Source organism: Phyllobates terribilis, unplaced genomic scaffold (assembly GCF_046119375.1).
Source record: "Phyllobates terribilis strain yellow unplaced genomic scaffold, ASM4611937v1 Scaffold_291__1_contigs__length_2406647, whole genome shotgun sequence".
NCBI classification, from domain to species: Eukaryota; Metazoa; Chordata; class Amphibia; order Anura; family Dendrobatidae; genus Phyllobates; species Phyllobates terribilis.
This window is the reverse complement of record NW_027363051.1, coordinates 119,022-191,110: the sequence shown is the minus strand read 5'-3', so window position 1 is coordinate 191,110 and position 72,089 is coordinate 119,022. Positions and strand designations below refer to the sequence as shown.

Below are 72,089 nucleotides of genomic sequence, written 5' to 3'. Positions count from 1 at the left end.
GTCCTAGCAGCTTACAATCTAATATACAATATACAGACTGCTCCTGAGGGCATGCAGAATAATGCACACCCTGTCCTAGGAGCTTACAATCTAATATACAGTATACAGGCTGCTCCTGAGGGCATGCAGAATAATGTACACCCTGTCCTAGGAGCTTACAATCTAATATACAATATACAGGCTGCTACTGAGGGCATGCAGAATAATGTACACCCTATCCTAGGAGCTTACAATCTAATATACAATATACAGACTGCTCCTGAGGGCATGCAGAATAATGTACACCCTGTCCTAGGAGCTTACAATCGAATATACAGTATACAGACTGCTCCTGAGGGCATGCAGAATAATGTACACCCTGTCCTAGGAGCTTACAATCTAATATACAATATACAGACTGCTCCTGAGGGCATGCAGAATAATGTGCACCCTGTCCTAGGAGCTTACAATCTAATATACAGTATACAGACTGCTCCTGAGGGCATGCAGAATAATGTGCACCCTGTCCTAGGAGCTTACAATCTAATATACAATATACAGGCTGCTCCTGAGGGCATGCAGAATAATACACACCCTGTCCTAGGAGCTTACAATCTAATATACAATATACAGACTGCTCCTGAGGGCATGCAGAATAATGCACATCCTGTCCTAGGAGCTTACAATCTAATATACAATATACAGACTGCTCCTGAGGGCATGCAGAATAATGCACATCCTGTCCTAGGAGCTTACAATCTAATATACAATATACAGACTGCCCCTGAGGGCATGCAGAATAATGCACACCCTGTCCTAGGAGCTTACAATCTAATATATAATATACAGACTGCTCCTGAGGGCATGCAGAATAATGCACACCCTGTCCTAGGAGCTTACAATCTAATATACAATATACAGACTGCTCCTGAGGGCATGCAGAATAATGTACACCCTGTCCTAGGAGCTTACAATCTAATATACAATATACAGACTGCTCCTGAGGGCATGCAGAATAATGTACACCCTGTCCTAGGAGCTTACAATCTAATATACAGTATACAGACTGCTCCTGAGGGCATGCAGAATAATGTGCACCCTGTCCTAGGAGCTTACAATCTAATATACAATATACAGACTGCTCCTGAGGGCATGCAGAATAATGCACACCCTGTCCTAGGAGCTTACAATCTAATATACAATATACAGACTGCTCCTGAGGGCATGCAGAATAATGCACACCCTGTCCTAGGAGCTTACAATCTAATATACAATATACAGACTGCTCCTGAGGGCATGCAGAATAATGCACATCCTGTCCTAGGAGCTTACAATCTAATATACAATATACAGACTGCTCCTGAGGGCATGCAGAATAATGTACACCCTGTCCTAGGAGCTTACAATCTAATATACAGTATACAGACTGCTCCTGAGGGCATGCAGAATAATGTGCACCCTGTCCTAGGAGCTTACAATCTAATATACAATATACAGGCTGCTCCTGAGGGCATGCAGAATAATGCACACCCTGTCCTAGGAGCTTACAATCTAATATACAATATACAGGCTGCTCCTGAGGACATGCAGAATAATGCACATCCTGTCCTAGGAGCTTACAATCTAATATACAATATACAGACTGCTCCTGAGGGCATGCAGAATAATGCACATCCTGTCCTAGGAGCTTACAATCTAATATACAATATACAGACTGCTCCTGAGGGCATGCAGAATAATGCACACCCTGTCCTAGGAGCTTACAACCTAATATACAATATACAGGCTGATCCTGAGGACATGCAGAATAATGTACACCCTGTTTTAGGAGCTTACAATCTAATATACAATATACAGACTGCTCCTGAGGGCATGCAGAATAATGCACACCCTGTCCTAGGAGCTTACAATCTAATATACAATATACAGGCTGATCCTGAGGACATGCAGAATAATGTACACCCTGTCCTAGGAGCTTACAATCTAATATACAATATACAGACTGCTCCTGAGGGCATGCAGAATAATGCACACCCTGTCCTAGGAGCTTACAATCTAATATACAATATACAGACTGCTCCTGAGGGCATGCAGAATAATGTGCACCCTGTCCTAGGAGCTTACAATCTAATATACAATATACAGACTGCTCCTGAGAGCATGCAGAATAATGTACACCCTGTCCTAGGAGCTTACAATCTAATATACAATATACAGACTGCTCCTGAGGGCATGCAGAATAATGCACATCCTGTCCTAGGAGCTTACAATCTAATATACAATATACAGACTGCTCCTGAGGGCATGCAGAATAATGCACATCCTATCCTAGGAGCTTACAATCTAATATACAATATACAGACTGCTCCTGAGGGCATGCAGAATAATGTACACCCTGTCCTAGGAGCTTACAATCTAATATACAGTATACAGACTGCTCCTGAGGGCATGCAGAATAATGTACACCCTGTCCTAGGAGCTTACAATCTAATATACAGTATACAGACTGCTCCTGAGGGCATGCAGAATAATGCACACCCTGTCCTAGCAGCTTACAATCTAATATACAATATACAGACTGCTCCTGAGGGCATGCAGAATAATGCACACCCTGTCCTAGGAGCTTACAATCTAATATACAATATCTGAGTGTAGCTTACCGAGGGGTGGTTGCGGTGGAGCGCGGTCACAGGAGGCCGGTGTCGGCGGTCCCTGGACTCTCATAAGATGTCGGCGCCGGTGAGCAGAGTAGCTTTTCCCATTTATTGCCTTGCAGTGGGCTTTGGGAAAATGAACGCTTGAGGCGGCGCATGCATCTCCCGAGATCTCAATCTGCGCATGCGTCACCTCCAGCAGCCATTTTCCCAAAGCCTACTGCAGGGCAATCTATAGGAAAGGGGACTCTGCTCACCGGCGCCGACATCTTATTAGAGCCCAGGGCCTGCAGCATCGCCCCACTCCTGTCGCCGCCGACTGCCTAAAGCAGTGGCCCTGCCTCCTGTTACCCCGCTCCACCACCGCCGCCCCCTGGTAACCTACTGTTAAACGGACTATAAGAGGCACCACCATTTCATTTAAAAAAATGATTTTCCACCCCAAAATTTGGGGTGCGTCTTATAGTCTGCAAAATATGGCAATGGCAATGCAAGTCTATGCGCTTGTGGAAAAATTGGACGGCGCTTTGACATCGGAGTGTGGTCCGATTTTCACCGACTTGCAGAAGGGAGAAGGTGAGAAACCTTTTCTTTCTCCTCTCCATGTCCGAGAAAACCTGATACCACTCTGATGAAAGTCTGATCAGAGTCTGTCCCTCTATTATACCAGGTGCCGCTGCTTCAGTTCTGCTCTTGATTTCCTGTGGTTCCAGTTCTGGTCTTCCTGCTGCCATCAAGCCACGGCGTTCTCCGTTGTTTCTGCTCGGCCGTCCTGCTGCGCCGCCGTCATCTGTCCGTGCTTCATTACTGCTGCTCATCTGAACTAGATGAGACATAACACCTATCATTACAAAAAAGAGGATTACATGACAGGTCCTATTTAAGGAATCATCCTGATGCACAAGAAAGAACACGTCGCTCAGAGATGTTTGCTGAGATTTTTTTAGGGGTAAATGATGAAGTTCTAAACTTCACCACAAACTCCGCACAGCTACACAATGTGTGAACAGGGCCTTAGTGCTAAGTGAAGAGCTACCTACATAGACTTGTCTTCCTCAAAATGCCGCCTCTGGGACACAAGATGGTTCAGGATTAGAACTTTACACATTCTGTACCAACTGTGATGTCATGTGATATCTATGATGTCATGTGCCCTGTGATGTCATAATAACTGCCACTGCTGTGTTATATATCGAGTTTCCAACATCAAGGAAGAGTTGAATTAATAAAAAGAAATCACCGGCTGCAAATAACCACCAGCCTCATTATTAATTGAGTCATGACGCAGATAATAACCTAAACATTTCCACTCTTTTATTCTAATCCGCATCATCTACTGCTCTATGACCTAAAGGGAAACACCGGCGCCATCCTGCAACTCCTGACCACCATAAACCGTCAGCTCCCGGTCACTCCTGATCCAGCAGGACCATGAGAGCGGATAATGGAGAACTGGACCCGTCTGCTATTAAATGGATGTTCTGAAAACGCTAGGTTCTGACAACATTAATGGCAAAGCTGCCCAAAAATGGAGCCAAATGGGGGGGTGTCAGCCGGTGCTCCCCTTTCTATATGCTTTTATTACAGCACATGGGTGTCATAGAGGGCAAAGCCAGCCGATTGCTGAGGGTCTTCAAGACCAGTGACACATGATCAGTTGATGGCCAGCAAGTCCTCATTCAGGGAAGGGTCTGTCCGGATTGGTAGCCCCTGTTAGGCCGGGCTCACACTGCTTTACTAAAGCCCCCAAATGATTTTCCATGGAATCTGCTCAATAACATTTTTTTGTAAATCATAGACTCATTCTAACAATCCCAGCACGGGACACAGGATCCAGCGCCATCTGCTGAGATTTTCAGGTTAATGATGCAGTTCTGAATCCGACTACTAGCCCCCCATCTATACAATGTATGAGTGAGGTCATAGGTGAAGAGTTCCCGACCTGGACTTGTCACCTTCCAGCAGTCAGCCTGGAATGACACAAGATGGCTCAGGAGTTACACTCTGGACATTCTATACCAATTGTGATGTCATAGGATGTCTATGATGTTTATGTGCTTTGTGATGTCATCAGACCTGCCTGTTTAACCCCTTCCAACCCAATGACATACTTTGATTTTGTGAACAGGTTATTTGGATGCAACGACGCAGACAATGAAGGGACAATAGTAATCATCCAAAACTATAACTATAGGGACACATACACACACAGCTGAAACCAGAAGTTTCCATACACTATATAAAAAGACGCAGGTTTTTCTCAATATCTGACATGAAATCAGAATAAACCTTTCCCGTTTTAGGTCAATTAGGATTTTACCATCATTTTTAATATTTGCCAAATGCCAGAATAATGAGAGAGAGAGAAGGTTTTCAGGCATTTTTATGACTTACTGATTCCAGTGATTCAGTTCCAGGTGCGATATCACAGTGTTCAGGATCCAGCAGGATGGATCAGTGTTCTGGTCAGTATGAGGAGTGAGCCGCTGTCTGCAGCTGGAGAGATTCAGTGACCCGTGCACTGCTCTCCCGGGATGTCTAATGCTGGGAGGAGCAGTCAGCAGCACTCAGCGCACTAGCACATGACATGCTGCAAGCACGGCAGCTCACACGTGTCACTGATTACTATTCACCGCTCCTCCCAGCATTAGACATCCCGGCAGAGTACGGGAGTCACTGGATCTGTTCTGCTGCAGTGCAGACAGCAGCTCACTTCAGGGACTGACTGATCGCTGATCAATAATGCTGAATCTCTGCCTCTGCGATACCGCACCTGGAGCAACCAGGGAGAGCGGTGCTGCTGCTGGTAAGTCTAATAGTGATTGGCAGCATCGCAGCCAATCAGTGTTAGTTTTGTTTGTGGCCTCTTCCCCGTGCTAACAGCAGAGCTGAGGTAATGAGCCATGATGTGCTGAGTAACAGCGCTCCTCCCTAACTGTGTCACAGGCTGACAGTGAGAAGCACAGGGAGATGGATGGCCGCCTGCTACACCACTCACCAAAGGTCAGATATATGTAGCTGAGCAGGATTATCACATAACTAAGTGACCCCCATCAACACCAACAGTGAGGGGCTTTACTCATTGGTGATAGAGGGTGAGAGGGCTCAGTCACTAACGGAGGATTTCCCTCAATGTTTTGTTTCACCCCTGACTGACTGAGCCTCCCCTGTATTACCCCTGAGTGCCCCTGTATCAACCCTGACTGATGCCCACCCTGTACCACCCCTGACTGATATAATGTCCCCCATCGTGGGCTCCATGCTATAACCATGTCCCCCTTCTGGTGTAATGTCACTCATCCTGGTATATTGTGCCCATCTTAATATAATGTTCCCAGCCTGGTATCTTATCTCCCATCCTGATATAATGTCCGCCATCCTGGTATAAGGTCCGCCATCCTGGTATAAGGTCCGCCATCCTGGTATAAGGTCCGCCATCCTGGTATAAGGTCCGCCATCCTGGTATAATGTTCCCCCAGCCGGTAGCTGACTTCTGCGGGCCGCCAGCACCTGCTGCTTGCCTCTGATTGGCTGGCAGCATGTCTTGAAGTGCAGGGAGCCGACGGGTCTCTGCGTCACAATACATTTCAGCAGAATGTGTGTCAGAGAATGCACATCCAGGTGAAATCGGTGTCGTCGGGCCACGCACAAGCATGGGTCTGGTCCCGGTTGTACCCTCTATGACCGCGATCATTACGCCCCTGCTTGTTTTGTATGTTTTAATATAACAGTAACAGTATTGCAGTATATAGTGGAAATAATGATCCCATATGAATCCAGCCTAATGCTGGATATCACAGGAGTATCAAGATGGGTGCGCACAGCTGAATGGTCACCATACAGGCACATGCCCGCTGTATGTTGTGTGCGCACAGCTGAATGGTCACCATACAGGCACATGCCCGCTGTATGTTGCGTGTGCACAGCTGAATGGTCACCATACAGGCACATGCCCGCTGTATGTTGCGTGTGCACAGCTGAATGGTCACCATACCGGCACATGCCCGCTGTATGTTGTGTGTGCACAGCTGAATGGTCACCATACAGGCACATGCCCGCTGTATGTTGCGTGCGCACAGCTGAATGGTCACCATACAGGCACATGCCCGCTGTATGTTGCGTGTGCACAGCTGAATGGTCACCATACAGGCACATGCCCGCTGTATGTTGCGTGCGCACAGTTGAATGGTCACCATACAGGCACATGCCCACTGTATGTTGCGTGTGCACAGCTGAATGGTCACCATACTGGCACATGCCCGCTGTATGTTGCGTGCGCACAGTTGAATGGTCACCATACTGGCACATGCCCGCTGTATGTTGCGTGTGCACAGCTGAATGGTCACCATACAGGCACATGCCCGCTGTATGTTGCGTGTGCACAGATGAATGGTCACCATACAGGCACATGCCCGCTGTATGTTGTGTGTGCACAGCTGAATGGTCACCATACAGGCACATGCCCGCTGTATGTTGCGTGTGCACAGCTGAATGGTCACCATACAGGCACATGCCCGCTGTATGTTGCGTGTGCTCAGCTGAATGGTCACCATACAGGCACATGCCCGCTGTATGTTGTGTGTGCACAGCTGAATGGTCACCATACAGGCACATGCCCGCTGTATGTTGCGTGTGAAGTGGTCTCCACTCCTGAGCCAACTCCGCACACGTGGACCCTGCTGTGGACGTACTGGTACTGTATGTTCATCTGTGCCAAGGGATTAATATATTTCTAATTGATTTTATGTATGTGCCTGGGGACAGGAGCACCCTGGCACCGGCTGTCTTAAAAAAGGCACGGAACAAATGCATTCATATTAAAACCATTTTTACATGCAAAAAAAGTTGCAATTTGTACAAAATTATATTACTATGCAACATTTGACCCACTGGATGTCAGCTCTTTTTTAGCATTGAGACGTGTGCTACCATGCTTAAAATGTTCTGCTTAAATAATTTGCACCAAATGTATCATTAGTGACGAAATGTGATAAATATGGAATAATGGAGTTGAAGCGAGTACAAAAGATTTTGCTCAAATTCTGCCATTTTTGATAAATGTGAACCATTGTGTTTTTATGTTACACCACAATACTAGCATATTTTATCTCACAATTGGTGGGCTTGTATTATTTCTATGTAGTTACATATTGGGCCCCAGGAATAATTTCCTCTGGTGGGTCCGAGGCTCAGCAGTACGAGGCTGCACCTGAGTATGGAGCTAGCATTGGAGCGCCCCCCTCTGCTCTGCGATCTCGCCCCTCTGTCTGATACACTGTGACTGGCAGCCGCCTACAGGCCTGTGTCTAGTGTCTCTGAGGGGGCAGCAGCCGCCTACAGACCTGTGTCTAGTGTCTCTGAGGGGGCAGCAGCTGCCTACAGGCCTGTGTCTAGTGTCTCTGAGGGGGCAGCAGCCGCCTACAGGCCTGTGTCTAGTGTCTCTGAGGGGGCAGCAGCTGCCTACAGGCCTGTGTCTAGTGTCTCTGATGGGACAGCAGCCGCCTACAGGCCTGTGTCTAGTGTCTCTGAGGGGACAGCAGCTGCCTACAGGCCTGTGTCTAGTGTCTCTGAGGGGGCAGCAGCTGCCTACAGGCCTGTGTCTAGTGTCTCTGAGGGGGCAGCAGCTGCCTACAGGCCTGTGTCTAGTGTCTCTGAGGGGGCAGCAGCAGCCGCCTACAGGCCTGTGTCTAGTGTCTCTGAGGGGGCAGCAGCCGCCTACAGGCCTGTGTCTAGTGTCTCTGAGGGGGCAGCAGCCGCCTACAGGCCTGTGTCTAGTGTCTCTGAGGGGGCAGCAGCCGTCTACAGGCCTGTGTCTAGTGTCTCTGAGGGGGCAGCAGCCGCCTACAGGCCTGTGTCTAGTGTCTCTGAGGGGGCAGCAGCTGCCTACAGGCCTGTGTCTAGTGTCTCTGAGGGGGCAGCAGCCGCCTACAGGCCTGTGTCTAGTGTCTCTGAGGGGGCAGCAGCCGCCTACAGGCCTGTGTCTAGTGTCTCTGAGGGGGCAGCAGCCGCCTACAGGCCTGTGTCTAGTGTCTCTGAGGGGGCAGCAGCCGCCTACAGGCCTGTGTCTAGTGTCTCTGAGGGGGCAGCAGCCGCCTACAGGCCTGTGTCTAGTGTCTCTGAGGGGGCAACAGCTGCCTACAGGCCTGTGTCTAGCGTCTCTGAGTGGGCAACAGCTGCCTACAGGCCTGTGTCTAGTGTCTCTGAGGGGGCAGCAGCTGCCTACAGGCCTGTGTCTAGTGTCTCTGAGGGGGCAGCAGCAGCCTACAGGCCTGTGTCTAGTGTCTCTGAGGGGGCAGCAGCCGCCTACAGGCCTGTGTCTAGTGTCTCTGAGGTGGCAGCAGCCGCCTACAGGCCTGTGTCTAGTGTCTCTGAGGGGGCAGCAGCCGCCTACAGTCCTGTGTCTAGTGTCTCTAAGGGGGCAGCAGCTGCCTACAGGCCTGTGTCTAGTGTCTCTGAGGGAGCAGCAGCTGCCTACAGGCCTGTGTCTAGTGTCTCTGAGGGGGCAGCAGCCGCCTACAGGCCTGTGTCTAGTGTCTCTGAGGGGGCAGCAGCAGCCTACAGGCCTGTGTCTAGTGTCTCTGAGGGGGCAGCAGCCGCCTACAGGCCTGTGTCTAGTGTCTCTGAGGGGGCAGCAGCCGCCTACAGGCCTGTGTCTAGTGTCTCTGAGGGGGCAGCAGCTGCCTACAGGCCTGTGTCTAGTGTCTCTGAGGGGGCAGCAGCTGCCTACAGGCCTGTGTCTAGTGTCTCTGAGGGGGCAGCAGCCGCCTACAGGCCTGTGTCTAGTGTCTCTGAGGGGGCAGCAGCCGCCTACAGGCCTGTGTCTAGTGTCTCTGAGGGGGCAGCAGCCGCCTACAGGCCTGTGTCTAGTGTCTCTGAGGGGGCAGCAGCCGCCTACAGGCCTGTGTCTAGTTTCTCTGAGGGGGCAGCAGCCGCCTACAGGCCTGTGTCTAGTGTCTCTGAGGGGGCAGCAGCCGCCTACAGGCCTGTGTCTAGTGTCTATGGGGGGCAGCAGCCGCCTACAGGCCTGTGTCTAGTGTCTCTGAGGGGGAAGCAGCTGCCTACAGGCCTGTGTCTAGTGTCTCTGAGGGGGCAGCAGCCGCCTACAGGCCTGTGTCTAGTGTCTCTGAGAGGGCAGCAGCCGCCTACAGGCCTGTGTCTATTGTCTCTGAGGGGGCAGCAGCCACCTACAGGCCTGTGTCTAGTGTCTCTGAGGGGGCAGCAGCCGCCTACAGGCCTGTGTCTAGTGTCTATGCGGGGCAGCAGCCGCCTACAGGCCTGTGTCTAGTGTCTCTGAAGGGGCAGCAGCTGCCTACAGGCCTGTGTCTAGTGTCTCTGAGGGGGCAGCAGCCGCCTACAGGCCTGTGTCTAGTGTCTCTGAGGGGGCAGCAGCCGCCTACAGGCCTGTGTCTAGTGTCTCTGAGGGGGCAGCAGCCGCCTACAGGCCTGTGTCTAGTGTCTCTGAGGGGGCAGCAGCCGCCTACAGGCCTGTGTCTAGTGTCTCTGAGGGGGCAGCAGCCGCCTACAGGCCTGTGTCTAGTGTCCCTGAGGGGGCAGCAGCCGCCTACAGGCCTGTGTCTAGTGTCTCTGAGGGGGCAGCAGCAGCCTACAGGCCTGTGTCTAGTGTCTCTGAGGGGGCAGCAGCCGCCTACAGGCCTGTGTCTAGTGTCTCTGATGGGACAGCAGCCGCCTACAGGCCTGTGTCTAGTGTCTCTGAGGGGACAGCAGCTGCCTACAGGCCTGTGTCTAGTGTCTCTGAGGGGGCAGCAGCTGCCTACAGGCCTGTGTCTAGTGTCTCTGAGGCGGCAGCAGCCGCCTACAGGTCTGTGTCTAGTGTCTCTGAGGGGGCAGCAGCCGCCTACAGGCCTGTGTCTAGTGTCTCTGAGGGGGCAGCAGCCGCCTACAGGCCTGTGTCTAGTGTCTCTGAGGGGGCAGCAGCTGCCTACAGTCCTGTGTCTAGTGTCTCTGAGGGGGCAGCAGCCGCCTACAGGCCTGTGTCTAGTGTCTCTGAGGGGGCAGCAGCCGCCTACAGGCCTGTGTCTAGTGTCTCTGAGGGGGCAGCAGCCGCCTACAGGCCTGTGTCTAGTGTCTCTGAGGGGGCAGCAGCCGCCTACAGGCCTGTGTCTAGTGTCTCTGAGGGGGCAGCAGCCGCCTACAGGCCTGTGTCTAGTGTCTCTGAGGGGGCAGCAGCCGCCTACAGGCCTGTGTCTAGTGTCTCTGAGTGGGCAACAGCTGCCTACAGGCCTGTGTCTAGTGTCTCTGAGTGGGCAACAGCTGCCTACAGGCCTGTGTCTAGTGTCTCTGAGGGGGCAGCAGCTGCCTACAGGCCTGTGTCTAGTGTCTCTGAGGGGGCAGCAGCCGCCTACAGGCCTGTGTCTAGTGTCTCTGAGGGGGCAGCAGCCGCCTACAGGCCTGTGTCTAGTGTCTCTGAGGGGGCAGCAGCCGCCTACAGGCCTGTGTCTAGTGTCTCTGAGGGGGCAGCAGCCGCCTACAGGCCTGTGTCTAGTGTCTCTGAGGGGGCAGCAGCCGCCTACAGGCCTGTGTCTAGTGTCTCTGAGGGGGCAGCAGCCGCCTACAGGCCTGTGTCTAGTGTCTCTGAGGGGGCAGCAGCCGCCTACAGGCCTGTGTCTAGTGTCTCTAAGGGGGCAGCAGCCGCCTACAGGCCTGTGTCTAGTGTCTCTGAGTGGGCAACAGCTGCCTACAGGCCTGTGTCTAGTGTCTCTGAGTGGGCAACAGCTGCCTACAGGCCTGTGTCTAGTGTCTCTGAGGGAGCAGCAACCGCATTCTGCCACCCCTTTCAGACAGCTCCAACAAGCGCCTGGGGCAAGATGCTCATCTCACCTCATGACAGAAGCAGCCCTGGTTGACATATAGAGAATGAGTAGAAGGAATGATGGCGCAGAGAACCAGTACAGTACAGACCAAAAGTTTGGACACACCTTCTCATTTAAAGATTTTCCTGTATTTTCATGACTTTGAAAATTGTACATTCACACTGAAGGCATCAAAACTATGAATTAACACATGTGGAATTATATACTTAACAAAAAAGTGTGAAACAACTGAAAATATGTCTTATATTCTAGGTTCTTCAACGTAGCCACCTTTTGCTTTGATGACTGCTTTGCACACTCTTGGCATTCTCTTGATCAGCTTCAAGAGGTCGTCACCGGAAATGCAATTCAGCAGCGGTACCCGACAATTTAGAATAGAAGGAATAGAGAATCATACATAGATTAGATAGATAGAAACATGTCAGTCACATATATAAGAAGTACAGTGACAGTGTTGATTACTCTACTTGTCATTTAGTGTTAAAATAAAGGATTTATTTTAAAAAAAATTGGCGAGGGGTTCGCCGTAATTTTAGGCTCTAGCGGAGGTTAAGCAGACTGCTGGGGCAGATGTTTGAAGCCTAGGAAGGGGGTAATACCCACAGAGCTTCCCAGGCTACTAATATCAGCCCCCAGCTGAATACCTAGCCTTTACTAGCTATTAAAATGGGGGACCCCCCCAAAAAAATGACGTGGGGTCCCCCCTAATTTAATAGCTAGCAAAGGCTAGGCAGACAGCTGGGTGCTGATATTAATAGCCCAGGAAGGGAGCCATGAATATTGGCCCCCTCCCAGGCTAGAAACACCAGCCGTCAGCCACCTCAGAAATGCATGAGGTGAGCCGAGTTCATTGGACATGAACTCGGCTCATCTGGATGCCGTCACTGCGCTTCTCAGTGTCTGCGGGATGACAGGCTGGATGGCAGCGTTCTGCTGCGGTCCAGCCTGTCATCTCGATGTAGCAGAGCTGAAGCTGTCGTGGGAACCATGGAAAGGTAAGGATGAGGTTGCTTTATTATTTTTCTTTTATTGCAGGAGATCGTTGGCTTCAGCTGGAATGGGCGTGATGGTAAGTATGGTTTAATTTAGAACAATAAAGAATTGTGTCTTTATTTCAATTAAAGGACTTTTTTCTCGGTGTTGTGTTTTTTTTAAATACTTTACTAGAAAATCATGGTGGTCATGTCTAATATTGGCGTGACCCCATGAATTTCAGGCTTAGGGCCAGCTGATAATATCAAGCTTGCCCTAACCCCTTTATTACCCAGTGAGCCACCGCACCAGGGCCCTGGATGAGTTGGGTACAGCGCCAGAAGATGGCGCTTCTATGAACGCGCCATTTTCTGGGGTGGCTGCGGACTGCAATTTGCAGAGGGGGTGGCCCAGAAATCTTGGGCCTCCCAGCGCTGCGGATTCCAGCCCCCAGCTGCCTAGTTGTACCTGGCTGGACACAAAAATAGGGCGAAGCCCCACGTCAATTTTTTTTTAATTATTTCATGAAATAATTTAGAAAAAAAGGGCTTCCCTATATTGTTGTGTCCTGCCAGGTACAAATAGGCAGCTGGCAGTTGGGGGCAGCCCGTTCCTGCCTGCTGTACCTGGCTGGCATACAAAAATATGGCAAAGCCCACGTCAAAATTTTTGGGAGAAAATAATTAAAAAATAAATAATAATTTAGGGACTGCATCTTTATTAATCCCTCAAGTGTCATTTACTGTTAAAATAAAGGATTTATTAAAAATAAAATTGGCGTGGGATCCCCCATAATTTTAGTCTCTAGCGGAGGTTAAGCAGACGGCTGGGGCAGATGTTTGAAGCCTGGGAAGGGGGTAATACCCACGGAGCTTCCCAGGCTACTAATATCAGCCCCCAGCTGAATACCTAGCCTTTACTAGCTATTAAAATGGGAGACCCCCCAAAAAAATGATGTGGGGTCCCCCCTATTTTAATAGCTAGCAAAGGCTAGGCAGACAGCTGGGGGCTGATATTAATAGCCCAGGAAGGGTGCCATGAATATTGGCCCCCTCCCAGGCTAGAAACACCAGCCGTCAGCCGCCCCAGAAATGGCGCATCCATAGGATGCGCCAATTCTGGCACTTAGCCTCGCTCTTCCACGCTGCCCTCGTGCGGTGGCAGGGGGTAATAGTGGTGGGGTTCATGTCAGCGCCAGCTGCCATGAAGCCCAGGTTAGTAATGATGGGCATCTATAAGACACCCCCATTACTAACCTACAAAGTGTTAAAAATAAAAAACTCACACTACACCCAGAAAAAAATAATTTATTTGAAATAAAACACACAATTTTATTTAATTCTTAGTTTACTAAAAAAAAAATAGTTACCTGTCCACGTTCCTGCGCTGATCTCCCATGCACAGCTGTCACATCTGGAGATGGTGACAGCTGTGCATGGCTGCTGTAAGCTCACACTGCCGGGAACACGTCCGCTCCCGGCAGCGGGAGCCACTGACTGAGGTCACCGGAGTGCATTCAGGCAGCGCAGCTCCGGAGACCTCCTTTACGGCACTGCTGTACCGTGGGAATTTCTCACGATACAGCAGGGCCGTAAAGGAGCTAACCGGAGCAGCGCTGCCTGAACTCCGGCGAACCCGCTTATGCAATGAAGGGGCTGCTCTACGGCCCCATCATTGTAGCGGCGGCAGCGGTTCAGAGCGGTTATATTCTATGTGGCTGCTCTAAACTGGAGATCATCGTGGGACACTCGTGGACACTCGTGGACTACTACGGAGGGGTAAGGATAAGGTTGTGGTTTATTATTTTATATTTTATTACAGGAGATCGATGGCTTCGGGGAATTAGGTGTCTAGGTGAGCATAGGTGTAGTTTTTTATTTTTTACTTTATTTTAGGTGGCGATCGGCAGGGACAGGTAATGTATGAACTAATTTATTGTAGGCAACCACTGGCCACCAATGACATGTATTTAAAATTTATTGGGGACACAGTAGGGTAATTTAAATAGCAGGATCAGGCTGATGGGAACGATCGAGCTGATCCTGCTGGCAGGAGTGGACGGGGGACAGACATAGGCCGATGGGAGTAGTAGTGTCACATCGGCCTATGTCTGCCTGCACGCGCACACCCGCAGACATCGCACAGACACCGCGCACACCCGCACACACTCGCAGACATCGCACAGACACCGCGCACACCCTCACAGACATCGCACAGACACCGCGCACACCCGCACACACTCGCAGACACCGCGTTCACCCGCAGACATCGCACAGACACCGCGCACACCCGCACACACTCGCACAGACACCGCGCACACCCGCACACACTCGCAGACATCGCACAGACAGCGTGCACACCCGCACACATCGCACAGACACCCACACACACCAATCATGACGGGCTGATGGTCTGGGAGGTGAGGCTGCCCTGTGCGGCCGTGGGAAAGTTCATGTGAGTTCATGCAATGCAGTCAAGCATGAACTCACATGAACCCTCTGAGGGCACCGCGGCTACTTCAATGAACAGCTGATCGGCATCACCTGATACCTCAGCTGTTCAGTTGAAATAACCGGCGGGAAAGCGCAGCACAGAACGGGAAAGCCGGCGGTGAAGTCTTTTCACTGCCGGCTTCCCCGCCCGGGTCCTTCGCTCCCCGCTCCTTGGTGCTGCACTCCCCGCCCGGTCCTAACTTACGATCGGGATGGGAGGTGGCGAGGGGAGTGGAGGATCGGGGTGGGAGGCTGCGGGGAAGCAGTATGGGGCTGTGTGATTGTTTAAAAGCCGGCGGATTTTTACCGCCCGCCAGCATTTTACCGCCCGCCAGCTTTTTACCGCCCACCAGCTTTTTACCGCCCACCAGCTTTTAACCCCTTAAGCCCCGCGGGTGGTTTGCACGTTAATGACCAGGCCAATTTTTACAATTCTGACCACTGTCACTTTATGAGGTAATTACTCTGGAACGCTTCAACGGATCCCCCTGATTCTGAGATTGTTTTTTCGTGACATATTGTACTTCATGATTGTGGAAAAATTTCTTCGATATCACTTGCGTTTATTTGTGAAAAAAACGGAAATTTGGCGAAAATTTTGAAAATTTTGCAATTTTCAAAATTTGAATTTTTAAGCCCTGAAATCAGAGCGATATGTCACACAAAAGAGTTAATAAATAACATTTCCCACATGTCTACTTTACATCAGCACAATTTTGGAACCAAATTTTTTTTTTGTTAGGGAGCTATAAGGGTTAAAAGTTGACCAGCGATTTCTCATTTTTCCAACAAAATTTACAAAACCATTTTTTAGGGACCGCATCACATTTGAAGTCACTTTGAGAGGTCTTTATGACAGAAAATACCCAAAAGTGACACCATTCTAAAAACTGCACCCCTCAAGGAGCTCAAAACCACATTCAAGAACTTTATTAACCCTTCAGGTGCTTCACAGGAATTTTTTGAATGTGGAAGAAAAAAATGAACATTTAACTTTTTTCACAAAAATGTTACTTTAGACCCAATTTTTTTTATTTTCACAGGGGTAACAAGAAAAAATGGACCCCAAAATTTGTTGTGCAATTTCCCCTGGGCACGCAGATACCCAATATTTGGGGAAAAAACACTGTTTGGGCGCACGGCAGGGCTCGGAAGGGAAGGAGCGCCATTTGACTTTTTGATTGTAAAATTTGCTTGAATAATTAGCGGACGCCATGTTGTGTTTGGAGAGTCCCTGTGTGCCCAAACTTTGGAGCTCCCCCACAAGTGACCCCATTTTGGAAACTAGACCCCCCAAGGCACCTTTCTAGATGCATAGTGAGCACTTGGAACCCCCAGGTGCTTCACAAATTGAGTCGTAAAAATGAAAAATTGAAAAAAAAAACACTTTTTCATTTTTATGAATCAATTTGTGAAGCACCTGGGGTTCCAAGTGCTCACTATGCATCTAGATAGGTGCCTTGGGGGGTCTAGTTTCCAAAATGGGGTCACTTGTGGGGGAGCTCCAATGTTTGGGCACACAGGGACTCTCCAAATGCAACATGATATCCGCTAACAAATTGAATGGAAAATCGGCTCAAATTGTTAGCGGACACCACATTGCGTTTGGAGAGCCCCTCTGTGCCCAAACTTTGGAGCTCCCCCACAAGTGACCCCATTTTGGAAACTAGACCCCCCAAGGCACCTTTCTAGATGCATAGTGAGCACTTGGAACCCCAAGGTGCTTCACAAATTGATTTGTAAAAATGAAAAAGTGAAAAAAAAAACACTTTTTCATTTTTATGAATCAATTTGTGAAGCACCTGGGGTTCCAAGTGCTCACTATGAATCTAGATAGGTGCCTTGGGGGGGTCTAGTTTCCAAAATGGGGTCACTTGTGGGGGAGCTCCAATGTTTGGGCACACAGGGACTCTCCAAATGCAACATGATATCCGCTAACAAATTGAATGGAAAATCAGCTCAAATTGTTAGCGGACACCACGTTGCGTTTGGAGAGCCCCTCTGTGCCCAAACTTTGGAGCTCCCCCACAAGTGACCCCATTTTGGAAACTAGACCCCCCAAGGCACCTTTCTAGATGCATAGTGAGCACTTGGAACCCCCAGGTGCTTCACAAATTGATTAGTAAAAATGAAAAAGTGAAAAAAAAAACACTTTTTCATTTTTATGAATCAATTTGTGAAGCACCTGGGGTTCCAAGTGCTCACTATGCAACTAGATAGGTGCCTTCGGGGGTCTAGTTTCCAAAATGGGGTCACTTGTGGGGGAGCTCCAAAGTTTGAGCACACAGGGGCTTGCCAAACGCAACATGGTGTCGCCGATCACCTCCCCTTGCCCCGCAATGCCGCGGTTAATGTGCTGGGAGCGGTGCAGGACCGCTCCCTGCACATAGTATCGGGTGTCAGCTGTGACAATCAGCTGACACCCGGCGGCGATCGCGCCCGCACAGTCTGTGTGCGCGCGCGATCGCCATGACGTACTAATACGGGTCTGGCTTTTAAGTCCCAGGGCACAGACGCGTATTAGTACGTCAGATGTTGTTAAGGGGTTAAACAATCAGGAGAATTCTCTCACGCTGGGATGGCATTCTGATGACAGGCTGGATCTCAGCTGAGCGCTGCCATCCAGCTTGTCATCCTTCAGAGACACTGCAGAGCGCAGGCATTATGGGAACTTCCGATTCCGGTATTCGATATTGTAAAAGTATCGGAATTAAGTATCGGAATTCCGATACCGCGAATATCGGCCGATACCCGATATTTCATTATCGGAATGCTCAACACTACTAATTATATATCTCACGGATATCTATCATCTATCTCAATATTTGCACATCTAACACCTAAATATCTGTCATTTCTATTCTGCGCTCTCTTCCGGCACGTGTCACACAGACGTGTGTGCGGATGTCACACTTTATGTCATCTGTGTGCAGGACGTACTGACGTCCGAGCTGCCGGCAAAAAACGGACATGTCCGGTCCGTGTGACCATGTGCGCAGCCTATAGATTATAATGGGTGTACGTGTGTGTCTCCGGTACGTGTGAAGGGGGCCTAAAGGGTATGAGCACTTCTAGTAAGAGTTACCAGTAGGGGGCGTGACCACTTAAAGTGCCTAGGGCAGCATGAATGCCAGATACGGCCCTGAGCACAGCCCTAATAAAGTCATTAGAGCTGCAGATAAAGGGGGCTCGATCACAGCTCTGGATAGTGGGTTGTATGAGCCGGAGGTTATGTACATGGATGACGATACTAATATATGCCGCACTCTAGATGGAGATCCTACTAATTCATACAATACCCCCTTACATTGTCTTTTGGAGGAGGGTTTGGTATCGGCTGTACTTAATGCCAAACAAATAGAACGATTAAAGGAAAATCACCCACAATGTCCAATATTTCATACATTACCGAAAACTCACAAAGAAGGAAACATCCATCAGTCTAGAGATACATTCAATACTGGCTGCAGAGAAGATTCCTATAATATAGTGAATATTACCAGAAAACATTTACCTATGTTATACACTGACAAGGATCCAGCAACAAGAAAGACAACTGACACGTGGAGGACAAACACCAAAGATTTCATTGAATGTGGGAGAAATAAATGTGGTTTGTGCAAGTCTGTGCACAAAGCAAAAATGTCTGCATCTACTAACCATAATAAACCCTATAATATCCGACATCTCATTAGTTGTAGCTCCACACGTCATTGACACCATACAATGTGAAGCTTGTCTGCTGCAATATGTGGGGGGCACGGTCAGACCCTTACGTCACCGCATTGGGGGACACGTTAGGGACGTTCTTGGCCCCACAACACGTAATACATCACAACATCTCATACAACACAATAGGGATTAATCCCTTTACAGTTGTGGGTATTGAATATGTCACCAGACCAGCTAAGGGGGAGATTGGTATAAAAAGTACACCCCCGAGAAGCCTTGTGGATTCTGGAATTGGACTCCAGATTCCCCAGTGATATGAAGCTTCGTTCAGACCTTGCATCCATTTACTGAATTGTGTTTTTCCTCTTTTATAGTAATTATACATAATATACACATTATAGATGCAGACACTTCATTCTTCTATTGCACGGATGCTTTTTGTTGTGGACATATGATCATCCATAGGGGTAATGTAGACATACTTGCACATGTCCATTTGGGGCTGGGGGTCTCCGCTGTGCATTAGACCCTATGATGTGTATAAGAAGCCGGTTACTGTTGATTTATTATGTCATGAAGAAGAACTGAACACAAATACCAGGTAGAAACGCAGAGATGTTTTGCTCCTATCTGTTTTTTAATGTTTCTATGATTTTAATTTGGATTTTTCAATAAAAGTTTTTGGTTTTATTCACACTGGAAAACAAGTGCTGGATTATCAGTAACTTTCTTTGTCCCGTCCATTCCTTCCCAACTGTGATTTTTCATCCAAGCATTGAGAGATGAGCTGAAAGCAGACAATGTTTTCTATAGAGGAATGGCAGACATGGGTGTTGTCCACATAGAAAGCCTCTCCTAAATCCCATACACAAAAAAGCCGCCCTACAATCTGCCAGGACACATGCGGAAACATATGAAGACTCCTGGGACTTTATACTCTGGAGTGATGAGACCAAGATAAAGGTTTTTTTTGGAACTGATGGCTTCAAAACTGTATAACATTGAAGAGGTGAGGAATACAATGAGAATGCATGGTGTCTACAGTGAGACCTGGTGGTGGCCGTGTCCTTATGTGCGGCTGCATGAGGGGCTACATTTCATTGATGGTATCTTGAATTCACAGATGTTCTGCTCTATAGTGACAGAAAAGATGCTGCCATCACTCTGTTCCCTTGGTAGGCCACTGTTACATTTCTGAAGAACAGGGTGACAGTGATTCAGTGGCCAAGTGTCTCCTGATCTGAACCCAACCAAACACCTATGGGGAATTCTGAAGAGACAAGTTGTCATCGCTCCATCCAGCATCCAGGCTCTAAGAGCTCGTTATCGAAAAAGAGATAAAAGATAGATATAGTATTGTCACTAACTTGTTCATTCCAGGCCTAGAAAACTTGGTGCCGTCCTTTAAAATTATGGAGGCCATACAAAATAATAGATGTAGTAGCTTTTAATGTGGGGTGTACTCATTTTTGCATCAACTATATTGAGTAAAACTGAAGGTTTTCTAATGAGAGTTATATTATTACCCTTACTTTCATGTTTTGATTACAAAAAAATGTTCTATGAAACTTAGTGTTGGCAAAATTGTAGGAATTGATCTTGTGTTCAGTGAGCTATTAAATAAAATCTTACTCATCAAAGGGGGTGTACTCATTTATGCTGAACAATATTTATTAAACTTTATAAAACACAGTGAACATAATTACACTTTCTTTCCCATATGACTTCTCTCATGTTTTACAAGGTGTGATTTTTGTATAAAAGATTTCCCACATTCTGAACATGAATACGGCTTCTCTCCTGTGTGACTTCTCTCATGCTGCACAAGATAAGTTTTTTTTGTAAAGCATTTCTCACAGAATGAACATGAATACGGCTTCTCTCCTGTATGAATTCTCTTATGAGCAGAAAGATTTGATTTATGTATAAAAGATTTCCCACATTCTGAACATGAATACGGCTTCTCTCCTGTGTGAATTCTGTGATGTATAACAAGCTCTGATTGATATATAAAAGATTTCCCACATTCTGAACATGAAAATGTGTTTTCTCCTGTATGAATTCTCTTATGTGCAGCAAGTTGATATTTATGTATAAAAGATTTCCTACATTCTGAACATGAATACGGCTGCTCTCCTGTGTGAGTTTTCTGATGTCTAACAAGATATGATTTCTCTGTAAAACATTTTCCACATTGTAAACATGAAAACGGTTTCTCCCCGGTGTGAATTCTTTGATGTAAAACCAGATCTGATTTACTTTTAAAACATTTCCCACATTCTGAACAAGAAAATGGCTTTACTCCTGTGTGAATTCTGTGATGTTTAACAAGATGTGATTTATAACTAAAACACTTCCCACATTCTGAGCATGAATATGGCGACTTTCCAGTATGAATGCTCTGATGTCTATTAAAATGCCCTTTAGCTGTGAAGGTCTTCCCACATAGTGAACACAAAAATGTTTTTTTCTCCTGTGTGATTTCTCTGATGTGTAATAAGATTCCCTTTATTTGTAAAGCATTTCCCACATTCTGAACACGAATATGGCTTCTCTCCTGTGTGAATTCGCTGATGTGGAATAAGACTCCTTTTATCTGTAAAGGACTTCCCACATTCTGAACATGAATACGGCTTCTCTCCTGTGTGAATTCTCTGATGTATAATAAGACTCCCTTTAAATGTAAAGCATTTCCCACATTCCGAACATGAATATGGCTTTTCTCCTGTGTGAATTCTCTGATGTATAACAAGCTGTGATTTATCTGGAAAGCACCTTCTACATTGTAAACATGAAAAAGGTTTTTCTCCTGTGTGAATTCTTTGATGTTTAACAAGGACTGATTTACTTCTACAACATTTCCCACATTCCGAACATGAAAATGGCTTCTCTCCTGTATGAATTCTCTGATGTGTAATAAGATCTCCTTTATGTTTAAAGGCCTTCCCACATTCCGAACATGAAAATGGCTTCTCTCCTGTGTGAATTCTCTCATGTATAATAAATTGTGATTTATATGTAAAGCATTTCTCACATTCTGAACAGGAGTATGGCTTCTCTCCTTTATGTTTTCTGTGTGTTAAAAAATCTGAGCTTTTTGTAAATTGCTTGTCACACTGAAATCTTGAATCCACTTTGCCCCCTGGACTTTTGGTAACAATGTGAGATTGCTCAGGAGATGATTCCTCATGATCAGGTGGATTATAGGAAAGTGAAGTGCTGTGAAGTCCAGGAGGTGCAGGAAGGGTGATGAGGTTTTCTCCATTAGAGTGCTTCCTGATATCTTCTTTTTTATAATTTAGTGATGAACCGTTATTCTCACAAGGATTTCCTATTAGGATGAAAGATAAATTAGATGTGAGTTTTTTCTTCAACACAAAAGAGATTTCTGAATGTATTTTCTGGATCTCACAGTGAAGACCCTCGTCAGTGAAAGTACCGGGAATAAGGAGGACAACTACATGCCATAACATTAACACAATGACGGGTAAAGTGAATGACACTTATAAACTGGTGACATTGGCACAAGTCAGGGGTGGCAGAGATTAGACAGCAAATAGTTCTTTAAGTGGTAATTACTGATGACCGGTTCCCTTAATGTACCTCCAGTGCCATTTCACTCTCTCAAGCTTCGTATCTTGCCCTCAGTATAGAAAAGTGTCCACGTAATTAAAGAAGTTGTCCACTACTATTAAAAATGCCCCCAATGTAATTAACCCGTTGAGAGAAGATTTCTTTTAATTACCTAGCTTTGTCTTTATTGGCTGTGAGCGGCGCTATCGCTGGACACTCACAGGCATCACGCGACCCCCGGCTGCAGCCGGCTCTTGCTTCACCTGATGTCTGATGTCACGTCAAGTGAGGCGTGACTCGGTGGGCTGTGGGTGGGGTTTCCCCACGCGTCACACCCAGCATCCACCGCTCAGTTTCCCAATGAATACAAGGTAATTGTGATTCACAAAATGTTATACAATTGAACGGTGAAGGAAAAAAAAAAATTACATTTTTACCACTATAATGTTATTTTAGCCCCAGATTTTACATTTTCACAAGGGAAACTGGGTAAAGATGACCACATAATTTTATACAATTTCTGCTGAACGGGGCAATACCCCATATGTGTCTGTACTGTACTGCTTAGCCACATGGCGAGACTCGGGAGGGACGGAGCGCTATTTGACTCTTGGAGAACAAACTTTAGTAGAACAGTTTGCAGACTCCATATACAGAGCCCCTAAGTGGCAGAAGAGCAGAATCCCCCCTCAAGTGACACCAGTTTGGAAATTACACCCCTATGGAAATGTATCTACAGGAATAGTGATGAATTTGACTCCATGGGTGCTTTCCAGAAACGAGCAGTAATGGATGTTGCGAAGTGAAAATGCAAATATTTCCTTATAGTGGTCAGTACATTGTAGCGTCCGGTACATTGCAGTGCCCTTACGTTGTAGCGCCCAGTACATGATTCCCAGCTAGTGCTTTCTGGAGAAATAAATTGGCTCTCCTCGCTACAGTAATGCCAAACATGTGGATGCTAACTGCACACGGTGGGGCTCAGGAGGAGGGGGCATTTGGATTTGGGAGCGCAGATGTCACTGGATTTCTTTAAGTGGGAGCCAAGTCACTTTTCCAGAGCCTTTGTGCTACCAGTGATATGGACACCCCCTATATTACTGTTTACAGATGATGAACCTGAGTGGGGACTTGTTTTTTGTGGGTTGAGTAGAAGCTCTTAATGGTGGCATTTTGGGGTACAGAACATTTTGGAGCATATTTATCCTGTGCTGTACACTGAACACTTACAGTGGGTACGGGAAGTATTCAGACCCCTTTACATTTTTCACTCTTTGTTTCATTGCAGCCATTTGGTAAATTCGAAACAGTTCATTTATTTTTCTCACTAAAGTACACTCTGCACCCCATCTTGACTGAAAAAAAGCAGAAATGCAGACAATTTTGCAGATTTATTAAAAAAGAAAAACTGAAATATCACATGGTCATAAGTATTCAGACCCTTTGCTCAGACACTCATATTTAAGTCACATGCTGTCCATTTCCTTGTGATCCTCCTTGAGATGGTTCTACTCATTTATTTGAGTCCAGCTGTGTCTAAAGAAACTCATAGGACTTGATTTGGAAAGACACACACCTGTCTATATAAGACCTCACCGCTCACAGTGCATGTCAGACCAAATGAGAATCATGAGCTCAAAGGAACTGCCCAAGGAGCTCAGAGACAGAATTGTGGCAAGGCACAGATCTGGCCAAGGTTACAAAAGAATTTCTGCATTATTGAATTGAAGGTTCCTAAGAGCACAGTGGCCTCCATAATCCTTAAATGGAAAAAGTTTGGGACCACCAGAAGTCTTCCTAGACCTGGCCGTCCAGCCAAACTGAACAATCGTGGGAGAAGAGCCTTGGTGAGAGAGGTAAAAAAGAACCCCAAGATCACTGTGGCTGAGCTCCAGAGATGCAGTAGGGAGATGGGAGAAAGTTCCACAAAGTCAACTATCACTGCAGCCCTCCACCAGTCGGGCCTTTATGGCAGAGTGGCCAGATGGAAGCCTCTCCTCAGTGCAAGACATATGAAAGCCCGCATAGAGTTTGCTCACAACACATGAAGAACTCCCAGACTATGAGAAATAAGATTATATGGTCTGATGACACGAAGATAGAACTTTTTGGTGATCATTCTAAGCGGTATGTGTGGAGAAAACCAGGCACTGCTTATCACCTGCCCAATACAATCCCTACAGTGAAACATGGTGGTGGCAGCATCATGCTATGGGGGTATTTTTCAGCTGCAGGCACAGGATGACTGGTTGTAAATGAAGGAAACATGAATGCAGCCAAGCACAGAGATATCCTGGATGAAAACCTCTTACAAAGTGCTCTGGACCTCAGACTTGGCAAAAGGTTCACCTTCCAACAAGACAATGACCCTAAGCACACAGCTAAAATGACAAAGGAGTGGCTTCAGAACAACTCTGTGACTATTCTTGACTGGCCCAGCCAGAGCCCTGACCTAAACCCAATTGAGCATCTCTGGAGAGACCTGAAAATGTCTGTACACCAACGTTCACCATCCAACCTGACGGAACTGGAGAGGATCTGCAAGGAAGAATGGAAGAGGATCCCCAAATCCAGGGGTGAAAAACTTGTTGCATCATTCCCAAGAAGACTCATGGCTGTACTAGCTCAAAAGGTGCTTCTATTCAATACTGAGCAAAGGGTCTGAATACTTATGACCATGTGATATTTCAGTTTTTCTTTTTTAATAAATTTGCAAAAATTTCTACATTTCTTGTTTTTTTCAGTCAAGATGGGGTGCAGAGTGTACTATAATGAGAAAAAAATGACTTTTTACAATTTACAAAATGGCTGCAATGAAACAAAGAGTGAAAAATCTAAAGGGGTCTGAATACTTTCCGTACCCACTGTACATCGGGGTTTCCATCTAAATCTACAAAATACATGATTCAGATGACACCCCCGAGGGATCCATTCAGAATAATGAGGCAGCAGAGTTACACCGGACTTCGTCTAGCCTCTGGTCGACTGCGCTTTTATGCACGCTGAAAAAGATGGACATCACTGGATCATAGGCCAGACGGCGTCCACAGCGCCTCATTATACGGAATCTTCCCCCGGGGTTCTGTCCGAATCGCAAGCTCAGTCATTTATATGGCAGCAAGAGACTTGTGTAAGAATAATATGAAAGTAAAAGATGGAAGTAATATTAAAAAACACAATTAGGAAAATTAAAAATGTGCTTATTAAATCATTAAGAAGAGGTGTGAATGCGGCCCAGTTATTCATCGGTGCGCAACCGGACTCTGTACAAGAGCAGCCGCGCCATCACCGGACGCTTCTGCTGTGATGTGGACGGCGGATAAAGCTTCACTGCACCGGAGACTTCATACAATATCACACACCGGTCATCATCACACGCCGCTAATCATAGTCACATGCCAATCATCGTCATCATCATCACACGCCGCTAATCATAGTCACATGCCAATCATCATCGTCATACGCCAGTCATCATCATCACACGCCACTAATCATAGTCACATGCCAATCATCATCGTCATACGCCAGTCATCATCATCACACACCGCTAATCATAGTCACATGCCAATCATCATCATCATACGCCAGTCATCATCATCACACACCGCTAATCATAGTCACATGCCAATCATCATCGTCATACGCCAGTCATCATCATCACACGCCACTAATCATAGTCACATGCCAATCATCATCGTCATACGCCAGTCATCATCATCACACACCGCTAATCATAGTCACATGCCAATCATCATCATCATACGCCAGTCATCATCATCACACACCGCTAATCATAGTCACATGCCAATCATCATCGTCATACGCCAGTCATCATCATCACACACCGCTAATAATAGTCACATGCCAATCATCATCATCATACGCCAGTCATCATCATCACACGCCGCTAATCATAATCACATGCCAATCATCATCATCATATGCCAGTCATCATCATCACACGCCGCTAATCATAGTCACATGCCAATCATCATCGTCATACGCCAGTCATCATCATCACACGCCGCTAATCATAGTCACATGCCAATCATCATCATCATACGCCAATCATCATCATCATCACACGCCGCTAATCATAGTCACATGCCAATCATCATCATCATACTCCAGTCATCATCATCACACGCCGCTAATCATAGTCACATGCCAGTCATCATCGTCATACGCCAGTCATCATCATCACACGCCACTAATCATAGTCACATGCCAATCGCCATCGTCATACGCCAGTCATCATCATCACACGCCACTAATCATAGTCACATGCCAATCATCATCGTCATACGCCAGTCATCATCATCACACGCCTCTAATCATAGTCAGATGCCTATCATCATCATACGCCAGTCATCATCATCACACGCCGCTAATCATAGTCACATGCCAATCATCATCATCATACGCCAGTCATCATCATCACACGACGCTAATCATAGTCACATGCCAATCATCATCGTCATACGCCAGTCATCATCATCACAAGCCGGTCATCATCATCACACGCCGCTAATCATAGTCACATGCCAATCATCATCATCATACGCCAGTCATCATCATCACACGCCGCTAATCATAGTCACATGCCAATCATCATCGTCATACGCCAGTCATCATCATCACACGCCGCTAATCATAGTCACATGCCAATCATCATCATCACACGCCGCTAATCATAGTCACATGCCTATCATCATCATCATACGCCAGTCATCATCATCACACGCCGCTAATCATAGTCACATGCCAATCATCATCGTCATACGCCAGTCATCATCATCACAAGCCGGTCATCATCATCACACGCCGCTAATCATAGTCACATGCCAATCGTCATCGTCATACGCCAGTCATAATCGTCAGGCGCCGCTAATCATAGTCACATGCCAATCATCATCGTCATACGCCAGTCATCATCATCACACACCGGTCATCATCATCACACGCAGCTAATCATAGTCACATGCCAATCGCCATCGTCATACGCCAGTCATCATCATCACACACCGGTCATCATCATCACACGCCGCTAATCATAGTCACATGCCAATCATCATCGTCATACGCCAGTCATCATCATCACACGCCGCTAATCATAGTCACATGCCAATCATCATCGTCATACGCTAGTCATCATCATCACACGCCGCTAATCATAGTCACATGCCTATCATCATCATCATACGCCAGTCATCATCATCACACGCCGCTAATCATAGTCACATGCCAATCATCATCGTCATACGCCAGTCATCATCATCACACGCCGCTAATCATAGTCACATGCCAATCATCATCATCATACGCCAGTCATCATCATCACACGCCGCTAATCATAGTCACAAGCCAATCATCATCGTCATACGCCAGTCATCATCATCACACGCCGCTAATCATAGTCACATGCCAATCATCATCGTCATACGCCAGTCATCATCATCACAAGCCGGTCATCATCATCACACGCCGCTAATCATAGTCACATGCCAATCGTCATCGTCATACGCCAGTCATAATCGTCAGGCGCCGCTAATCATAGTCACATGCCAATCATCATCGTCATACGCCAGTCATCATCATCACACACCGCTAATCATAGTCACATGCCAATCATCATCATCATACGCCAGTCATCATCATCACACGCAGCTAATCATAGTCACATGCCAATCGCCATCGTCATACGCCAGTCATCATCATCACACGCCGCTAATCATAGTCACATGCCAATCATCATCGTCATACGCCAGTCATCATCATCATCACACGCCGGTCATTATTACACACCTGTGGAAACATCTACAGGAATCTCCTCCTTCCCGTCGCTCACACACGGCTGATCCCTCCTCGTCATCACTTCTTCTTCTGTCTCGTCCTTCACTTTATTCTTAGTCGGATCTTCCTCCTGATATATCAGATGTAACAATCAGCACAATACAAGAAACCACCAAAATCTGTGACATCTATGACCTCGATCAGAAATGTCCCCCATATACAGATCCGGTACAGGGCTCAGCACCGTCTACCTGATGACTCTCCGGGATGTTGTGATTCTCTTCTGGACAGTCCTGGGGATACAGAGGACGGGGACATCTCTCTGGTGGATTTCTTTCCATGAGTCCATCTGTAGGAAACACACAGTGACAGAATACAGTGACATGTAAAAGTTTGGGCACCAATGGTCAAAATTACTGTTATTGTGAACAGTTGAGTTGAAGATGAAATAATCTCTAAACGGCCTAAAGTTAAAGATTACATTTCCTTTGTATTTCAGGCAAAATAATAAATAATAAACTATATATACAGTGGTGGCCAAAAGTATTGGCACCCCTGCAATTCTGTCAGATAATACTCAGTTTCTTCCTGAAAATGATTGCAATCACAAATTCTTTGGTATTATTCTCTTCATTTAATTAGTCTTCAATGAAAAAACACAAAAAGAATTGTCCTAAAGCCAAATTGGATATAATTTCACACCAAACCTAAAAAAGGGGGTGGACAAAAGTATTGGCACCCTTTTAAAAATCCTGTGATGCTTCTGTAATTGGTGTAATTAACAGCACCTGTAACTTACCTGTGGCACCTAACAGGTGTTGGCAATAACTAAATCACACTTGCAGCCAGTTAACATGGATTAAAGTTGACTCAACCTCTGTCCTGTGTCCTTGTGTGTACCACATTGAGCATGGAGAAAAGAAAAAAGACCAAAGAACTGTTTGAGGACTTGAGAAACCAAATTGTGAGGAAGCATGAGCAATCTCAAGGCTACAAGTCCATCTCCAAAGACCTGAATGTTCCTGTGTCTTCTGTGCGCAGTTTCATCAAGAAGTGTAAAGCCCATGGCACTGTGGCTAACCTCCCTAGATGTGGACGGAAAAGAAAAATTGACGAGAGATTTCAACGCAAGATTGTGTGGATGGTGGATAAAGAACCTCGACTAACATCCAAACAAGTTCAAGCTGCCCTGCAGTCCGAGGGTACAACAGTGTCAACCCGTACTATCCGTTGGCGTCTGAATGAAAAGGAACTGTATGGTAGGATACCCAGGAAGACCCCACTTCTTACCCCGAGACATAAAAAAGCCAGGCTGGAGTTTGCCAAAACTTACCTGAGAAAGCCTAAAACGTTTTGGAAGAATGTTCTCTGGTCAGATGAGACAAAAGTAGAGCTTTTTGGGAAAAATCATCAACATAGAGTGTACAGGAAAAAAAAGAGGCATTCAAAGAAAAGAAAACGGTCCCTACAGTCAAACATGGCGGAGGTTCCCTGATGTTTTGGGGTTGCTTTGCTGCCTCTGGCACTGGACTGCTTGACCGTGTGCATGGCATTATGAAGTCTGAAGACTACCAACAAATTTTGCAGCATAATGTAGGGTCCAGTGTGAGAAAGCTGGGTCTCCCTCAGAGGTCATGGGTCTTCCAGCAGGACAATGACCCAAAACACACTTCCAAAAGCACTATACAATAGTTTGAGAGAAAGCACTGGAGACTTCTAAGGTGGCCAGCAATGAGTCCAGACCTGAATCCCATAGAACACCTGTGCAGAGATCTCAAAATGGCAGTTTGGAGAAGGCACCCTTCAAATATCAGGGATCTGGAGCAGTTTGCCAATGAAGAATGGTCTACAATTCCAGCAGAGCATTGTAAGAAACTCATTGATGGTTACCGGAAGCAGTTGTTTGCAGTTATTTTGGCTAAAGGTTGTGCAACCAAGTATTAGGCTGAGGGTGCCAATACTTTTGTCGGGCCCATTTTTGGAGTTTTGTGTGAAATGATCAATGATTTCATTTTTGCTTCATTCTCTTTTGTGTTTTTTTCACTGAAGACAAATTAAATGAAGATAATAAGACCAAAGAATTTGTGATTGCAATCATTTTCAGGAAGAAACTGAGTATTATCTGACAGAATTGCAGGGGTGCCAATACTTTTGGCCACCACTGTATTTTCATCTTTTACATTTAAAAAAAATTTCAATGAGGAAAAATGGATAAATGCAAAAGTTTTGGCACCTGGCAAGGTTAGTACCCAGTATCGCCGACTTTTGAAAGTATCACAGCTTGTAAATGCTTTTTGTAGCCAGACAATAGTCTTTCAATTCTTGTTTGAGGGATTTTCATCCTTTCTTCCTTGGAGGAATTCTTCCAGTTCTGTGAGATTCTTGGGTCGTCTTGCATCCTCAGCTATTTTGAGGTCTAGCCACAGATTTTCAATGATGTTCAGATCAGGGGACTATGAGGGCCATTGTAAAACCTTCAGCTTGTGCCTTTTGACGTGTGTTTAGTACCATTATCATTTGCCATCCTCTTTTTACCTTCAGCTTTTTTGCAGATGGTGTTATGTTTGTATCAAGAATTTGCTGAAATTTCATGGAATCCATTCTTCCCTCTACCCGTTCCCTGTGCCATTGGCTGCAACACAACCCAAAAGCATGACTGATCCACCACCATGCTTAATGGCTGGCGAGATGTTCTTTTACTAAAATTCTGTGCCCTTTTTTCTCCACACAACTTTGATCATTGCTCTATTTTAACCTCATCGGTCTACAAGACTTGTTTACAAAATGCATCAGACCTTCTTAGATGTACTTTTGCATACTTCTGACGCTGAATTTTATGGTGAGGTCGCAGGAGAGGTTTTCTTCTGATGACTGTTCCATGAAGGCCATATTTGTGCAGGTGTCTCTGAAGAGTACAACAATGTTCCACAACTACAGAGTCTGCTAAATCTTTCTGAAGGTCTTTTGCAGTCAGGCGGGGGTTCTGATTTGCCTCTCTAGCAATCCTACTGAAAATTTGCTTGGTCTTCCAGACCTTATCTTGACCTCCATTCTTTCTGTTAACTGCCATTTCTTTATTACATTTTGAACCAAGGAAAAGGCAACTTGAAAACGCTTTGCTCATAGCCTTCTCCTGCTTTGTGGGCCTCCACCATTGTTAGAGTGCTAGACAGCTGCTTAGAAAAAGCCATGGCTGCGGTTATTTTGGCACAATGTTAGAGTAAGCTGTGTTTTTATAAAGCTGGAAATTTGCATCACCTGGCCTTTCCTAACGATGATAGTGAACGAGCCATAACCCTAACAGGCTAAGTAAGGTCTGAATCATTGGTCAAAGTTATCTGAGCACACAAATGTCCAAGGGTAACACAAAGGAAATGTGTCATCTTTAACTTTAGGTCTTTTAGAGATCATTTCATCTTCAACTTGCTTAACTGGTCACAATAACAGTAATTTTGACCAGGGGTGCCCAAACTTTTACATGCCACTGTAGATTGTATCATGTGATCATGAGATGATGGGAGTAGTAGTAGATGGCCACAGAACCGACATGACAGTCTGCCCTCCTCACCCTGCTGATCGGCCCATATTGCGGTCGCCTCTTGTGCTCCATGTATAACCTCAATCTTAATATCAATCAGATCTTCACCCTAAAAATAAAAATGGAAGATGAGCTCAGGTCCCATCACTTCATGGTCAGATGTTGTGGGGACTTCAGTGTCATCTACCTGATGATCCTCCGGGATGTGGTGATTCTCCTCTGGATAGTCCTGCGGATTCAGAGGACGGGGACATCTCTCTGGTGGATTTCTCCTCCTGGATCCATCTGTGGAGACACACAGACTGAATACATGACCTGCCGTGTATCTGTCTATATATGAGATCCGTCTCTCAGAACCGGTAATTCTATGTGTATGTATCTGGGAATAAATTACATTGTTGTGGTCCTCACCACCGATACAGAGGTCCCAGCACATTGTGGGCCTCAAGTATGAAGTGATAATCAGCGAGGCCTAAGCCTAATGCTCTGCACTCGGAGGATGAGGACCCTGAGGAGAGGGACAGAGAAGACCCTCATCAGTCAGATGAAGGAACCGTACTAAGAAACACAACTTCTCCAAGATTCAGCTCCACCAGGGATGGAACCACAGAGGAGCTGGGGAAAGCTCCACATTTCTATCCATTGGTTTCCTCTCCTGATTTACTGTATGGAGATTGGGGGAAGGACGGTGACCATTTACCAGTGATTGTTTTTTTGAGAGCTCATGACGTCACCATGTGGACACGGCCTCCCTCCTGGACAGGATCCTCTGGGATCACTAAGAGGAGAGAACCTGATCTATTAAAAGACGAGTTACCGTGTTTTTCTTCTCCTTTAAATAGAGATAAATCTCCACATCCGCCTCGGTATAAACACTAAAATAGGCAGCAAGTTCTGCGTTTGTCTCTAAAGGATGAAAAAAAAGGCACATGTACGACTAACGTACGAAGTCACAGAACCCGGAAGGACGGTGTTGTGGGGAGCACCCGGTACGCAGCGGTTAGTACCCATCAATGTGTAGAAAGGACAACTAGAGAGCCGGCACCGGGGTCATGGGCGCTTACTGATGCACACGGGGAGCCAAGGAGAGATTGTCTGGTCAGACTCCACAGAAAAGCTCCATAATACATATTCTTCTAAACAAACAACCCTGTAAGGGAGACTTACACTTATTACCACCACACCCGGATCTCAGATTGAAGTCCCCATTATTTTTGCTTTGTCTCCCAAAATGAGAACGAATGTTTTTTTTTTAATAAAAATAAATCTAACTATCTACACACATATATATATATTATATTATTTGGCATTTTCATGTCAGGATTTATCTTGCACGGTAAATGCCAAAAGAAAAAAACACATCAGAAACACCTCCCCAAAACTGCAATGAAAAAACAACAATCAAAAAAAGTCACCAATAAAAAGGTCAACGGCCATTCAAGAAGAGAAGCCCTCACACAGCTCCGATAACGGAAGATAAAGCGATGGGTGTCAGGAACAATTCTGAAAATGGCAGCAACGTCGTTCTTACCACCCAATAAATGCTGAGAAACAAAACCCAAAAAGCCAGAAGCCCGACCACGACTGATGACGACATTGAGCTGGCACCGATTCTGAGGGACGGACAAGCGACAGCGGATTAGGGGGAAAATCAGCAGTAAATTAACCCCGACTCTGCTGAGTAACGATCCACGACAGACTCAGGAACCGAAAGATCTCACAGGAGAGAACGGACAGAAGCGCTGGGACATCTGCAGACAAAATGTGACCGATGCTCTAACGAAGGTGAAAGATTCTGAAAGAAGCCGCCGAGGACGAAGACTCAAGACTGATGAAGACGACAGCGGAGAAACCGCGACTCACAGATCAGAAGAGAAGAATCAGGGAATGAAAGCTGTGAGAAAATGTAGAGAAAACCAGAGCAAGTCTGGAGAAAAATCATCTATTATAGGACGAGGCCGAGAGACGTCATCACATCCACCGGAGCCAACAAGAGTCTCCTCTCACCTGGTGATGTCAGAGGCCGGAGCTCCTCCATCATCACCTCCTGGTACCGATCCTGGTGTCCTTCTAGATACTCCCACTCCTCCATGGAGAGATAGACAGCGACGTCCTGACACCTTATAGGAACCTGACAACGACACCGTCATCACCCAGAATCCTCCACTGCTGTCCTGTATAATGTCCCAGCAGTCACCTCTCCGCTCATCACCCCGAATCCTACAGTGCTGTCCTGTATAATATCCCAGCAGTCACCTCGCCGCTCATCACCCAGAATCCTCCAGTGCTGTCCTGTATAATGTCCCAGCAGTCACCTCTCCAGTCATCACCCAGAATCCTCCAGTGCTGTCCTGTATAATGTCCCAGCAGTCACCTCTCCGGTCATCACCCAAAATCCTCCAGTGCCGTCCTGTATAATGTCCCAGCAGTCACCTCTCCGCTCATCACCCAGAATGCTCCAGTGCTGTCCTGTATAATGTCCCAGCAGTCACCTCTCCGGTCATCACCCAGAATCCTCCAGTGCTGTCCTGTATAATGTCCCAGCAGTCACCTCTCCACTCATCACCCAAAATCCTCCAGTGCCGTCCTGTATAATGTCCCAGCAGTCACCTCTCCGGTCATCACCCAGAATCCTCCAGTGCCATCCTGTATAATGTCCCAGCAGTCACCTCTCCAGTCATCACCCAGAATCCTCCAGTGCTGTCCTGTATAATGTCCCAGCAGTCACCTGTCCGGTCATCACCCAGAATCCTCCAGTGCTGTCCTGTATAATGTCCCAGCAGTCACCTCTCCGGTCATCACCCAGAATCCTCCAGTGCTGTCCTGTATAATATCCCAGCAGTCACCTCTCCACTCATCACCCAGAATCCTCCAGTGCTGTCCTGTATAATGTCCCAGCAGTCACCTTTCCACTCATCACCCAGAATCATCCAGTGCGGTCCTGTATAATGTCCCAGCAGTCACCTTTCCACTCATCACCCAGAATCATCCAGTGCTGTCCTGTATAATGTCCCCCGCAGTCACCTCTCCGGTCATCACCCAGAATCCTCCAGTGCGATCCTGTATAATGTCCCAGCAGTCACCTCTCCGGTCATCACTCAGAATCCTCCAGTGCCGTCCTGTATAATGTCCGAACCGTCACCTCTCCGCTGATCACCCAGAATCCTCCAGTGCCGTCCTGTATAATGTCCCAGCAGTCACCTCTCCGGTCATGACCCAGAATCCTCCAGTGCTGTCCCGTATAATGTCCCCGCAGTCACCTCTCCGGTCATCACCCAGAATCCTCCAGTGCCGTCCTGTATAATGTCCCAGCAGTCACCTCTCCGGTGATCACCCAGAATCCTCCAGTGCTGTCCTGTATAATGTCCCAGCAGTCACCTCTCCGCTGATCACCCAGAATCCTCCAGTGCCGTCCTGCATAATGTCCCAGCAGTCATCTCTCCGGTCATCACCCAGAATCCTCCAGTGCCGTCCTGTATAATGTCCCAGCAGTCACCTCTCCGCTGATCACCCAGAATTCCCCACTGCCGTCCTGTATAATGTCCCAGCAGTCACCTCTCCGCTGATCACCCAGAATCCTCCAGTGCCATCCTGCATAATGTCCCAGCAGTCATCTCTCCGGTCATTAGCCAGAATCCTCCAATGCTGTCCTGTATAATGTCCCAGCAGTCACCTCTCCGGTCATCACCCAGAATCCCCCAGTTCTGTTCTGTATAATGTCCCAACAGTCACCTCTCCGATCATGACCCAGAATCCTCCAGTGCTGTCCTGTATAATGTCCCAGCAGTCACCTCTCCGGTTATCACCAGAATCCTCCAGTGCTGTCCTGTATAATGTCCCAGCAGTCACCTCTCCGGTCATCACCAGAATCCTCCTGTGCTCTCCTGTATAATGTCCCAGCAGTCACCTCTCCGGTCATCACCCAGAATCCTCCAGTGCTGTCCTGTATAATGTCCCAGCAGTCACCTCTCCGGTCATCACCAGAATCCTCCAGTGCTGTCCTGTATAATGTCCCAGCAGTCACCTCTCCGGACATCACCCAGAATCCTCCAGTGCTGTTCTGTATAATGTCCCAGCAGTCACCTCTCCGGTCATCACCCAGAATCCTCCAGTGCTGTCTTGTATAATGTCCCAGCAGTCACCTCTCCGGTCATCACCCGGAATCCTCCAGTGCTGTCCTGTATAATGTCCCAGCAGTCACCTCTCCGGTCATCACCCAGAATCCTCCAGTGCTGTCCTGTATAATGTTCCAGCAGTCACCTCTCCGTTCATCACCCAGAATCCTCCAGTGCTGTCCTGTATAATGTCCCAGCAGTCACCCAGAATCCTCCAGTGCTGTTCTGTATAATGTCCCAGCAGTCACCTCTCCGGTCATCACCCAGAATCCTCCAGTGCTGTCCTGTATAATATCCCAGCAGTCACCTCTCCGGTCATCACCCAGAATCCTCCAGTGCTGTTCTGTATAATGTCCCAGCAATCACCTATCCGGTCATCACCCAGAATCCTCCAGTGCTGTCCTGTATAATGTCCCAGCAGTCACCTCTCCGGTCATCACCCAGAATCCTCCAGTGCCATCCTGTATAATGTCCCAGCAGTCACCTCTCCGCTCATCACCCAGAATCCTCCAGTGCTGTCCTGTATAATGTCCCAGCAGTCACCTCTCCGCTCATCACCCAGAATCCTCCAGTGCTGTCCTGTATAATGTCCCAGCAGTCACCTCTCCGCTCATCACCCAGAATCCTCCAGTGCTGTCCTGTATAATGTCCCAGCAGTCACCTCTCCGGTCATCACCCAGAATCCTCCAGTGCTGTCCTGTATAATGTCCCAGCAGTCACCTCTCCGGTCATCACCCAGAATCCTCCAGTGCTGTCCTGTATAATGTCCCAGCAGTCACCTCTCCGCTCATCACCCAGAATCCTCCAGTGCCGTCCTGTATAATGTCCCAGCAGTCACCTCTCCGCTCAGCAGCTCATTCATCTTGTTGCTGAGCTCTAGGATCTTCTTCTTCCTCCTCTCATGTATCGGGGGGTGCGGGGGAGGCTCTGTGATGGGGCCCGGGCTCCGCCCTCCTGACTCCTGGAGATGGATGATGGGAGTCACTCCCCCGGTGTCTTCCTCACTATTGTGTAATCCTGTGTATGGAGAGAGACACTTAGGGGGAAGAATTCCTTCCCGACTCCAGATCTGACAATCAGTAGAAATCCCGGGATCAATAACCGTCTCCAGTAATCTGGGGCCATAACCTGGATATTATTACACTCAGGACAGACATCCAGGCCCCTCTACAGCTCTTATAGGGAATCCCCATGACAACTCCTCCTGGCAGAGAGCTGCACACAATCACTGCTCTTACAGTAAAGAATCCTTCTCTTCCTCTTCTGGATTTCCTCTTCCTGATGTCGGACTTGTTACATAACACAATAAAGCTGATAGAAATGTAGAGGAGTTACCTCTCCGCTCAGCAGGGAGATGATCTCCAGGGTGAAGTGTAATAATCTTCTGGTGGTCTCGTCCTCGTCCATCCTCGGGGTCATTCAGGAGAAGGAGGGATGAGCACTGGATCAGCTGGAGGGATCTCGTCCTGCCGGCGTCTTCATGATAAAGGAGAAGATGGAGATCACAGGGGACGATATAACGACAATCACTGAATTCTGCCCCAAATATCCGACATTTATCAGGAAGAATCTGGAGGAAAAGCCACAAACTCCACCGATCTGACCGCTCATTATCAGCCTCGTAGGAGGACGGTCACCGTGGTAACTACACCTCCAGTGGGGGCGGTCACCGTGGTAACTAAACCTCCAGCGGGGGACGGTCACCGTGGTAACTCCACCTCCAGCGGGGGGCGGTCACCGTGGTAACTCCACCTCCAGCGGGGGGCGGTCACCGTGGTAACTCCACCTCCAGCGGGGGGCGGTCACCGTGGTAACTCCACCTCCAGCGGGGGGCGGTCACCGTGGTAACTCCACCTCCAGCGGGGGACGGTCACCGTGGTAACTCCACCTCCAGCGGGGGGGCGGTCACCGTGGTAACTCCATCTCCAGCGGGGGCGGTCACCGTGGTAACTCCACCTCCAGCGGGGGCGGTCACCGTGGTAACTCCACCTCCAGCGGGGGCGGTCACCGTGGTAACTCCACCTCCAGCGGGGGGCGGTCACCGTGGTAACTCCACCTCCAGCGGGGGACGGTCACCGTGGTAACTGCACCTCCAGCGGGGGCGGTCACCGTGGTAACTCCACCTCCAGCAGAGGACGGTCACCGTGGTAACTGCACCTCCAGCGGGGGCGGTCACCGTGGTAACTCCACCTCCAGCGGGGGACGGTCACCGTGGTAACTCCACCTCCAGCGGGGGCGGTGAGGTGAGGAGGAGCCGCTGCACATCCCCCATACAACACTGAGGAGCCGCAGTCACATGGAGCAGGAGCCTCCACAGGAACAGCTCTGATCTCACCCCACACTCTCCTCTCACAGATTCACCACAAACCCTCCCTGTAATCTCACCGGAATGGCGGGAAGCGGAAACCTGCTGCTGGCTGATACCAGAGAGCAAGAGCTGCGCACAACCAGGACGGAGCTGCTGCACTTAGAGCGGGAGGACCTGTGGTGACGTCACCGCCATGTGATCAGGGGCGGAGCTCAGTAGAGAAGTGGTGAAGGTCTTGTGGTGACGTCACCGCCATGTGATCAGGGGGCGGAGCTCAGTAGAGAAGTGGTGAAGGTCTTGTGGTGACGTCACCGCCATGTGATCAGGGGGCGGAGCTCAGGAGAGAAGTGGTGAAGGACCTGTGGTGACGTCAACGCCATGTGATCAGGGGGCGGAGCTCAGGAGAGAAGTGTTGAAGGACCTGTGGTGACGTCAACGCCATGTGATCAGGGGGCGGAGCTCAGGAGAGACGTGAAGGACCTGTGGTGACGTCTGCTGCAATATGTGGGGGGCACGTTCAGACCCTTACGTCACCGCTAGTGATGGGTAAAGTGTGATTTTTGGGGAGCCGGCTCCTCATTTCCTGTTCCCTTTGGCTTTACGTTTGACGCCATATTCTGGGATGTTTTAGCCTTTTAGTAGAATCTCCACATCTGACAATTTCTGACATAAAACAGAATAGTTTCCAGAATAACCGGATTTTATATTATTTGCTGTAAAAACTTTAACAAACACAAAATGAAGATGCAAAATAGCAACAAGCTAGTAATGATCAGCGCCACATTGTAAAGCTGCGTTCACACTGGGCAGGTTGGCTGTGGGCCGTCTGCAGTGTGAACTGTGGCATCTGCATCCAGGCGGATTCACCCGTCCATTGACTGCAATGAATTCCGCAGCTCGGATACTCGGCACATATTCACATGCTGCTGCTGAAGACCATTTCACACCTCATGTCAGATTCTGAAGTTTTCCAGGAAGTGAGAATGTGTTTTGGGTAGAGACCATGGCCGCTGTCGGCTTCTGTAAATGCCGTGGAACGTCCAGGCTGATGATCTGCATGGAAACTGCGCTGCAAATCCACACAGTGTGAACGCCGCCTAGAATTGTCTGCAGGGCCCATTGGATAAACTCAGTGCCAGAGCTTGGATGGACTGACGCCGTTTATTTCCTCTGTTATTATCTGTTTTTTGGGGTCCCATCAAGGAGCAATGTCTTTTGCCATCACTAATATAATGTCATTAAAGGGGTTGGATCACATGGGCATTAGTGCCATTAATTGAAGAGAACTTTTTACAATAGGTTTATTCTCCATAGACTTATTTTAAAAATTCTGCTTCAATCCTGCTGGTATTCCATAAACACCTATGGAACTGTTTACATGGGTTTCCATGGAAGTCGTCCTGTGCCGGAGCCCTATTCAGGATGCGACCATGTTGTCGGGCAGCGCTCGCTGACTGAGCGCATGGAGCATGCAGCCCCCGAGCCTGCGCTCCAGTGATGCTCAATCCAGCGATGGTGTCTGCAGAGGAGATCCTGATCTGCCCATATGCATCGCTGGATCATTTGTTCTCTTCCATTCAAGTGAATGAGAGAGAACAAGGGACGCACATTTACATCCGCTGTTTCTCCCTCGCTCAGCTGGCGGTAAATAACTATAATCAGGCTAAATCCAGATGTCAGTGTTCCTTTAATAAAGTGCCTGACTGCCTGACTGCTGCTTGTCACAGATTGGAGGGGGGCGGGGCTGTGAGTCAGTGCTATGTGCAGCAGCAGGAGGAGCAGGCATCCTCAGGATCAGAGTGACTACTGCCGGGAGGGAGGGGCGGGGCCAGAGGGGAGGGAGGGGCGGGGCTGTGAGTCAGTGCTATGTGCAGCAGCAGGAGGAGCAGGCATCCTCAGGATCAGAGTGACTACTGCCGGGAGGGCGGGGCCGGGAGGGGCGGGGCCAGAGGGGAGGAGGGGCGGGGCTGTGAGTCAGCGCTATGTGCAGCAGCAGGAGGAGCAGCATCCTCAGGATCAGAGTGACTACTGCCGGGAGGGGCCAGAGGGGACTGACTGTGGAACGTGAACTGGCAAAGAGCCGTTTACATTTCAATTTGCTCCCTGCCAGGAGACGACTCATATCATTCACTATAAAGAGCCGGCTCGTTCAGGAGCTACACATCACTAGTCACCGCATTGGGGGACACGTTAGGGACGTTCTTGGCCCCACAACACGTAATACATCTGCTGCATCACAACATCTCATACAACACAATAGGGATTAATCACTTTACAGTTGTGGGTATTGAATATGTCACCAGACCAGCTAAGGGGGGAGATTGGTATAAAAAGTACACCCCCGAGAAGCCTTGTGGATTCTGGAATTGGACCCCAGATTCCCCAGTGATATGAAGCTTCGTTCAGACCTTGTATCCATTTACTGAATTGTGTTTTTCCTCTTTTATAGTAATTATACATAATATACACATTATAGATGCAGACACTTCATTCTTCTATTGCACGGATGCTTTTTGTTGTGGACATATGATCGTCCATAGGGGTAATGTAGACATACTTGCACATGTCCATTTGGGGCTGGGGGTCTCCACTGTGCATTAGACACTATGATGTGTATAAGAAGCCGGTTACTGGTAATTTATTGTTCCATGACTATGAATCAAACACATATAACAGTTCTAAACACGTAGCTTTTGCGACTTTCCCCAGGAGATCCTGTTCTTGGCTATGTGCGCACGTTCAGGATTTGAATGCAGAAAATTCCTTCAGGTTTCTGCATCTCTTGGCAGGAAAAACACTGCAGAAAAAAACACGCGTTTTACAGCTATTTTGATGCGTTTTGTACAGCAATAAATCCTTTTTGGAGCCAAATAAAGATATTTGAAAAAAGAAATGTGGGACATCGCTTTAACCCTTGGATTACTGTCAGACCTGTATATTGGTTAATTTAAATGATTAAAGAATGTGTCAGTTGTAGTTCAAATAAAGTGTTTTACTCTGTGTGTGGGTTTATTTAGCTCTTTACTTAAGTTTAGTAATGAGATGGCCTGATTGACACTTTTTCATCACTAAACAAAAGGGCTAGGTGTCAGCTAATCCCATACGGGTTAATCCCATTAGTATTCCCATTCATGTCATTTCTGGGGCAGCTGAGAGCTGCTCTTTTTAGCCTAGGAAGGTGCCATTAGGCAACCATGTTCCCTGGCTATTAATAACAGCTCACAGTTGTTTGTTTAGCCGCTACGTCCCCCAAAACCCTGTGTTCTAAAGCCGCACTTTTGTTCTCAATACATGCGGATCCACCGCATATAATGACATTTCAATCAGTCAAAATCTGCAGCGGAGACCCAGAAATTGATTTTCTGCAGGTGAATTTGGGTATGCCCATGATCAGGAGCCGCTGTGGGTTTGGAGCTGTGTATTTATGCAGTGTCAAACCCGCAGTGTTCAGATGTTACAGCATAGTGGATGGGATTTCTAGAAATCCTATTTCCACTATGTGTGCATCTGAGGCTGCGGAAACTGACATGCGGTGTGTTTTTCAGGACCGCAGTATGTCAAATTCTCCTGTGGAGTCGCTTGTCTCCGCAACATAAATTTGACCACTAGAATGTATTGTATTGTATTCAGTGAACACATGCGGACTTACCTGCGTTCAATAGAAGCAGTGTTTTGGACGCAGCAAACATATGTTGCGTCCAAAGTGTTGCCACGTCCGGACCATGGGCACATAGCCTTATATTAAAAAAAAAAATGGCGTGGGATCCATTATTTTCATAATCAGCCAAAGGAAAGCCAACCGCTGTGAGGTGATATTAGTAGCCGGGGAAGGGGCCATTAGCCAAAAATGTTTCCTGGCTATTAACAGCACACAGCTATTTGCTTATCCTTTACTGGCTAGATTACAGGGGGACCCCAGAAAAAAATTGACGTAGGGTCCCCTATAAAATCTAACCAGCAAAGGCTATACAGACATCTGCGGGTTGATACTAAAAGCCAGGGAAGGGGCCATGGATCCTGGCCCCCTCCGCGGCTAATAATATCAGCTCTCAGCTGCCCCAGAACTGGCGCGGGGTTCATGTCAGCCTTGTATTGACAGCTGACATGAAGCCCAGGTTATAGACGCCCCCATTACTAACACCGTAGTAATGTTTTTGTCATTTTACAATAAAGACACAGCTAGAATAATGTGTTTTATTGAAATAAAATTACACGGTTTTAATCTTTTATTTGAAAATAAAAAAACAGTGGATACTCACCTAACGCCCAGTCCCTGAAGCCCTTGTCTCCTGTAAGAAACCAAAAATAAAAAACAACCATATCCCTTACCTGCCTTCATGATCTAATCCCAGTGTCCCACGGCAATCCGGTTAACTTCTACAGCATCCACATCAATCACTGATGTGACTGTTGTAGAAGACAGCTCTGTATACACTGACAGGAGTGTAATCACTCCTGTCAGTGTACATCGCTGCGCTGCTGGGACTGAGTTCACCTGAGTTCATCAGCTGAAGATCAGCTGATAAGCCCTGGTGCCCTCATACACTGCATCAGTGTTGCGTGGCAAAACTCCCAAGCAGCACTGATGCCGCATGTGAGGTCACCGGAGCTCGTCAGATGATCTCAGCTGATGAACTCTGGTGAACTCATTCCCAGAAGCACAGCGATGTACACTGCCGAGAGCGATTGTCGGGTGGTCGGGTTGCCGTGAGACATCGGGAGGATGGCGGACAGGTGAGAATACAGTGTTTTTATTTAATATTGATTTTTTACTTTTTTTTTTTTTACCCTGCGCACAGACGCCAGCTGAGAAGACTACTTCTCCCCTCAGCTGCGCCTGCTCCCGCTGTTATCAGCGGGATCGGCCATCGGATGATGGGAGGAGTAGTCTTCCGTGGTCCATTCTTTGTGCGGTTTTGCGGCGTTTTTGACTCATTGACTTGAATTGAGTCAGTCAAATATGCAGCAAACATCCGCAGTAAATCCACAAATATATTTATACACTGTGTTCCAAATTATTATGCAAATAATATTTTCTCAAATTACCTATATGAATTGCAGTCATTGTAATTTTCCAGTCAAATAACTATTAGAGTACAATTGAAAGGTTTTTGTACAAACTGCCTATGATAACAGGATATTTTTAAAAAAATAAAAAGCTCAAACTGCACTCAAAATGCATGTTCCAAATAATTATGCACAGCAGAGTTTTCAACCTTTTCATTTTAATAAAGAACAAAAAAATGGTCATTTTTGAAATTATAAGCATTAGCAGGTTATTACAAACTGAAATCAAACAGTTTTGAACTCAAAACTTTATTCTAGGTGATGTTACATTTGCACATAGGACCCTTTGTTCGAAAGGAGCTTCTGAACTCTCTTGTCCATTGAATTTGTCAGGTTTTGGATGGTTTCTGCTTTAATTGTTTTGCATGAGGACAGAATACCCTCCCAGAGCTGTTGCTTAGATGTGAACTGCCTCCCGCCATCATAGACACTCCTTTTGATGATGCTCCAGAGGTTCTCCATGGGGTTGAGGTCAGGGGAGCATGGGTACCACACCATAAGTTTGTCCCCTTTTATGCCCATAGCAGCCAGAGATGCAGATGTGTTATGTGCAGCATGAGACGGGGCATTATCATGCATGAAAATGATCTCGATGGTCCAGATGGATGGAGTGGAGGATGGCTGGTTGATGGACACCCCATGCAAACACGGCTATGGCGCTAACAAGGAGGAGGTGGAGTAATGTTTTGAGCTGGAATCATGGGGAGAGAGATTGTCGGCCCTTTTAGGATTCCTGAAGGGGTAAAGATGAACTCCATAATGTATGTTGAGTTTCTCAAACAGCACTTCCTTCCATGGTTCAAGAAGAAGAACCGTGCATTCCGCAGCAAGATCATTTTCATGCATGATAATGCCCCGTCTCATGCTGCACATAACACATCTGCATCTCTGGCTGCTATGGGCATAAAAGGGGACAAACTTATGGTGTGGCCCCCATGCTCCCCTGACCTCACCCCATTGAGAACCTCTGGAGCATCATCAAAAGGAGTGTCTATGATGGCGGGAGGCAGTTCACATCTAAGCAACAGCTCTGGGAGGGTATTCTGTCCTCATGCAAAACAATTAAAGCAGAAACCATCCAAAACCTGACAAATTCAATGGACGAGAGAGTTCAGAAGCTCCTTTCGAACAAGGGGTCCTATGTGCAAATGTAACATCACCTAGAATAAAGTTTTGAGGTGAAAACTGTTTGATTTCAGTGTGTAATAACCTGCTAATGCTTATAATTTAAAAAATGACCATTTTTTTGTTCTTTATTAAAATGAAAAGGTTGAAAACTCTGCTGTGCATAATAATGTGGAACATGCATTTTGAGTGCAGTTTGAGTTTTTTATTTTTTTAAAAATATCCTGTTATCATAGGCAGTTTGTACAAAAACCTTTCAATTGTACTCTAATAGTTATATGACTGGAAAATTACAATGACTGCAATTCATATAGGTAATTTGGGAAAATCTGAGAAAATATTATTTGCATAATAATTTGGAACACAGTGTAGATGAAGTTTTTGTTGCAGATTTGACTGACTCAATTCAAGTCTATGGGTGAAAAACGCTGCAGAAACGCACAAAGAATTGACATGCTGCAGATTTAAACGCAATGACAATCCGGTCAAGATAATTCCTGATCATGTGCACAGCACTTCAGGATTGTCATTGCATTAGCTGGCACACGGATTACCTAGCGTTTTTGGTGCATTTCCGAGCGGAAAAAACGCAGCGAAAACACATCAAAGACGCACAGTGTGCACATTGCTTTTTAATGTTTCTATGATTTTAATTTGTATGTTTCCATATAAGTTTTTGTTTTTATTCACACTGGAAAACAAGTGCTGGATTATCAGTAACTTTCTTTGTCCCGTCCATTCCTTCCCAACTGTGATTTTTCATCCAAGCATTGAGAGATGAGCTGAAAGCAGACAATGTTTTCTATAGAGGAATGGCAGACATGGGTGTTGTCCACATAGAAAGCCTCTCCTAAATCCCATACACAAAAAAGCCGCCCTACAATCTGCCAGGACACATGCGGAAACATATGAAGACTCCTGGGACTTTATACTCTGGAGTGATGAGACCAAGATAAAGGTTTTTTTTGGAACTGATGGCTTCAAAACTGTATGACATTGAAGAGGTGAGGAATACAATGAGAATGCATGGTGTCTACAGTGAGACCTGGTGGTGGCCGTGTCCTTATGTGGGGCTGCATGAGCGCTGCTGGTGTCGGGGAGCTACAGGTCATTGATGACATCATGAATTCATAGATGTTCTGCTTTGTTACGCCCACTGGTGGTGCAAGTGGACTTCTGGACCCACCGGGCCGACCCTGGAGGGGCGTAACTAAGCAGCTACTTTGGTGTTCACTGGAGCCTCTAGTGGTGAGGTCAGGCTTGTGCGGCAGGTAGCTGCCAAGTACAACTCCAGGGTGGTGTCCGGCAGTAGCTGCTGACCCCAGGGGTCAGGTTAGCTGACACTGATTACAGCTCCATTCAGACTCAGTAAATACAGTCCAGGATCACTGACACGGAGACTTAGGGGAATGTTCAGACACTGGATGCACTGTGACCAGGGGACTTCAGGAACAGGAATGGCCACACTAGGACCAGGGAACAATGTTCAGGGCTCTGGCCGAACCAGGACCATTTGACAAGGGTTCAGGCACTGACTACTCCGGGACCAAGGGACAAGAGTACAGGCACTGGCCGCTCTGGAACCAGGGGATGAGGGTTCAGGCACTGGCCGCTACAGGACCACGGGACGAGGGTACAGACACTGGCCTCTCCAGGTCCAGGGGATGAGGGTACCAGCACTGGTCTCTCCAGAACCAGGGGACAAGGGTACAGGCATTGATCTCTCAAGGACCAAGGGACGATGGTACAGGTACCGGCCACTCCAGAACCAGGGGATGAGGGTTCAGGCACTGGCCGCTCCAGGACCAGGGGGCAAGGGTTCAGGGACTGGCTGCTCCAGGACCAGGGGACGAGGTTTTCAGCACGGGCTACTCTAGGACCAGTGATTCAGGTACAGGACTCTGGCCACAGGGGGACCAAGGGTTTACGGACTCAGGACCCTGGCCACGCCAAGACCAGGAGACCTCACAAGTCACAAGCAGTACACCTTAGTAAGGGGAGAGTGAGTCTTTTATACAAGCTGCCTCCCAGCTATTGGTTGGGAGCCATCTTGCAGGTGTACTAGTTAAGCTAATGCCTCTCAGCAACCAGCTGAGGCATTTAGCATAAGGCGCACGCTGCCCCTTTAAGAACAGGGAAACAAGCGTGTACTAGACGCCGCCGGGATGCAGTCACAGGAACAGAGGACAAGGAGAGCGCCAGGAACCAAGTCCACGGCCGGAGCGGTGAGAAAGCGTCTTTGCATGGAGGGAGAAGAAGACACCATGTGAGGGCGCCGGCATCAGCGTTACTCTATAGTGGAAGAGAAGATGCTGCCATCACTCCGTGCCATTGGTAGACCTGCACTTCTCCAACACGACAATGATCCAAAACACACATCTAAGGCCACTGTTACATTTCTGAAGAACAGGGTGACAGTGATTCAGTGGCCAAGTGTCTCCTGATCTGAACCCAACCAAACACCTATGGGGAATTTTGAAGAGACAAGTTGTCATCACTCCATCCAGCATCCAGGCTGGTGCCGTCCTTAAAAAATCATGAAGGCCATACAAAATACTAGATGTAGTAGCTTTTGATGTGGGGTGTACTCATTTTTACACCAACTAATTTGAGTAAAACTGAAGATTTTGTAATGAGTTATATTATTAACCTTACTTTCATGTTTTGATTACAAAAAAAATGTTCAATGAAATTCAGTGGTGGCAAAATTTTAGAAATTTATTCAGTGAGATATTAAATACAATCTTACTTATCAAAGGGGGTGTACTTATTTATGCTGAGCAATGTTTATTAAATTTATGAAACACAGTGAACATAATTACAGTTTTTTTCCTGTATGACTTCTCTCATGTTTTACAAGATATGATTTATGTATAAAAGATTTCCCACATTCTGAACATGAATACGGCTTCTCTCCTGTGTGACTTCTCTCGTGCATCACAAGACTTGATTTATATGTAAAGCATTTCCCACATTCTGAACATGAATATGGCTTCTCTCCTGTGTGAATTCTCTGATGTCTAATAAGACTTCCTTTATCTGTGAAGGACTTCTCACATAGTGAACATGAATATGACTTCTGTCCTGTGTGGATTTTCTGATGTCTAACAAGATGTGATTTATCGGCAAAGCACCTTCCACATTCTAAACATGAAAATGGTTTTTCCCCTGTGTGAATTCTTTGATGTTTAACAAGCTCTGATTTACTTCCAAAACATTTCCCACATTCTGAACATGCAAATGGCTTCTTTCCTGTATGAATTTTCTCATGTGTTGCAAGATTTGATTTATATATAAAACATTTCCCACATTCTGAACAGGAAAATGATTTTTCTCCTGTATGAATTTCCTCATGTGCAACAAGGACTGATTTATATATAAAAGATTTCCCACATTCTGAACATGAATATGGTTTCTCCCCGGTGTGAATTCTCTGATGTTTAACAAGATCTGATTTATATCTAAAGCATTTCTCACATTCTGAACATGAATATGGCTTTTCTCCAGTATGAATGCTCTGATGTCTATTAAGATGCCCCTTACCTGTGAAGGATTTCCCACATAGTGAACATGAATATGGTTTCTCATTTGTGTGAGTTTTTTGATGTCTAATAAGATCTGATTTATCTCTAAAGCATTTCCCACATTCTGAACATGAATACGACTTCTCACCTGTATGAATTCTCTGATGTGTAGTAAGATTCCCTTTATCTGGGTAGGATTTATCACATTCTGAACATGAAAATGGCTTTTCTCCTGTGTGAATTCTCTGATGTCTAATAAGATCTGATTTATCTCTAAAGCATTTCCCACATTCTGAACAGGAGTATGGCTTCTCTCCAGTATGAATGCTCTGATGTCTATTAAGATGCCCCTTACCTGTGAAGGATTTCCTACATAGTGAACATGAATATGGTTTCTCATCTGTGTGAGTTTTTTGATGTCTAATAAGATCTGATTTATCTCTAAAGCATTTCCCACATTCTGAACATGAATACGACTTCTCACCTGTATGAATTCTGTGATGTGTAGTAAGATTCCCTTTATCTGGGTAGGATTTATCACATTCTGAACAGGAGTATGGCTTTTCTCCTTTGTGTTAAAGAATCTGAGCTTTTAGTAAGTTGCTTGTCACACTGAAATCTTGTATCTGTGTCACCTGGAGTTGTGGTAACAATGTGAGATTGTTCAGGAGAGGATTCCTCATGATCAGGAGGATTATAAGAAGGTGAAGTGCTGTGAAGTCCAGGAGGTGCAGGAAGGATGATGAGGTTTCCTCCATTAGAGTGCTTCCTAATATCTTCTTTTTTACAATTTAGTGATGAACCGTTATTCTCACAAGGATTTCCTATTAGGATGAAAGACAGATTAGATGTGATTTTTTTCTTCAACACAAAGGAGATTTCTGAATGTATTTTATGGAGCTCACAATGAAGACCCTCGTCAGTGAAAGTACCGGTAATAAGGGGGACAACTACATGCCATAACATTAACACAATGACAGGTAAAGTGAATAACACTTATAAACTGGTGACATTGGCACAAGTCAGGGGTGGCAGAGATTAGACAGCAAATAGACAGTTCTTAAAGGGAACCTGTCATCAGCATTTACCCCTTAATGTAGCACCAGTGACATTTCACTGTCTCAAGCTTCCTATCTCGCCCTCAGTGTAGAAAAGTGTCCACGCAATTAAAAATTACTTTTTAATATTTCAGTATCATATATAAATGAGATTGACTAATCACAAAGGCGGCCGCACATCCAGGAGCAGTGGAGCTCCGGCCTCAGTAATGATGTCACAGAAGATGTGGTATCCAGCTCCAAGGAAAAAGATGCTTTTAATTACTCCATGTTAAAAATTACACCCATGAGGAAAGGGTATGGGGGTTAGGTGGACAGTGCTACGCGTTTTTAACGATCTGGCGTTCTTTGTCACAGCTTCTGGAACAGTGTGTGATTTAATCAGATGGTTCGCCATGTCCACAGACCTCATCACTGAAAAGAAATCAGCATGGATTCCGGAACAGTGTGTCAGCGCATCCTGAAGGATCTAACAACAACTGCAGACCGGTGAAATAATTAGTTCACATTTTTTATTTATTTTGCTCACTTATATAGCACCACTAATTCCACAGCGCTTTCCAGACATTATGGGCACTGTCCCCATTGGGGCTCACAATCTAAATTCCCTATAAGTGTGTCTTTGGAGTGTGGGAGGAAACCGGAGAACCCGGAGGAAACTCACACAAACACGGGGAGAACATACAAATGCCTTGCAGATGTTGTCCTTGGTGGGATTTGAACCCAGGACCCCAGTGCTGTAGGGCTGCAGTGCTAACCACTAAGCCACTGTACAGTGCTAACCACTGAGCCACCGTGCAATGCTAACCACTGAGCCACCGTGCAGTGCTAACCACTGAGCCACCGTGCAGTGCCAACCACTGAGCCACCGTGCAGTGCTAACCACTGAGCCACCATACAGTGCTAACCACTGAGCCACCGTGCAGTGCTATCCACTGAGAATAAGTGCAAATACAAAAAGTGAAAAACAAATATACAATGAAAAATGGGAATGAGTATAAAAAAACATCCAAAAACCCCATCTAAGGAGAAACATACAGAGGAGAGATGCATACCTCTCTGGATTATTGAGTAGTGAAGCATTACCTCTCTGGATTATTGAGTAGTGAAGCATTACCTCTCTGGATTATTGAGCAGTGAAGCATTACCTCTCTGGATTATTGAGCAGTGAAGCATTACCTCTCTGGATTATTGAGCAGTGAAGCATTACCTCTCTGGATTATTGAGCAGTGAAGCATTACCTCTCTGGATTATTGAGCAGTGAAGCATTACCTCTCTGGATTATTGAGTAGTGAAGCATTACCTCTCTGGATTATTGAGTAGTGAAGCATTACCTCTCTGGATTATTGAGTAGTGAAGCATTACCTCTCTGGATTATTGAGTAGTGAAGCATTACCTCTCTGGATTATTGAGTAGTGAAGCATTACCTCTCTGGATTATTGAGCAGTGAAGCATTACCTCTCTGGATTATTGAGCAGTGAAGCATTACCTCTCTGGATTATTGAGCAGTGAAGCATTACCTCTCTGGATTATTGAGCAGTGAAGCATTACCTCTCTGGATTATTGAGCAGTGAAGCATTACCTCTCTGGATTATTGAGTAGTGAAGCATTACCTCTCTGGATTATTGAGCAGTGAAGCATTACCTCTCTGGATTATTGAGCAGTGAAGCATTACCTCTCTGGATTATTGAGCAGTGAAGCATTACCTCTCTGGATTATTGAGTAGTGAAGCATTACCTCTCTGGATTATTGAGTAGTGAAGCATTACCTCTCTGGATTATTGAGCAGTGAAGCATTACCTCTCTGGATTATTTAGTGGTGAAGCATTACCTCTCTGGATTATTGAGTAGTGAAGCATTACCTCTCTGGATTATTGAGTAGTGAAGCATTACCTCTCTGGATTATTGAGCAGTGAAGCATTACCTCTCTGGGTTATTGAGCAGTGAAGCATTACCTCTCTGGATTATTGAGTAGTGAAGCATTACCTCTCTGGATTATTGAGTAGTGAAGCATTACCTCTCTGGATTATTGAGTAGTGAAGCATTACCTCTCTGGATTATTGAGTAGTGAAGCATTACCTCTCTGGATTATTGAGCAGTGAAGCATTACCTCTCTGGATTATTGAGTAGTGAAGCATTACCTCTCTGGATTATTGAGCAGTGAAGCATTACCTCTCTGGGTTATTGAGCAGTGAAGCATTACCTCTCTGGATTATTGAGTAGTGAAGCATTACCTCTCTGGATTATTGAGTAGTGAAGCATTACCTCTCTGCGCAGGTTCAGACCGGGGAACACACGAGCCCAAACTGTAACTCCAGAAGGCTTCTGTGGTGCACAGTCGTCTCATACGATCGCCGCCCCGGGTAGATGTAATAACTCCTTCTATACCCATAACACGTAAAGATGAGATCTGTCTATTATGTGGAGACATTAAATGTTTAGATGCCAGTCTGCAGCTCGTTGAGAGCATTCAGGCTGCGCTGACACACTGTTCCGGAATCCATGCGGGTTTCTTCTCAGTGATGACGTCTGTGGACGCGCCTAACCGTCTGATACATCAGCACCGGTTTGTCATTATCAATGGAATGTAAGATGCACCGACATCGGCTCCGCAAAACCAGCAGAATTAGATGAAGAGACATCTGAAGATAGTAACAATACTCCGTCCAATTACATATAACCGGTGGAAGTGATAATAACATTTATATTAATTTTCAAAGAAGTTTCATTTGAGGCATCGTATAAACGTAACTCAAAGCAAGCGAAAGCCCCTCTGGTCTCTAGATGTCAGACCAGAGCCGTCACTCCATAGACCCCAGATCTTGTCACATTTACAGACAGCATCTCCTTTTAGGTATATGCCTTTAGTATAAGTTTACTAGCCCGTTACCTTTATCATTCTGATATCATGGGCTCCTCATCTGCTATCTATTTTCTTGCCATATATAACATACATGTCACGGCAATTTTGCCGTACTCCTCAATAGTCAGATCTTCAACATATCCCAGTATACATAGTAATGGGGAAAGCTCTACGTCAACTGAATAAACCCTGTTAACCATTGCTACAACACTCTTCCAGAAGGACACCAGGTTAGGACCGTTCCACATCATATGAAGCAGCTCTGCTATGGTAGTTTTGCATCTAGGACAGTGGGGACTTGAACGAAATCCGATGTTTAATAAGAATTGAGGTGTCCTGTATACCCGGTGTATCACATATATATGGGACAGTCTATGGGATTCTCTTACAGACAATTGTGGAACTCTTTCCAGTAGATCTGACCAGTGATTTTCCTCTATGGTCCCATTACACTCTCCCATTTCTCTTTTCATCGCGTCGGCTGGTTTGTCAATATAATGTTATAAAGTAATGAGATCAGTCCACGAGAACTGTGTAGATTAGCTATTCTCTGTATTATTGAGTTTCGGGGTATCCCTCCTTCCAGAACAATGCCTTCCCCCCGATACGCGTGCCTAAATTGTAAGTATCTATAGAATTCAGAGGAGGTAACTCATATTCATTGTGCAGCTGTGAGAATTCCTTAATCACATCACCTATCAGCACTTGATTGATTAAGTCTGTTTAAACCCTTGGAGCTCCAGGAGTTAAATCCCACCACTTGCTGTAGATTTGGAAGGCATGGAGTGTTCCATAATGAAGAAAATTGCGAAACACCTTCTATTCCTTGTAATTCTTTCACCGTCCCCCAAAGTTTGTGACATAACAGCATAGTCGGTATTTTGCCTCCAAGTGTCCCAAACTTATGCGCCTCCAATACCTCATAGAGTTTATCTGATTGGAAATAATGCTGTAGCAACATACGCTGAGCCCCCCTCCCCCAGGGTCGTCCCATCTCCACATACGCTGAGCCCCCCCTCCCCCAGGGTCGTCCCATCCCCACATATGCTGAGCCCCCCCTCCCCCAGGGTCGTCCCATCCCCACATCCGCTGAGCTCCTCTCCCCCAGGGTCGTCCCATCCCCACATACGCTGAGCCCCCCCTCCCCCAGGGTCGTCCCATCCCCAGATACGCTGAGCCCCCCCCCCTCCCCCAGGGTCGTCCCATCCCCACATACGCTAAGCCCCCCCCTCCCCCAGGGTCGTCCCATCCCCACATACACTGAGCCCCCCCTCCCCCAGGGTCATCCCATCCCCACATACGCTGAGCTCCCCTCCCCCAGGGTCGTCCCATCCCCACATACGCTTAGCTCCCCTCCCCCAGGGTCATCCCATCCCCACATACGCTGAGCTCCCCCTCCCCCAGGGTCGTCCCATCCCCACATACGCTGAGACCCCCCCTCCCCCCGGGTCGTCCCATCTCCACATACGCTGAGCCCCCCCTCCCCCAGGGTCATCCCATCTCCACATACGCTGAGCTCCCCCTCCCCCAGGGTCGTCCCATCCCCACATAAGCTGAGCCCCCCCCTCCCCCAGGGTCGTCCCATCCCCACATACGCTGAGCCCCCCCCTCCCCCAGGGTCGTCCCATCTCCACATACGCTGAGCCCCCCCTCCCCCAGGGTCGTCCCATCTCCACATACGCTGAGCTCCCCCTCCCCCAGGGTCGTCCCATCCCCACATACGCTGAGCCCCCCCTCCCCCAGGGTCGTCCCATCCCCACATATGCTGAGCCCCCCCTCCCCCAGGGTCGTCCCATCTCCACATACGCTGAGCTCCCCTCCCCCAGGGTCGTCCCATCTCCACATACGCTGAGCCCCCCCCTCCCCCAGGGTCGTCCCATCTCCACATACGCTGAGCCCCCCCTCCCCCAGGGTCGTCCCATCCCCGGATAGGTTGAAGCTGAGATGCCGGATAATACACCCATGGGTTAGGAACTGCAAGCCCTCCCATTGTTTAGTTTCTTTGCAATGTTTTCAGTTTAATTCTCGGAGTCTGTTTGCCCCATATTAATTTTCTAAACTCCTGACCGACTTTAAAGAAAAGCCTCTGATTTATCCATATTGGGGGGTTGTGTAGAACATACAGCAGTTGTGGCATCCGGATCAGTGTGACCAGGTTAGCACGGCCCACCACCGACAACGGTAACTTAGACCAGGCACCTCGTTTACCTCTAAATTCAATCAAGACGGGGTCAAGGTTCAACTTCTCATAATCATTTATTTTTGCCGATATATTGATGCCTAAATATTTAAACTCCGACACCAATTGTGAACCCGAGTTAATGTAGTGGGAAGCATTCTCATCTGTATTGTCCAATGGAAGTATGACTGATTTGCTCCAGTTTATCTTCAGACCGGAGTATTTTCCAAATATTTCTATCGTTTCCATTGCTATAGGAAGGGACTCAGAAGTTTTAGCCAGAAATAATAAAGTGTCATCAGCGTATAATAAAGCGACCTTCTCTTCACTGATCCCTCTACGAAACCCAACTATTCCTGGATGTTCCCTGATAACCGATGCCAGGGGTTCAATGGCCAGTGCAAAGAGCAGGGGGGACAATGGGCACCCCTGCCTCGTACCTCTACTCAGTCCAAAAGCCGGGGAGAGGTGTCCAATTACCCGTATTCTAGCCACCGGCTTACCATACAGCAATTTAACCCATGAAATAAAACTATGTGCTATACCAAACTTCTCCAACATCGCCCATAAATATTCCCACTCAACAGAATCGAACGCCTTAGCGGCGTCCAGAGAACATACAGCTCTGTCCCCATCACCATCCACCGGCAACTGAAGATTAAGAAACAATCTCCGGATATTAACAGCTGTGGATCTAGCCGGCATGAAGCCTGACTGGTCGGTATGAATTACTGTAGAAATTATTGTATTCAATCTAGACGCCAGAACCTTCGCAATGATTTTAACGTCAGTTGACAATAAAGATATGGGTCTGTATGAGTCAGGGATTAAAGGGTCTTTACCTGGCTTAGGTATGACTACTATCACCGCCTCTAGCATTGAATGGGGTAGGGTTTTACCCCCTCACCGTCTCCGCAGGTAGCCAGTAAGTGGGGAAGTAGAATATCTCCAAATTTCTTATATATTTCTGTGGGAAGCCCGTCTAGTCCTGGCAATTTGTTATTAGCCATAGAGGCTACTGCCATTTGTACCTCCTCCAGCTGTAGTGGTCTGTTTAATAATTCTTGATCTTTACCGCTGAATGTCGGTCGTTTGATTTCCCTCAAGTAAGATAAGATTTGTTCTCTATTAAATTGCTGTTTGGGTGTATATAAATCTTTATAAAATTCTAGCAGAGTGTTTGAGATCTGGTCAGTCTGGTTTACTACCGCTCCTTCCCAGTCCTTCAGCACCAATAAAAGCCCTCCCCGTCTGGGCTCTTGCCATCATGGCCAATAAGTCTCCTGCCTTCTCCCTCTCCTCGAAGAAGTGTGTCTGGGTGAAACATGCGTTTGTTTTTAGCTTTTTTCCTAATATGTGTGGTGTATGCTTCTTGTGCCTCTCCCCACTCCATCAGGTCCTCTTTTACATGGTTAGTACAAATTTCTCTTCTGTAGATCTAACTCTATCCCGTAAAAACTCCCCAAACTGTTTTGTCTTAGTTTTGGATCTGTTAATGGCCTGTATTAAGACTCCTCGTAAGCCGCTTTCATGGCATCCCATAATGTGTTTGCGACACTCGTTTGTCGTTTTCCTTATAATAATGTTCTAAGGTCGATGTGATCCGTGTAATATCTATAATTTGAAGCCAGAAGGGATTCATGGCCGATATAGTCAGAGAATCCAGCGGCCTGGGTAACAAACAGAGAGTAGTCAGCGAGGGTGAATGATCTGATAGCGTCTGGGCAGATAGTCCACTGTTCTCACCAAGGGGGAAATATGTTCTGTGCTCAATACCAGATCAATACGCCATAATGTTTTATGTGTCTTAGAATAGCAAGAAAACTGTCTAGTGTTAGGATATGTGAGACGCCATTTGTCCACTAATGATAGTTCTGATATTATTTCTCCTAACTTAGTTATGGGGCAGTTTTTGTAGCAGTGTCTGATTTATCTCTATCCCAATATGGATGAACACCATTATTGAAATCTCCCATACAAAGGACTGGAACTCCCGGTCTCTTATTCATTAGTGAAGCCATATTTTTCACACTAATGTTGTTATATGGAGGAGGAACATAGACGGCCACAAGTAGAATTTCTTTTGTAAATATTTTTACAGTGGATCCCCACAAATCTCCATCCATCTATCTTGGAATCAATGAATTCAAAAGGGATAGTCCTATGTACTAGGATGCTGACCCCCTAGAGTATGTGGACAAGGTAGAGTGGAAGCTGTGGCCGATCCATGAGTATTTCATGCCCACAACACTGTTTTTCCCAAAGTGCGTTTGCTGCAAACACCACTGCAGGCAGGTGATCCCGGATATGCTCCATGACCACCGCTCTCTTTAAGGAGTCCCCCAGACCTCTGACCCGGGCAGCCTTAAGGATGGCACCACTGCAGGCAGATGATCCCAGATATGCTCCATGACCACAGCTCTCTTTAAGGAGTCCCCCAGATCTCTGACACGAGCAGCCTTAAGGATGGCACCACTGCAGGCAGGTGATCCCGGATATGCTCCATGACCACCGCTCTCTTTAAGGAGTCCCCCAGATCTCTGACCCGAGCAGCCTTAAGGATGGCACCACTGCAGGCAGGTGATCCCAGATATGCTCCATGACTGCCGCTCTCTTTAAGGAGTCCCCCAGACCTCTGACCCGTGCAGCCTTAAGGATGGCACCACTGCAGGCAGGTGATCCCGGATATGCTCCATGACCGCCGCTCTCTTTAAAGGAGTCCCCCAGACCTCCAACCCAAGCAGCCTTAAGGATGACACCACTGCAGGCAGATGATCCCGGATATGCTCCATGACCGCCGCTGTCTTTAAGGAGTCCCCCAGACCTCTGACCCGGGCAGCCTTAAGGATGACACCACTGCAGGCAGATGATCCCGGATATGCGCCATGACCACCGCTCTCTTTAAGGAGTCCCCCAGACCTCTGACCCGGGCAGCCATAAGGATGGCACCACTGCAGGCGGGTGATCCCGGATATGCTCCATGACCGCCGCTCTCTTTAAGGAGTCCCCCAGACCTCTGACCCGGGCAGCCTTAAGGATGGCATCACTGCAGACAGGTGATCCCGGATATGCTCCATGACCGCCGCTCTCTTTAAGGAGTCCCCCAGACCTCTGACCCATGCAGCCTTAAGGATGGCACCACTGCAGACAGGTGATCCCGGATATGCTCCATGACCGCCGCTCTCTTTAAGGAGTCCCCCAGACCTCTGACCCAGGCAGCCTTAAGGATGGCACCACTGCAGGCAGGTGATCCCGGATATGCTCCATGACCGCCGCTCTCTTTAAGGATTCCCCCAGACCTCTGACCCGGGCAGCCTTAAGGATGGCACCACTGCAGGCAGGTGATCCCGGATATGCTCCATGACCGCCGCTCTCTTTAAGGATTCCCCCAGACCTCTGACCCAGGCAGCCTTAAGGATGGCACCACTGCAGGCAGGTGATCCCGGATATGCTCCATGACCGCCGCTCTCTTTAAGGATTCCCCCAGACCTCTGACCCGGGCAGCCTTAAGGATGGCACCGCAGGCAGGTGATCCCGGATATACTCCATGACCGCTGCTCTCTTTAAGGATTCCCCCAGACCTCTGACCCGAGCAGCCTTAAGGATGGCACCACTGCAGGCAGGTGATCCCGGATATACTCCATGACCGCCGCTCTCTTTAAGGAGTCCCCCAGACCTCTGACATTCCATGTAAGGAATTTTACTTTATCAGCCATTATATATAGCTATAAGGGATTGAAAAATACAGGTGACTTGTAAGGTATCTCGCCTTTCTCTTCCCTTTTATAACCCTCTTTACAGTATTTCCACTTAGTCGGCTTGACCACTAGTATTTGCAGAAGCAAACAACAAGTTATAGAAACAAAAACCCCACAAACACATTTAAACAAGTAAATATTAATCCATCCGTTCAATCTGGATGAAGAAAGCCACCAGTCCGTCCTGTAGCCGTATACAAGGCAAGCGAATGAAGAAAGGCACCAGTCCATCCTGTAGCCGTATACAAGGCAAGCGAATGAAGAAAGCCACCAGTCTATCCTGTAGCCGTATACAAGGCAAGAGAATGAAGAAAGGCACCAGTCCATCCTGTAGCCGTATACAAGGCAAGCGAATGAAGAAAGGCACCAGTCCATCCTGTAGCCGTATACAAGGCAAGCGAATGAAGAAAGCCACCAGTCCGTCCTGTAGCCGTATACAAGGCAAGCGAATGAAGAAAGGCACCAGTCCATTCTGTAGCCGTATACAAGGCAAGCGAATGAAGAAAGCCACCAGTCCATCCTGTAGCCGTATACAAGACAAGCGAATGAAGAAAGGCACCAGTCCATCCTGTAGCCGTATACAAGGCAAGCGAATGAAGAAAGGCACCAGTCCATCCTGTAGCCGTATACAAGGCAAGCGAATGAAGAAAGCCACCAGTCCATCCTGTAGCCGTATACAAGGCAAGCGAATGAAGAAAGGCACCAGTCCATCCTGCAGCCATATACAAGGCAAGCGAATGAAGAAAGGCACCAGTCCATCCTGTAGCCTTATACAAGGCAAGCGAATGAAGAAAGCCACCAGTCCATCCTGTAGCCGTATACAAGGCAAGCGAATGAAGAAAGGCACCAGTCCATCCTGTAGCCGTATACAAGGCAAGCGAATGAAGAAAGCCACCAGTCCATCCTGTAGCCGTATACAAGGCAAGAGAATGAAGAAAGTCACCAGTCCATCCTGTAGCCGTATACAAGGCAAGCGAATGAAGAAAGTCACCAGTCCATCCTGTAGCCGTATACAAGGCAAGCGAATGAAGAAAGGCACCAGTCCATCCTGTAGCCGTATACAAGGCAAGCGAATGAAGAAAGGCACCAGTCCATCCTGTAGCCGTATACAAGGCAAGCGAATGAAGAAAGGCACCAGTCCATCCTGTAGCCGTATACAAGGCAAGCGAATGAAGAAAGGCACCAGTCCATCCTGTAGCCGTATACAAGGCAAGCGAATGAAGAAAGGCACCAGTCCATCCTGTAGACGTATACAAGGCAAGCGAATGAAGAAAGCCACCAGTCCATCCTGTAGCCGTATACAAGGCAAGCGAATGAAGAAAGGCACCAGTCCATCCTGTAGACGTATACAAGGCAAGCGAATTAAGAAAGGCACCAGTCCATCCTGTAGCCGTATACAAGGCAAGCGAATGAAGAAAGCCACCAGTCCATCCTGTAGCCGTATACAAGGCAAGCGAATGAAGAAAGTCACCAGTCCATCCTGTAGCCGTATACAAGGCAAGCGAATGAAGAAAGGCACCAGTCCATCCTGTAGCCGTATACAAGGCAAGCGAATGAAGAAAGGCACCAGTCCATCCTGTAGCCGTATACAAGGCAAGCGAATGAAGAAAGGCACCAGTCCATCCTGTAGCCGTATACAAGGCAAGCGAATGAAGAAAGCCACCAGTCCATCCTGTAGCCGTATACAAGGCAAGCGAATGAAGAAAGCCACCAGTCCATCCTGTAGCCGTATACAAGGCAAGCGAATGAAGAAAGCCACCAGTCCATCCTGTAGCCGTATACAAGGCAAGCGAATGAAGAAAGTCATCAGTCCATCCTGTAGCCGTATACAAGGCAAGCGAATGAAGAAAGGCACCAGTCCATCCTGTAGCCGTATAAAAGGCAAGCGAATGAAGAAAGCCACCAGTCCATCCTGTAGCCGTATACAAGGCAAGCGAATGAAGAAAGGCACCAGTCCATCCTGTAGCCGTATACAAGGCAAGCGAATGAAGAAAGGCACCAGTCTATCCTGTAGTCGTATACAAGGCAAGCAAATGAAGAAAGGCACCAGTCCATCCTGTAGCCGTATACAAGGCAAGCGAATGAAGAAAGCCACCAGTCCATCCTGTAGCCGTATACAAGGCAAGCGAATGAAGAAAGCCACCAGTCCATCCTGTAGCCGTATACAAGGCAAGAGAATGAAGAAAGGCACCAGTCCATCCTGTAGCCGTATACAAGGCAAGCGAATGAAGAAAGCCACCAGTCCATCCTGTAGCCGTATACAAGGCAAGCGAATGAAGAAAGTCACCAGTCCATCCTGTAGCCGTATACAAGGCAAGCGAATTAAGAAAGTCACCAGTCCATCCTGTAGCCGTATTCAAGGCAAGCGAATGAAGGAAGTCACCAGTCCATCCTGTAGCCGTATACAAGGCAAGCGAATGAAGAAAGTCACCAGTCCATCCTGTAGCCGTATACAAGGCAAGCGAATGAAGAAAGGCACCAGTCCATCCTGTAGCCGTATACAAGGCAAGCGAATGAAGAAAGCCACCAGTCCATCCTGTAGCCGTATACAAGACAAGCGAATGAAGAAAGTCACCAGTCCATCCTGTAGCCGTATACAAGGCAAGCGAATGAAGAAAGCCACCAGTCCATCCTGTAGCCGTATAAAAGGCAAGCGAATGAAGAAAGTCACCAGTCCATCCTGTAGCCGTATACAAGGCAAGCAAATGAAGAAAGTCACCAGTCCATCCTGTAGCCGTATACAAGGCAAGCGAATGAAGAAAGGCACCAGTCCATCCTGTAGCCGTATACAAGGCAAGCGAATGAAGAAAGCCACCAGTCCATCCTGTAGCCGTATACAAGGCAAGCGAATGAAGAGAGGCACCAGTCCATCCTGCAGCCGTATACAAGGCAAGCGAATGAAGAAAGCCACCAGTCCATCCTGTAGCCGTATACAAGGCAAGCGAATGAAGAAAGGCACCAGTCCATCCTGTAGCCGTATACAAGGCAAGCGAATGAAGAAAGGCACCAGTCCATCCTGTAGCCGTATACAAGGCAAGCGAATGAAGAAAGGCACCAGTCCATCCTGTAGCCGTATTCAAGGCAAGCGAACAATCAACCTAAAACGAAAAGGGTTAAACACTTCCTGGGGGCCTGCAATATTCAGATATAGCTCAGGATAGTTGTGTCCACTGGGTGATGGGCTAGGCAGTAAAGGATATGACCCCAACAGTCAATCGGGAAACTCTGATCGTATATATCTTTAATTATCCAGGTTCAAAGTTACTGATTTTGATGGTTCCTCGGCTCATTCAGATCAATCCAGCGGAGTGCGTCTTTCAGATGTTCAAAAAAGAAAGTCTCTCCCAGAGCCGCCGCTCTAAGTTTCGCAGGGTAAATCATGGAGTATGAGGTTTGCAGACTACGCAGAGTTCAGTTTACATCAAGAAACTGCGCCCTACGTTTTGAAACTTCAATGGAGTAATCCGGAAAAAAGAAATTCTTTGGCCGTTAATAGAGATGTCCCCTTTATCACGGGCGGCCTTAAGGGTGGCATCTCTGTCTTTGTAGTGCAGCAGCTTTATTAATACTGGACGTGGAGGGGACCCTGGTGACAGTGGCCGGGTTGGCACCCTGTGCGCCCTTTCCACAGCAAAGAAGGCAGACAGGCAATCAGCCCCAAACAACGTAACCATGTCTCAAAGTACTCATTCAGATTATTGCTCACAATTTTTTCAGGGACACCCATCACTCTTATATTATTTTGCAGGAGTCTGTTCTCCAAATCATCTGTTTTAGGTAATAGGGTCATGATCGGCTGTCCATGTCTGTGGCTGTCCTGTGATATCTGAGACTGTTTATCCTCCAGATCACTGGTTCTGCCCTCTGCTGCTGTAGTGCGGTCGTTAACCTTTTGTAGCCCTTGCCTCATAAAACAAAGTTCCTCTTTAATCTCTCCCATCTGACTGTTAAGTGAGGCTAAAGCAGCTTCATACTGTGTTACAGCCACAAACACATCCTTTATCGTGGGCTCATTAATGTTCTGATCTGTATTATGGTGGGAAGCAGTGATTTCTGGCTGAGGCTGCGGGCACGGGAACTTGCAGAGACCTTATCAGCAGTGTTATTGAATTCCTCTGAGAGCACAGAGAAAGGATTAGACACCTCAATGATTTGTGTCTGTGCCTCATTGTCAGTGCAGGTTCCTGTGTCTGAAGCTCTAACACATCCAGCCAGCCTCAGTGCTGTGCCTGCAGCCACTGACGTCCCTGTTCTGTTACCTGCTGCAGAGGAGCCTGCGCCATCTTGGGTGCCTCCATTCCCTCCTGCTCCCCGTCGTCTCGCTGCTGCTCCTCTGGCCATGATCGCTCCTCCTATGCACACCGGTAAGTGCTATGACATGTATAAAAGGGGTAATACCGCTTTTTATTACGTTAGGGGACCAATGGATCCTCCGGCAGGCTAGTTATCCCAGGGGCTCTCCTAGCACACTTCCACTCACATGTCCGGCCACGCCCCATGGATGTAATTTTTACACATGGACTAATTAAACGCATGTTTTTACTTGGAGCTGGATACCACATCTTCTTTGGCTATTCATCACGCTTTGATCAGAACCTTCTCCCGAGCTCCAATCATGAACCACACAGGTGAGCTGGATTTACTTTATCTCTTATCAGTAATCATGTCCACAGTATGTCTACCAGCATGATAGGAAACCTTAGAAGACGGCAATAGCACTGAAGACACATTAACCACTTAAGGACCGAGCCACTTTGTATGTTAATGACCCGGCCTCATTTTACAATTCTGACCGGCGTCACTTTATGTGGTAATAACTCTGGAGCTTCCGCACATCCCAATGATTCTGAGAATGTTTTTCGTGACACATTGCACTTCATGTTAGTGGTAAATTTTGGTCGTTATTATTTGCATTTATTTATGAAAATATCAAAAATTTGCCCAAAAAAAAAATTGAGAATTTTGCAATTTTCCAACATTTAATTTTTATGCCCTTAAACCAGATATTTATTAACTATTTTTGGTGGTAAAACTAACATTTACTACATGTCTACTTTACATCAGAGTCATTTTTAAAACAAATATAGTTTTTGTTACGAAATTAGAGGGTTAGAAATTTATCAGCAGTTTCTCATTTTAACAAGAAAATTTACAAAACCTATTTTTTAGGGACCACATCATGTTTGACTTTGAGGGACCTATGTGACAGAAAATACCCAAAAGTGACACGATTTGAGAAACTGCACCAATCAAAATTGCTCAAAACCACATTCAATAACTTTATTAACCCTTTAGGTGCTTTACAGGGATGAAAGCAATGTGGAAGAGAAAAATGAAAATTAATTTTTTTCCCACAAAAATTGTTTCTTTAGCCCCAAATTTTGCATTTTTACAAGAATGAAAGGAGAAAATGCATCATACAATTTGATGTGCACTTTCTCCTGAGTACGCCGATACCCCATATGTGGGGGAAAACCTACGGTTTGGGTGCATGGCAGGGCTCAGAAGGGAAGGCGCGCCATTTGACTTTTGGAGTGCAAAATCGTCTAAATAGATAGCGGACGCCATGTCACATTTGCAGAGCCCCTGATGTGCCTAAACAGTGGAAACCCCCCACAACTGACCCCATTTTGGAAACTACAACGCTCAAGGAATTTATCTAAAGGTATGGTGAACATTTTAAAACCACAGGTGTTTCACAAAATTTTAAGAAATTGGACTGTGAAAATTAAAAATTATGTTTTTTCTCCAAAAATGTTGTTTTAGCCACAAATTTTTCATTTTCACAAAGAAATCATCCAGGGGTGCAGTGATCATATTGACTCTATATGTGTTTCACAAAATGTTATACCATTGAACGGTGAAGAACAAAAATGACATATTTACCACTAAAATGTTTTAGCCCCAGATTTTACATTTTCACAAGGGAAAATGGGCAAACATGACCACATAATTTGTTACACAATTTCTGCTGAACGGGGCAATACCCCATATGTGGCTGTACTGTACTGCTTAGCCACATGGCGAGACTCGGGAGGGAAGGAGCAATATTTGACTCTTTGAGAACAAATTTTCATAGAATAATTTGCAGACTCCATATACAGAGCCCCTAAGTGGCAGAAGAGCAGTATCCCCCCTCAAGTGACCCTATTTTGGAAATTATACCCCTTTAAGAATTTATCTACAATTGTAGTGATGAATTTGACTCCATGACTGTTTTCCAGAAACGAGCAGCAATGGATGTTGCTGAGTGAAAATGCAAATATGCCATTGTAGTGACTGGTACATTGTAGTGACTGGTACATTGTAGTGCCCAGTACTTTGTAGCGCCCAGTACTTTGTAGTTCCCATTACATTATGCCCGGCTCGTGTTTCTGGAGTCACGCACCCTGTAAATTATGTTGGCTCTTCTATCTACATTCATGACAAACATGTGGACGCTAACTGCGGTCTAGACACACTGTGGGGCCCAGGAGTAGGGGAGTATTTGGATTTGGGAGCGAAGATTTTGCTGGATTTCTTTTAGTGGGAGCCACATCACTTTTCCAGAGCCTTTGTTCTACCAGTAATGTGGACGCCCCCTACATTACTGTTTACAGATGATGAACCTGAGTAGGGACTTGTTTTTTGTGGGTTGAGTAGAAGCTTTTATTGGTGGCATTTTGGATCACATTTATCCTGTGCTCTACGCTGAGCACTTACATCAGGGTTTCAATCTATATCTACAAAATACGTGTTTCAGATGACACCCCCGAGGGATACATTCATATAATGAGGCAGCAGAGTTGCTCTGGACTCTGTGTTGGCTCTGATCAGCGTTGTCCTATTTTTCAAAAGTGCACAAAGCTGTGGCGGATCGTGCTTTTATGCACGCTTAAAAAGACGGACACCGACGGATCACAGGTCAGACGGCGTTCACAATGTCTCCATCTGCCTCATTATAGGGAATCTGTCTCGGAAGTTCTGTCTGAATAACAAGCTGAATCATTTACATGGCAGCATGAGACTTGTGTAAGAACAATATGGAAGTAAAGGATGGAAGTAATATTAAAGCCAGTAATTATTATACACTGGACATTATTACACACCTGTGGAAACATCTACAGGAATCTCCTCCTTCCCGTCACTCACACACGGCTGATCCCTCCTCGTCATCGCTTCTTCTTCTGTCTCGTCCTTCACTTTATTCTTAGTCGGATCTTCCTCCTGATATATCAGATGTAACAATCAGCGCAATACAAGAAACCACCAAAATCTGTGACATCTATGACCTCGATCAGAAATGTCCCCCCCATATACAGATCCGGTACAGGGCTCAGCACCGTCTACCTGATGACTCTCCGGGATGTTGTGATTCTCCTCTGGACAGTCCTGGGGATACAGAGGACGGGGACATCTCTCTGGTGGATTTCTTTCCATGAGTCCATCTGTAGGAAACACAAAGTGACGTAATACAGTGACATGTAAAAGTTTGTGCACCCCTGGTCAAAATTCCTGTTATTGTGCACAGTGAAGCAAGCTGAAGATGAAATGATCTCTAAAAGGCCTAAAGTTAAAGATGAGATTTCCTTTGTATTTTAGGCAAATAAATAATGCAAAAGTTTAGACACCCTGCATGGTTAGTACCTAGTAGCACCCCCTTTTGCAAGTATCACAGCTTGTAAACCCTTTTTTGGCCAAATTCTTATTTGAGGGATTTTCATCCTTTCTTCCTTTGAGAATTTTTCCAGTTCTGTGAGATTCCTGGGTCGTCTTGCATCTCCTCTGCTATTTTGCAGTCTATCCACAGATTTTCAAGATGTTCAGATCAGGGGACTGTGAGGGCCATTGTAAAACCTTCAGCTTGCGCCTTTTCAGGTCTTCTATTGTGGATTTTGACGTGTATTTAGCATCATTATCCATTTGCCATCCTCTTTTCACCTTCAGCTTTTTTACAGATGGTGTTATGTTTGCATCAAGAATTTGTTGAAATTTCATTGAATCCATTCTTCCCTCTACCTGTGAAATGTTCCCAGTGCCACTGACTGCAACAGAACCCCAAAGCAGGATTGATCCACCCCCATGCTTAATAATTGGCGAGATGTTCTTTTCCTAAAATTCTGTGCCCTTTTTTCTCCACACATACCTTTGAACATTTTCTATTTTACCCTCATCAGTCCACAGAACTTGCTTCCATAATGCATCAGGCTTGTTTAGATGTTCTTTTGTACTTCTGACACTGAATTTTATGATGAGAATGCAGGAGAGGTTTTCTTCTGATGACTCTTCCATGAAGGCCATATTTGTGCAGGTGTCTCTGCACAGTAGAACAATGTACCTCAACTCCGGAGTCTGCTAAATCTTTCTGAAGGTCTTTTGCAGTCAGCTGGGTGTTCTGATTTGCCTCTCTAGCAATCGTACGAGCAGCTCTCACTGAAATTTTGCTTGGTCTTCCAGACCTTATATTGACCTCCACTGTGCCTGGTAACTGCCATTTCTAAATTACATTTCTGAGGAAAGGGCAACTTGAAAACGCTTTGCTATCTTCTTATAGCCTTCTCCTGCTTTGTGGCCTCCACCATTTTCTGAGTACTTGGCAGCTGCTTAGAAGAACCCATGGCTGCTGTTTTTGGCACAATGTTAGAGGAGGCTGAGTTTTTATAAAGCTAAGAAATTTGCATCACCTGGTCTTTACTATCGACGATAGTGAACGAGCCATAACCCTAACAGGCTAATTAAGGTCTGAGACCTTGGTTGAAGTCATCTGAGCACACAAATCTCCAAGGGCACCCAAACTTTTACATCAGCCCATTTTCCTTTTAGTAGTTTTTAAACTGTAAAAAATGACAATATTTCTTATTTTTTCCTAAAATACAAAGGAAATGTGTCATCTTTAACTTTAGGCCATTTAGATCATTTCATCTTCAACTTGCTTAACTGTTCACAATAAGTCATTTTGACCAGGGGTGACCGAACTTTTACATGACACTGCAGATTGTGTCATGTGATGATGAGATGATGGGAGTAGTAGTAGATGACCACAGAACAGACATGATAGTCTCCCTCCTCACCCTGCTGATCGGCCCATATTGCGGTCACCTTTTGTGCTCCATGTATAACCTCAACCTTAATATCAATCAGATCTTCACCCTAAAAAGAAAAATGTAAGATGAGCTCAGGTCCCATCACTTCATGGTCAGATGTTGTGGGGACTTCAGTGTCATCTACCTGATGATCCTCCGGGATGCTGTGATTCTCCTCTGGACAGTCCTGGGGATACAGAGGACGGGGACATCTCTCTGGTGGATTTCTCCTCCTGGATCCATCTGTGGAGACACAGAGACTGAATACATGACCTGCCGTGTATCAGTCTATATATGAGACTCGTCTCTCAGAACCGGTAATTCTATGTTTATGTATCAGGGAATAAATTACATTGTTGTGGTCCTCACCACCGGTACCAAGGACCCAGCACATTGTGGGCCTCAAGTATAAAGTGAGGCCAAAGCCTAATGCTCTGCACTCGGAGAATGAGGACCCTGAGGAGAGGGACAGAGAAGATCAGGGCTGTGGAGTTGGAGCCCATTTTGCTGGAGTCGATATAAAATGGACAGAGTGACTCCTAAAATATATAATAAATTGGATTTAGTAATTCAATGCAGTTTGTGGGAAATATTTTTTCATAAGAATTTGGGAAAGTTATGAAATGTCCTACAAATGTCTGTCCTATTCCTGATCTAAGGGTCTAGACTTTTAGCTGAGATTAATCTGTGCTACAGTAAATTTATCACTTAAACATGAGCCATGTATGAGGGAGTCGGAGTCGGTGTCATGGAAAGTGAGGAGTCGGAGGTTTGGCTTACCGACTCCACAGCCCTGGAGAAGACCCTCGTCAGTCAGATGAAGGAGCCGTACTAAGAAACACAACTTCTCCAAGATTCATCTCCACCAGGGATGGAACCACAGAGGAGCTGGAGAAAGCTCCACATTTCCATCCATCGGGTCCTTTCCTAATTCGCCATTATGGAGATTGGGGGACGGATGGTGACCATTTACCAGTGATTGTATTTTGAGAGATGATGATGTCACTATGTGGATGTGGTCTCCCTCCTGGACAAGATCCTCTGGGATCACTCAGAGGAGAGAACCTGACATCCTCCTATTAAAAGATGAGTTACTGCGTTTTTATTCTTTTTTAAATAGAGATAAATCTCAACATCCGCCTCGGTATAAACACTAAAATAGGCAGCAAGTGCAGCGTTTGTCTCTAAAGGAGGAAAAAAAGGCACATGTACGACTAACGTACGAAGTCACAGAACCCGGAAGGACGGTGTTGTGGGGAGCACCCAGTACGCAGCGGTTAGTGCCTATCAATGTGTAGAAAGGACAACTAGAGAGCAGGCACCGGGGTCATGGGCGCTTACTGATGCACACGGGGAGCCAAGGAGAGATTGTCTGGTCCGATTCCACAGAAAAGCTCCATAATACATATTCTTCTGAACAAACATCCCTTTAAGGGAGACTTACACTTATTATTACCACCCTTGTGCTGCCTGATGTTCCTGCAGGGCCAACACCTGCGTCATCATCCCACTTATATCGTTCTGATCAGACCCCATGAAGAGGAAGAGCAGACCACCTGACATTTTGCTATCGTTGAGTCCTTGAGGCGAGAACACCCCATCCCGCGCATTCTGATGTCATGTGATAACGCTCTTTAACCCCTTGCTGATATCTGGTGTTCATGCATGGAGCATGCCAGGTGCACGTATGTGGAGCGAGCTCCAATTGCTGCCATTTAACCACTTCACTGCTGCTGACAGCCTGACAGTGCCATTTAAAGGGAACCTGTTATGTAAAACAATGCTATTAACCTGCAGACATCAGGCTAATCTACAGGTTAACAAAGGTTTGCCATGACTACCAGCAGCCTACAGAAGACCCCCGTCTCTGCCTCCTTGGTTTTCCTATGAAGCCCGGTATGAATAGGATCTTAGGTTGAAATCGACATTATTTTTGCTTTGTCTCCCAAAATGAGAAGAAAAATATTGTTTTTTATAAACAAACATATTTGGCATTTTCACTTCAGGATTTATCCCACACGGTAAACGCCATAAGGCAAAAAACATCAAAACCTCAAAAACACCTCCCCAAAACTGCAATGAAAATAGATCAAAAAGTCACAGATACCCCTAAAATGGTACCAATAAAAAGGTCAGCGGCCATTCAAGAAGAGAAGCCCTCACACAACTCCGATAACGGAAGATAAAGTGATGGGTGTCAGGAACAGTTCTGAATATTTAACCCATAAAATATATTCTAAAAAAAAAAATGGAAGTTTGGAATCTCCGTAACTGTAATGACCTGGAAATTCACAGCGAGGTCACAAAACCCAAAACATAAATGTGAAATAGCGTTTTGTTGTTTTTAATTAACCTCATCTGGAATTGTTCCTGTTTTTCGGCACATTATATGGTAAAATGCACAATTTGTCATGTAAAAAACAGAAGAGCTCAAACATCTGTGGATGGAAAAATATAAATATTATGGCCTATAGAAGAAGGGGAGGGGAAAAAATGGAAATTTGCCCCATCGGGACGGGGTTGAAACGTTGATATTGACTCCTAGGATTGCTGCCTCCTGTAGGTGGCGCTAGAGACCCCGTTCTCTGCATATCTTATTTCCCATGGGGCATTGCATGGCCTATAACTCTCTGTACTCAGAATCGCCGCTCTCCTCCAGGAGACACATTACCCCCTATAGAGAGGAGTGCGCGGTGGTCCGACCTTCTCCTCCAGTGCGGAAAGTTCTGAGCTTCTCCGCCTGCAGAGCGAGTGGTGAATAGACGCGGGGGCCGGAGAACTGCTGGAGCCTCCATGTCCGGCTCTGGGGGGTGATCGGCTCCACCACGCTCCATCTTTATCTCAGGACTCGTGTTTCGGGGTCTGAGGGACGGTCCGGTGCTGATATTTATCCAGGACTTTGTGCTCAGTACGGAGAAAGTGATTTGTCACAAAGAAGAAGAATGAACGGAGGAGACCAAGGAAGGTCACACAAGTGTCAGCCAAGAGGGAGGAGCCGGACGCCCGACCACGACTGATGACGACATTGAGCCTGCACCGATTCTGAGGGACGGACGAGCGACAGCGGATTAGGGGGAAAATCATCAGTAAATTAACCCCGACTCTGCTGAGTAACAATCCACGACAGACTCAGGAACCGAAAGATCTCACAGGAGAGAAAGGACAGAAGCGCTGGGACATCTGCAGACAAAATGTGACCGATGCTCTAAGGAAGGTGAAAGATTCTGAAAGAAGCCGCCGAGGACGAAGACTCAAGACTGATGAAGACGACAGCAGAGAAACCGCGACTCACAGATCAGAAGAGAAGAATCAGGGAATGAAAGCTGTGAGAAAATGTAGAGAAAACCAGAGCAAGTCTGGAGAAAAATCATCTATTATAGGACGAGGCCGAGAGACGTCATCACATCCACCGGAGCCAACAAGAGTCTCCTCTCACCTGGTGATGTCAGAGGCCGGAGCTCCTCCATCATCACCTCCTGGTACCGATCCTGGTGTCCTTCTAGATACTCCCACTCCTCCATGGAGAGATAGACAGCGACGTCCTGACACCTTATAGGAACCTGACAACAACGACACCGCCATCACCCAGAATCCTCCAGTGCTGCCCTGTATAATGTCCCAGCAGTCAGCTCTCCGGTCACCACCCAGAATCCTCCAGTGCTGTCCTGTATAATGTCCCAGCAGCCACCTCTCCGCTCATCACCCAGAATCCTCCAGTGCTGTCCTGTATAATGTCCCAGCAGTCACCTCTCCGCTCATCACCCAGAATCCTCCAGTGCTGTCCTGTATAATGTCCCAGCAGTCACCTCTCTGGTCATCACCCAGAATCCTCCAGTGCCGTCCTGTATAATGTCCCAGCAGTCACCTCTCCGGTCATCACCCAGAATCCTCCAGTGCTGTCCTGTATAATGTCCCAGCATTCACCTCTCCGCTCATCACCCAGAATCCTCCAGTGCTGTCCTGTATAATGTCCCAGCAGTCACCTCTCCGCTCATCACCCAGAATCCTCCAGTGCTGTCCTTTATAATGTCCCAGCAGTCACCTCTCCGCTCATCACCCAGAATCCTCCAGTGCCGTCCTGTATAATGTCCCAGCAGTCACCTCTCCGCTCATCACCCAGAATCCTCCAGTGCTGTCCTGTATAATGTCAAAGCAGTCACCTCTCCGGTCATCACCCAGAATCCTCCAGTGCTGTCCTGTATAATGTCAAAGCAGTCACCTCTCCGGTCATCACCCAGAATCCTCCAGTGCTGTCCTGTATAATGTCAAAGCAGTCACCTCTCCGCTCATCACCCAGAATCCTCCAGTGCTGTCCTGTATAATGTCAAAGCAGTCACCTCTCCGGTCATCACCCAGAATCCTCCAGTGCTGTCCTGTATAATGTCAAAGCAGTCACCTCTCCGCTCATCACCCAGAATCCTCCAGTGCTGTCCTGTATAATGTCAAAGCAGTCACCTCTCCGGTCATCACCCAGAATCCTCCAGTGCTGTCCTGTATAATGTCAAAGCAGTCACCTCTCCGCTCATCACCCAGAATCCTCCAGTGCCGTCCTGTATAATGTCCCAGCATTCACCTCTCCGCTCATCACCCAGAAACCTCCAGTGCTGTCCTGTATAATGTCTCAGCAGACACCTCTCCGGTCATCACCCAGAATCCTCCAGTGCTGTCCTGTATAATGTCCCAGCAGTCACCTCTCCGCTCATCACCCAGAATCCTCCAGTGCCGTCCTGTATAATGTCCCAGCAGTCACCTCTCCGCTCATCACCCAGAATCCTCCAGTGCTGTCCTGTATAATGTCCCAGCAGTCACCTCTCCGCTCATCACCCAGAATCCTCCAGTGCTGCCCTGTATAATGTCCCAGCATTCACCTCTCCGCTCATCACCCAGAAACCTCCAGTGCTGTCCTGTATAATGTCTCAGCAGACACCTCTCCAGTCATTACCCAGAATCCTCCAGTGCTGTCCTGTATAATGTCCCAGCAGTGACCTCTCCGGTCATCACCCAGAATCCTCCAGTGCTGTCCTGTATAATGTCCCAGCAGCCACCTCTCCGCTCATCACCCAGAATCCTCCAGTGCTGTCCTGTATAATGTCCCAGCAGTCACCTCCCCGCTCATCACCCAGAATTCTCCAGTGCTGTCCTGTATAATGTCCCAGCAGTCACCTCTCCGCTCATCACCCAGAATCCTCCAGTGCTGTCCTGTATAATGTCCCAGCAGTCACCTCTCCGCTCATCACCCAGAATCCTCCAGTGCGGTCCTGTATAATGTCCCAGCAGTCACCTCTCCGGTCATCACCCAGAATCCTCCAGTGCTGTCCTGTATAATGTCCCAGCAGTCACCTCTAAAGTCATCACCCAGAATCCTCCAGTGCCATCCTGTATAATGTCCCAGCAGTCACCTCTCCACTCATCACCCAGAATCCCCCAGTGCCGTCCTGTATAATGTCCCAGCAGTCACCTCTCTGCTCATCACCCAGAATCCTCCAGTGCTGTCCTGTATAATGTCCCAGCAGTCACCTCTCTGCTC

At 46.8% G+C, this 72,089-nt stretch overlaps 1 long non-coding RNA gene and 1 pseudogene across 1 annotated transcript; both read right to left on the bottom strand.

The window, feature by feature from the left end:
- Positions 1-20,254: 20,254 nt before the first annotated feature.
- LOC141220394 (uncharacterized) lies at positions 20,255-48,218 on the bottom strand (annotated as a pseudogene).
- A 12,410-nt stretch (positions 48,219-60,628) lies between these two features.
- Positions 60,629-66,630, bottom strand: LOC141220392 (uncharacterized). The gene is made up of 3 exons (XR_012288669.1): positions 66,551-66,630; positions 64,830-64,927; positions 60,629-64,706 (listed from the first exon to the last, which is right to left on the bottom strand). It is a non-coding gene; the product is annotated as an uncharacterized lncRNA (long non-coding RNA).
- Between the last annotated feature and the right edge of the window lie 5,459 nt (positions 66,631-72,089).